General features: G+C 40.6%; 1 protein-coding gene across 1 annotated transcript; it reads left to right on the top strand.

The window, feature by feature from the left end:
- Positions 1 to 57,519: 57,519 nt before the first annotated feature.
- On the top strand, positions 57,520 to 68,408 carry zgc:113279 (uncharacterized protein LOC553749 homolog). The gene is made up of 12 exons (XM_043676378.1): positions 57,520 to 57,809; positions 59,763 to 59,887; positions 60,118 to 60,145; positions 60,241 to 60,293; positions 61,117 to 61,793; positions 62,854 to 62,959; positions 63,556 to 63,702; positions 63,807 to 63,867; positions 64,409 to 64,575; positions 66,067 to 66,174; positions 67,866 to 67,979; positions 68,156 to 68,408. The coding sequence occupies exons 1-12, from the start codon at positions 57,599 to 57,601 to the stop codon at positions 68,189 to 68,191; spliced, it is 1,833 nt and encodes a 610-aa protein (XP_043532313.1). The 5' UTR covers positions 57,520 to 57,598; the 3' UTR covers positions 68,192 to 68,408.
- The last annotated feature ends 3,681 nt before the right edge of the window (positions 68,409 to 72,089 follow it).

The raw sequence follows: 72,089 nt of genomic DNA, 5'->3' as shown, positions 1-72,089 counted from the left end.
TTATGTCAGGAAAAATAAATAATTTAGTGTGGATTTGTGCTGTGACCTCTGCAAATTTAACATATCTCAGGATTTTAGTTTAGAAACTGAACTCGAAATTAGTTTAAATTGCAGATTATATCAAACTGCGTGATGCTGGTGGAGGACAGACAGCTGATACTGAGGAAACAGCTAAGAAATTACAGAATCAATGTGGGGTAAGGGGTTAATGTGAATCAGTCAGAGATGTAACTATTAATACAGGCATGGTGTCAGCAGAGGTTCCTGGACTGGAGACTGAGAGAGAGAAGCAACACCAGTCACTCAGACAGATGTGGTCCAATCCAGCAAACCACCACCACAACAAAACCTGACTTCATAATAGTGAGCCAAAATGCAGAGCATGAAATCTACCAAAGGACAAAAACAAATTACTGCATATATTGATGACGTGTTCATGAAGAATGTCAATATAGTCTTTTTCTTCTCTCTGTCTCCTTTCATGTGGGCATAACTGATCATGTATCACCAATCTCTTATTGCCCTTGATTGAGTGGCTCACTATTTCAGAGGCCAGTTAAGAGTCAACCACATTGTTGTGAGGCTGGAGTCACTTGTAGGTCAGACCAGGTGTACAGCAGATTTCCTTCCAAAAAGGACATTCATGAACAAGCTAGGTTGTTGGTGATTTTATGGCAATCCATTACTGACGCAGGCTTTATTAAATGAATTTAAATTCTACCTGCTGCCACAGTGTAATTGGAACCCATGACCCTACAACGTTTGACTGGGCCTCTTGCCTGTGTTTAGGTCCAGATCCAGTATCATTACGTCCACCTCCAACTCATGATGTTGAGAGACCTTGGAATTGTGGTCAACTTGCTGTTCATTAAAATCTACTACACATCACCAAAAGTATATTCCTATATTCAATGAGGGCTCTTGTCACTAGCTCTGAGCCTGGAGTCTAATGTCCAGACATGGGTAATACCCTCTCTGAACATCTGGATATCTATTTCTATGTTCCATATTGTCTTCAACTGGCTACTTTAACCTATTGCCAGACTTTGTCACAGTCTCTTCTTCAATGACTCCAGTAATGCACTTCATAACCTCAGAAGTCATGTGAAAACCTCTATTACTCACACTGAAATAGTTTACCTTGATACCTATACTTCATCAATCAGTAGCTGACTCTTAACTTAAGTGGCTAAGTCAGCTCCTCTATTGTTTGTGACTCATCAGCATCTGCTCAGGAGCAATTAGAGATGGATATAAATATTGGCCTTCCCAGCTTACATCTGAAACCCAACTAAAGCAAAAAGAAAAGATTATTCTAAAGTATCAGCAACTATAAAATTGCCAGAAGTTTCTTTTCACAATGAATTAGCCACAATTCCTTCAAACATTATGGGTAGAATCTTCCCAGCTCCTAAACGATATCAGGAACTTTAAATTTATGTGAAATGGTCATTGTGGAATTTCTCAACATCAAGAGCAAAAACTGCAATTTTTCAACTGTGTTGAATAATGAGTTCAGATTCTTGGTAGTAAGTACAAAAGACCTTTTGGCATGCAATAGCATATCATTAGCAGTTAATCTCACTTCATTAATAAGCTGTCTCCGATTTTCCCACCTGCCAATTAGAAAAGATCCTGACAATGCAAGTCAGTGGGGTTATACGGCAACTGCTTTGCTCCTTTGGACCTATATCTTGGAGGTCCAGAGCCAACGTTTCAGGGCATGTCCATCATCATGGGCTGCATGCATTTCCATCCACTGATGTTAGTGTCTGACACTGCTGTTGACCCCAACTATACTTCAGACAATTGTACTCATTCCTAATCTCAGTTTTGTTTCTGAAATATTTTCTTTTGCAGACCTTTATATTTTTGGTGTAACTTGGAGTGACCCTATATGCTACTTCCCTGATTTTTTCAATGCTCTTTGATGGAAGATCAAGAGAGGCTGCAGATGCATTTTAGCCATGAACAGTAGAATTTGTTTTATTGATTATTTGTATGTACTTCATTAACCTAAAGGTGAAACAATGTATCCCCCTCTATCTCAAATGTTCCCACAAAGCTTCAACTAAATGAGTAATTTATTTTCTCAACTGAGATTGTAAGTTGTTGATAAGGCGACAGATAGAGAGAGTTATGGAATTGGGGGAATATGTGAGGTTGAGGAGCAGATCAGCCATGATCAGGTTGGAGGGGAATGGCCAAACCTATGTTGAAAAGTCTCCCTGGGTCTTTTGCATGTGACATCATTAAGACCATAACACCATAAGATTTGGGAGCAGAATTAGCTATTCGGCCAATCAAGTCAATCACGGCTGATGTGTTTCTCAACTCCATTCTCCTGCCTTTTCCCCATTACTCTTGACACTCTTAATCAAGAATCTATCTCTCTCTGTCTTTAATGCAGTCAACAACTTGGCACAGCTTTCTGCAGTAATGAGTTCCACAGGTTCACCATCTTCTAGCTGAAGAAATTCATCGTCATCTCAGTTTGAAAGGGTTGTCCCTTCACTCTGAGGTTTACCCTCAGGTCCAAGTCTCTCCTACTAGTGGAAACTTTTTTTCCATGTCTGCTATATCCAAGCCTTTCAGTAGTTTATAAATTTCAATCAGATCCCCCATATCCTTCTAAACTAAATTGAGTACAGTCCCAGTATCCTCAGCTGCACCTCATATGACAAGCCCTTCATCCCCAGGATCGTTCTTATAAACCTCCTCGGGACCCCTTCCAATACCAGCACATCTTTCCTTAGATATCGGGTCCCAAAGCTGCTCACAATATTCCAAATGCTGTTTGACAAGAGCCTTATTCTCCCTCATCTTTTAAGATGCTCCCTAAAACCTACTCTAATGAGCAAGCTTAAAGATACTCATCACAACATCTCATATTTTTGGCTTAGTTTCAATTTTTGTATGATTACACTGGCCTAAAGTACCTTGGGGTATTTTCTTATGCTAAATGATTATATAAATACAGTTAGTTGCTGGTAGGGATCTGTATTTATCTGTCACACAGATATTGTGCTTAATTTACTTTTTCAATAGGCCATTCATTTTTATAGTTATTGCTCTGTTTATACAGTACAGAGATTAAGTTGCAATTACTGTAGTAAATGTTTATATAAGAACAATGCTTATTCTTAGTTTTGTTCTTAAGGCTTTGAGCATTTTCCCAGCTATTTCTCATATGCTCAGAGGCATAAAACCCTGCTGTGAGTAAATCCTTTGACAAGAGTAATATCTGGTGAGGACTGGAGCTAAAATGGTGCAAGTAGCTAATATGCTGCATAATGGATCAGTCTTTACAGAGTGGCAGAATTATAGAGTCAGAGTTAGAGTCGTTCAGCACAGAAACAGACCCTTCGGTTCGATATATCCATGCCGATCAGGATTCCCAAACGAAACTCATCCCATTTGCTTGTGTTTGACCCATATCCCCCTATTCATGCACCTGATTGAATGTTTTTTAAATGTTGCAACTGTATCTGCATCTATCATTTCCTCTGACAGTTCATTCCACACACAAACTCCACTCTGAGTGAAACAAATACCCCTCAGTTCCCTATTAAATCTTTCCCCTCTCACCTTAAACCTCTAGTTTTTGGATTCCCCTACTCTGGGAAAAATGGCTTAGCTATTCACCTTATCTCTGCCCCTCATGATTTCATAAACCTCTATAAAGTCACGCCTCAACTTCCTACACTTCAGTGACAAAAGTCCCAGCCTGTACACCCTCTCCCTATAACTGAAATCCTCCAGCCTATGTAATGTCCTTACAAATCTTGTTGCACCCTTTCCACTTTAATAATATCCTTCCTATAGCAGGAGACCAGCACTGTACACGCTATTCTAAAGTAGAGATTAAATTCCCTACAGAATGCAAACAGGCCCTTCGGCCCAACAGTCCACACCAACCCTCCAAGGAGTAACACACTCAGACCCATTCCTGTATATTTACCCCTGACTAATGCACCTATGGGCAATTTAGCACAGCCAATTCACCTGACCCGCACATCTTTAGATTGTGGAAGGAAATCTGCACAAATAGTTGCCCAAGATGGGAATCAAATCCAGGTCCCTGGCACTGTGAGGCAGCAATGCTAACCACTGAGCCACTGTGTTGCTTGTAAATTGGGCTGAAAACCGTAGACCAAATTTCTTCAGAAATGACTGAAGAAACGATAATACGATGGATGAAAGAGTTTATCTACACGTGCTAAGTGAAGACAATTGCTCTCAATGAGCCTTGTGTTAAGTAAACTAAACAGTGTTTTCGTGTTGTGCCAGTTGATATCCCACTGATGTTCGTGCCAAGCAATATCTTCACCTTTAAAGTTCAACAAGAAATCAGCATCTTTCACAAATGACAGGCAGAATACATTCTCTGGGTCACTTGTAACATTGTCACTTTTAACGGTTGTTACATTTGAAATTAAAAAGAAGTGAGATACATGGAAACAAAATGATGACAACCCAGAGGTTTATATCACCCAATAAACTGACAATTATGCAACTAATACTTCTGAGAAAGCTCACGTGTATGAACTTAAGATGAGCCACAACCAATCCAAAAATTCCTGGACTCAAATCTGTTTACCATGGGGCAGTCCCAAAACAAAATAAACAGTCAACCAGCTTGTACTCAAAATCAGCTTTCTGTAGCCTCGATGTTAACTCCAATCACACAACAAACTGAGCTTTCTGTTCCTGACACAGCAGAGAATTTAGAAACATCGAAACATAGAAGGTAGGAGCAGGATTAGGCCATTTGACCCCTCAAACCTGCTCCGTTGTTCATGGTTGCTAATAACAAATTTTTAGAGTGCATCAAAGGTTATTTCCTTGAGCAGAATATTGCACAACCGACCCAAGAAGTCTTACTGCAATTGTAAAAGGTGTTGGTGAGGTTGTTCCTGGAGTACTGTACACAGTTTTGGTCCCTGGATTTAAGACAATTGCTCTCAATGAGCCTTGTGTTAAGTCAGTTGAGTAAATTAAACAGTTTTTTGGTGTTGGGCCAGTTGATGTCCACTGAAAAGTACCCACTGATGGGGTACTTTGAAATTGGAGGCACTTCGAAAAAAGATTCGCTCGGCTGATTTTTAGGATGAATGTGGCTGACTTATCTAGAATGGACAAACTTTATTCGATAAATTTAAAGGAATGGGGAATGATCTTATTGAAACATACAAGATTCTGAGGGTAGCTTGACAGATCAATGTTGAGAAGAAATTTCCACTAGAGGAAGAAACTGAAACTAGGGTGCACAGTTACAGAATAATTTAAAATTGAGGTGTGAAGGAAATTCTCCTCCCAGTGGGTAGTAAATGTCTGAAATTCTCTACTCTAGAGAGATGTAGAGTCAAGAGAAAGTGGTGAAAAAGGAGGTAAATAGATTGGTGAAACATCAAGGAGTTAAGAGCTATGAAGAGTTGGCACCAAAGAGGAGTTGAGGCCTAGGGCAGACTAAATATGATCTTATAGAATGATAGGGGAGATTTGAGGGGCTGAATGGCAGATTCCTGTTGTTTTTCTTTGTGTTTGAATTAAACTTCAAACCCTTACTACTTATATTACCATCTGTACTGATATCATGCCATCTCCAATGTACCATTATGAGCCATAGGTGACTCTCAAATCATCCCCACATAGTAGTTTATTTGCCACCCCGCTAGTTGCTGTCTGCTACTGAGATGATCTCTCTGTTCTGCATGTGTCAAGTGCCTATCAGACAAAAATGGGATTGCAGTGCCACTTGCTGGCTGTAATGGGACCTGTATAGTGATATCCTGACCTGACCATGCAGATGTACATACTTGTAAGACTGCTAAACCCATTAGCATCTCCTCTCTATGTTAATTTCCTCTGACAATTTACAGTCCTCCACGTCATTTTACATTGTGAAGACTAATGCAAAGTATTCATTTTGGACAGTACCCAGATCTTCGGTGTCCACATATAGTCCCTAATGGCCCCTAGTTAGTTTTTTGTTCTTAGCATATTTAATAAAAACTCCTTTGGGCTGTCTTTTACTCTACTCACTAAGACTTTCTCATGCACTCTCTTGACACACCTGATTTCATTTATTGGCAGCCCTCAGACCCCCACCCCATCACACACACTCTTTTTATATTCCTCCAGGGACTCTGTTGTATTGAGCCCTTGGCATCAGCTATAAACTTTTCTTTTTTTTCCCTTAGTCCTAATCTTTACATCCCTTGGTGTCTTCTATTCTTGGGGTTTAGCTCCACCCCTTGTCTTCTCAAGAATATATTTATCTTTTGCTCTCGCTGTTTTCTCTTTAAATGCACAGTTTTATCTGCAAATAGCTGCTACCAGTCCACTTTGGCCAAATTGTATTTTATCTTAGTAAAGTTAGTCATTACCTAATTTAGAACTTCTATTCTGAGCCCACCCTTGTTCTTTTCCATGACTATCCTAAATCTGAGGTAAAAACAATGACTGCAGATGCTGGAAACCAGATTCTGGATTAGTGGTGCTGGAAGAGCACAGCATCCTTGGATGCTGCCTGAACTGTATCCTAAATCTGAGTTATGATCATTGTCTCCAAACTGTTACCCTACAGGTACATCTTCTACTTGGCTGGGCTCATTTCTGGATATTGGGTCCAGAACTATCCCACTCTTTATGGGGTTCCTATGAACTGGCTAAGAACGTTCTCCTGGTTACAATTTAAGAATTTTGTTTTCTCATTATCTTGAACACCAAAACTGTCCCAGTTACTATTTTGGTAAAAATCCCTGACTTATTTTTTTCACTATTTTGTTTTTCATCTTAAGCTTCTCTGAAATTGATTGCATTTGTGACACTCTTTCTCTCCCTGACTGTTCGAGGGGCCTTTTGCACACACCCAATAGTGTGTTTGTCCCTTTCGTATTTCTTGCTTCTAACCATATGGCCTCATTTGATGATCCCTCCCCAATGCTTTAATTGCTTCCATGATCAACATTGCAACGACACATCCCCTTCTATCTTCCTTTTTTTTTATCTCATCAACTAGCAATACTGAGCTTCCAGGCTTCCTATGTTTCTACGTTGTATCCTATTTGAAACAACAAATCTTCTGACATACACTATCAAGTCATCTATGAGTATGAAATGCTGTTGGTACTCAAAGTTAGTGTTCTCAACCAAAATTCTGGACTTATGGTCTGACCATCCCTCAAAGAATACTTGCAAATGACAACACATTCTCAATCAATCTTTTTTTCCTGCAACTTTGCTTGAGCTTATTTTGCCTTGCTGCCCTCTGCTAAGTCTCAGCTATTTGAAGCATATATCTTAAACCAACATGCCTTGTCTTAAATGGTCTCTTTTTTCATAAGTTCAAGAAGCCCAATTAAATGGTATATCTTCAGTGAACACCTGTGCGTAAACGCTCATAAGATAACCCATTCATTCCAGGTATTCATCTCAGAAAACTTCTCTAAACTGCTTCCATCCATTTACATCCTTCCTTAAGTAACATGATGAACAGTACTCCAGATGTGACCTCACCATTGCCCTGAATAAATGAAGCCCAACTTCCCTAGCTTTGTATTCAATTCCCTTGCAATAAATGATAGGATTCTAATAGCTTGCTTGTTTTCTTATTGTATTTGCTTGCTTACTTTGTGTGACTCATCTACAAGGTAACCCAGACCTCTATATATCTTAGAGCTCTGCAGTGTCTCATCATTTAGATAATAAATTTATTATTTGTTGTTTCCTCTAAAATAGTCAATTCCACATTTTCACAGTTTATAATCCTTTTGCCAGATCTTTGACTGCCCAATTAACCACTCTCCATCTTTTTGTAGCCTCCATGACTCCTCTTCATAACACAGAAGATAGTAACAAAGAGATTGACTTCTGTTCAAGTGACTGATTGATTGATTGTCATTCCATTGAGCAAAGCATACTTTGGAGTAGAACATTAGAATGGTACAGCTGTGACTCTACTCCTGGCCACCACTCATTGGGAGCAAAGATAGATCTGAGAACTTGGGAGCAACCTTTGGTTTACCTGACATACTCGGTTTCCATCCCCTGCAAAGTCAGATGTGACAAATAAAAGTTTTGTAAAATATTCTTGTGGGACTGCCACCATCTGTGAGTTCTCCTCCAAGCCACTTGCCCATCTGACTTGGAAATATGTTTCTTCACTGTCATTGGATCGAAATCGTGAACTCCCTCCCTGACAGCATTGTGATTCTACTTTCAACTTACAGGTTGTAGCAGTTCCTGAATTGTTGACTCTTCTGCTCCTCGGATGCTGCCTGATCTACTGTGCTCTTCCAGCACACACTTTTTCACTTCAAGAAAATAGCTCACCACCCCCATCTTAGGGGCAAACTGAAGAATAGCAATAAATGCTGGTCAAACCAGTGATTGCCATTACTCATTCATGAATGTTTTTAAAAATTCTTATCAGAATAGCTAATTAGAGAAGATGAGTCTTTAATCCCAATAGTAAATAAGTCCAGTGGAGGAAAACTGGCATAATTGAATATTTAAATTCACCCACAATGAATTATAAAACAAATTTGTTCTGTACAAATGAGAAGTTTAAGAAAAACAATAATGCATGTAAGGACATATTTTTCTATGAGCTTATCTCATATGTGTAACTGTAAAACCAATCAATGTCTTTATCAGATGGTTTGGATTAGTTTAGCACAGTATTGAACACTTTGACATTACTGGAATGTGAACTCAATTGCAAAGCTTCGAGATCTATGTAAGCGTGCAAATATTCAACAGCAAAACATAAAATTACATTTGATTCATAACTGCAGTTTTGGAAAAATGTGATTCATGTAAATGATGACGAAGTAACTGATCACATGAGTAAGGAAGTAAAACACAAGTAAGGCGTCAGTAAGAGATAAGATACCTAGAATCTGGAATGAGCATGTTAACAGAGAGGTCTTAGACACTGCACTAAAGACCTGTATTTGAGAGCCTACTATGCACAGGTGTAAAGAAAGCTGTGTTGCAACCCATGACAGCCTTACCTCGTGATAAGTAGCAACCAGCCTCATAGACTGAGAATGTGCAGAAACCATCGAAAAGTGAGGTGCTGGAAAGGCACAGCAGGTCAGACAGCATCCGTGGAGCAGAAGAATCAATGTTTTGGATAGAAGGCCTTCATCCTGATGAAAGGCTTGTGCCCAAAACATCGAACCGCTGTGTTTTTCCAGCACCACATTTTTCGACTCTGATCTCCAACATCTGCAGTCCTCATTTTCCCCAATATGTAGAAACCCACAGACTGCAGACTGGCATTTTAATGTGCAGGTTATATTATTGGCTGAAAGTACAAGGTAAAGCAGTGTTCATGCCCGTTATTTTTCCTGTAGTATACATTCAGAAGCAACATGCCCTGTAAGCTGTGCACGTGTGCAGCTACAGACCGGGAAATTGAAACCTGCACATACCCCCTGACTGTCCATACACTGGATGGTCACACATGGGCCGGCAAGGAAGGAATCTTCACCAGAGCTCCATGCTGCACCTTCCCAACAAACCCATATGGACAGCCCATAAATCCCAGGATCCTCCACATGTCAGAAAAAACCCCGGGCCTTCTGACCTCACTACTCACTAGGGCAGCATGGTGGCTCAGTGGTTAGCAATGCTGCCTCACAGCTCCAGGCAACCGGGTTCAATTCTACTCTCAGGTAACTGTCTATGTGGAACTTGCATATTCTCCTCATGTCTACATGGGTTTCCTCCGGGTGCTCTGGTTTCCTCCCACAGTCTAAAGATGTATAGGTTAGGTGGATTGGCCATGGGAAATGCAGGGTTACAGGGATAATGTAGGGGGTGGGTCTGGTTAGGATGATCTTTGGAGGAATGGTGTGGACTCAATGGGTTGAATGGTCAGCTTCCACATTGTAGGAACTGTCTGCAAAATCTACTCAGCCCCACAACTGTTTCTAGCTCCAGACAAATTGTAAAAATTTGTGATTGTCTTGAAAAGGGAAGAAGCCAGCTCACATCGCCTCCAGTCAGGGAATTAACTGGAAAACTGTAGGAACAGCATCGTAAATCCTAATGAGTTTACAGTTTGTGACCAGGAGGAACAGGCAATTTTTCCAGAAGGAATTAATATGTGATGCAAGTAGCAAGCTGCGTTTCTCTTCCATATTTTAAAGTTTTGTTTTCTTGATAGATGTGGTCTCCTCTACATTAGGGAGAGAGGATGCTAACTTGTGGAACGCTTCAGAGAACATCTCTGGGGCACATGCACTAAACAACCCCACTGCTCTGTGGCCGAGCACTTTAACTCCCCCTCCCACTCCGCCAAGGACATGCATGTTCTGGGCGTCCTCCACCACCAAACTCTAGCCACCTGATGATGGGAGGAAGAACATCTCATCTTTTGCCTCGCTACCCTCCAACCACATGGGATTAATGTGGATTTCTCCAGTTTCCCCATTTCACGTCCCCCCAACTTATCCCAGATCCAATCTTCCAACTTCCACATTGCCCTTTTGAACTGTCCTGCCTGTCCATCTTCCTTCCCATCTATCTGGTCCTCTCTCCTCTCCGACCTATCACCTTCACCCCCACCTCCATCTACCAATCGCATTCCCAACTACCGTCCCCCAGCCCCACCCCTCTCCTATTTATCTCTCAGCCCCCTTGGGCCACCCACAAACATTCCTGATGAAAGGCTTACCCTCGTAACATTGACTCTCCTGCTCCTCGTATGCTGCCTGCCTGACTGGCTGTGCCTTTCCGGCACCGCACTCTTCGACTCTGATCTCCAGCAACTGTAGTCGTCACTTTCTCCAAGTTTAAAATATATCTAAAAGAAAAGTGAATGAGTGTCCAAGCTTCTTTAAAAATAAAATTCTGTTCACAGTTCGAGAAAGGAGTGTCTTTCCGAGCTCATCAAAACTGAATTGTCAGCTTCAATGTAGAAACACAACATATGCATGGTGAATTCTTCACTCATTGTGAAATAGATGATGTCCTGAGCACTATTTGATCTAAAGCAGGTGAGTTCAACGCTGAGTTCAAGGAGGTGAGTTCAACGCTGGGGGAAAAGTGGCAGGTTTGGAAATTGGACAACCTAATACAATGTTTGAGCCAAAAAGCACAAGTGAAAAGCATTCTTAGTTTATGAAAACAAAGCAAAGTTGGAAATTCACGAATGCTGTCTAAAACTGTTGCTGTTGTGAACTGAGGGTGGAGTCTATAGAGCACAAATAGATCAATCTTGATATGTTGCAAGTTTTTATTGATAATATCATACTTTCCGTAAAGATGAATGTATCGATGTTTTCCAAGCACGCTTTGTAAAGTACACAGCAGTTACAGAGAGCTGGCAGAGCAGAAATTACAGCGTTGAATTTGTAGAGTGTATTTGCTCCGTCATACAGAGACAGTTTCTTGATGAATTGTGCAAATCACGCTTTTGTACCTTGATAGCAGAAAAGAGTACGGACATTTCTGTACAAAAACTGTTGATTTCCGAGTAGCATGGATCTTGCAGCTGGTCCTAGATTGAGGCTTATTTCTGGATTTACTTCTATATTCCTTAGAGTTATTACAGTTTAGTAGTATAAGAATTTTATTTTAATCCATTTTTACTTCCTTTACCGTCAAAAATGCAAAAAAGAAAACCCAAGAAAGTGCGTGGCATTTTGCAACCAGAGTTCTGTTAACAGGCATTTTAGAAAGGCCTATACATGGATGGCTCAGTCTTTTTTCTGTAAAATCATATGCGTAGAAGAGAGATTTTTTACAATATCACAAAAGAAATTTCTCTTAAACTGCAGAGTTTTTTTAATTAAATGGATTTGTGTTTACGGAGGTTTTGAAGATGCCTACACATGGATGGTTCTGAAGTGAGTTTTTATCAGAAAATTGAAAGCTGTCTGCTGGACCACTTGAGCGGAGTCATTTTTTAAAAATTTGTTTGTTCAGCTAAGTGATTTCATTTAAGTTTATATGTTTGATTTTTAAAAGTTTCTTATGTTTTGCATGCTTAATATCACATGGTGGCTTAGTGGTCAGCACTGCTGTCTCACAGCACCAGAAACCCAGGTTCAACTCCAGCCTCAGCCAACTGTCTGTGTGCAGTTTGCGCATTCTCCCCAGAATATATGGGTTTCCTCAGGGTGCTCTGCTTTCCTCCCATAGTCCAAAGATGTGCAGGCTAGGTGAATTGACTGTGCCAAATGGCCCATAGCATTAGGTGCATTGTTCAGAGGGAAATGGGTCTGGGTGGGTTACTCTTTGGAGGGTCGGTGTGGAACTGTTGAGCCGAAGCGTCTGTTTCCATACTGTACGGAATCCAATCTGGAAATATTAATTCTTTGGGGGAAAGGAAGGTGGTTTATTTTATATTTAAGGTGTTGTTGTAAGCTGTTTTTTGCAGCTTAACAACATTGAGGGCATATAAGAGACACAGAATTAGATGGCTAGTAGATTTAGAGAATTGATTACATAGCAGGATCAATCAGGAAAGGTAAGAAGGTAGTTCAGAAGTCTCCTGTGGCTATTCCTCTCTCAAACAGATACTCAGTTTTGAGTACAGTTCAAAAGTATAGTCTCTCAGGGGAAGATGGAAGAGACAGTCTGATCTTGGGTATTAAGAATGAATCTTATGTTAGATGGGGTTTGACAAAGAGTAATTATTATAGGGGTTTTTTCTGTCAGGAGCACAGACAGGAGATTCTGCAGCAGTGAGCATGAGCTTTCCTTGTGTCAAGAGTCACGACATCTCAAAGTGTTTGAAGCATATTGTTAAAGGGGAGAGTAAGAAACTGGAAGTCATTGTACACTATGGTAGAAATGATTTCGAGGTGCTGGTGTTGCACTGGGGTGTACAAAGTTTAAAAAAAAATCATTCAACACCAGGTTATAGTCCAACAGGTTTAATTGGAAGCACACTAGCTTTTGGAGCACTCCTCCTTCATCTCGATGGTTGACCACCTGATGAAGAAGCAGCACTCCAAAAGCTAGTGTACTTACAATTAAACATGTTGGACTATAACCTGGTGTTGTGATTTTTAAAATTGGTAGGAATGACAAAGCTAGGGAAAAGATGGAGGCGTTACCGAGTGAATATAAGAGGTTTGGCAAAAGATCGAAAAACAGAACCTCAAAGGTCATAGTCTCTGGTTTACTTCTGCTGCCAAGCTCAAATGAGGGAAAAAATAAAAAGATAAAGGAAATAAATCAGCTGTTGAAGAGGAGGTGTAATATTCATGGATTCAGCTTCTTGGATCTTTGGGATCTCCTCTGGGGCAGAAAAAGCCTGTTCAAAAAGGATAGGTTTCACCTGCATTAGAAAGGGCCCGATATCCTAGTGGGAAAATTTATTAATTCTATGAAGGAACATGGTAAGCTATTGGGGAAAGGGTGTGGAGTGATCCTAAGTAGCAGAGTAAATAGAAAGATAGATGAGGATGGTTTTGAATTGTAAATGAACAAGTTAATTGGAAAAGACAGACACGAGCAATTCAGAGACCAAAGGAACTCTGAAGAATTAAACTGCATTTCTTTCAATGCAAAGGATCTTACAGGTAAGGCTAATGAGCTCAGTGCATGTTTGGGGTCATGGCATTGGGACACCCTAGCTATTGACTGAGGAATGGACAGGACTGCCAGTTCAATGTTCCAGGCTTCAGATGCTATAGAAAGGATAAAACAAGAGGCAAAAGAGGATTAAGGAAAATATTCCTGCTGTAACTCAAGAAGATATTTCTGGGATCTGATCTAGTGCATACCAAGACGTTGGAAGTTAGAGAGGAATTGGGGTGCCCCATGCGGAAATATGTGTACCATCTATAAATATAGATCAGGTGCCTAATGGTGGAGAGAGTGGCTAATATTGTGCCTTTGTTTATGAAACAATGTAAGGAGAAGCCTGGGAACTATAGACCTGTGAGTCTGACTTCAGTGGTGGGTAAACTGTTGAATGTGATTCTGAAAGATACGATTTCTATGCATTTGGAGAGGCAAGGAATGATTAGGGATAGTCAGCGTGGTCTTGTGTGAGATAAATCATATCTTACAAACTTGATTGAGCTTTTTGAGGAAGTAATCAAGAAGATTGATAAGGGCAGTGGTAAACATTCTTTACTTGGGCTTTAGTAAAGCCTTTGCATGATGGATTAATTAGTAAAGTTAGACCACCTGGGATTCAGGGTGAGCTTGCCAACTGGATACAAAATTGGCTTAATGGCAGGAGACAGAGTAATGGTGGAGGGTTGTTTTTCAGACTGGAGGCCTGTGACCAGCGGTGTTCCACAGGGATTGGTACTGGGTCCTCTTCAGCTTGTCATTTATTATAAATGATTTAGATGAGAATTTAGAAGGCATGGTTAGTAAGTTGTGGATGACACCAAGATTGGAGGTCTAATGGACAGTGAAGAAGGTTATCTAACATTACAAAGAGATCTTGATCAATTATGGCAAAGGGCTAAGAGTGGCAGATGGAGTTTAATTTGGAGAAATGTGAGGTATTGCATTTTGGTAAAACTATGAAAGGCTAGACTTATGCAATTAAAAGTAGGGCCATGGGTAGTGCTGTAGAACAGAGACCTAGGGGTTCAGGGACATAATTCTTAAGTTTGCATCACATAGACAGAGTGGTTAAGAAGGCGTTTAGCACGCTTGCCTAATTGCTCAGACCTTTGAGTATAGGAGTTGGGACATTATGTTGAGGTTGTGCGGAACAGTGATGAGGCCACTTTTGGAGTACAGTGTCTGGCTTTGGTTGTCCAGTTTTAGGAAGGATATTATTAAACTGGAGAGGGTTCAGAAGAGATTTACCAAGAGGTTGTCAGGAATGGAGAGGTTGAGTTATAAGGAGAGGCTGGGACATCTTTCACTGGAGCATAGGAGGTTGGGAGGTGACATTATAGAGGTTTATAAAATCATGAGGGGGATAGATAAGGTGAATGGCAGGTGTTTTTTCCCCAGGGTGGAGGATTTCAAGACTGGGGCGGGGGGCATATTTTTAAAGTGAGAGGAGAAAGATTTTAAAAAATGAAGGGCATTTTTGTGTGTGGAATGAATTTCTTGAGGAAATGGCGGAAGCAGGTACAATTGCAACGTTTAAATGACATTTAGGCAAGTACATTATTGGAAGAAGTTTCGAGGGATATGGGCAAGCACAGGCAGGTGGGACTAGTTTAGCATGGGATTATTGTTGGACTGAAGGCTCTGTTACCATAGAGTATGACTCTCTGACTCTATGCATCAAATTTTGGCCAGAATCTAAACTTGCTTGTGACTTACTCTGTCTTTGCAGGAATTTTCAAACTAACTGCTTGTGATGGTTTGACAGCAGTCAAGTATTTTATGTTAACAGTGACCTTCATTTACAGAAGATGGTGATGTTTACAGAACCTCTGTTATGCTGGAAAGAAAAATGAAATAGCTACTATCTTGTGATGCAAAATCAAACAGTTGTCAGAACAGCATTGTGCTGCTGACACAGAAAATCTGGGAATGGATGGTGCTCTGATGGAGGTGTCAATAATGCAAGAACAGGTGCTTATAATATTCAGCAAGTCAACTGTAAAGAAATTTGAAGATTTTTGTCAATTCAACCTCTAGTTGAGGTGAGGTGGCTGTCACAACATTTTACAGTGAATGAACTAATGCAAAACAGCAATGTCTTGATTGAATACTGCACAGGGCAAGTGAATAAGTGCAACAATTCCAATAAACAAACATTGCCTGACAATACTCACAAAGCCACAATGTCGCATTGCAACGACAGCTTTGAATGATGTCCTTGGTGAACTGGTATCACTGTGGAAATTCTTGCAGAGAAGCTGTTTGACAACAATTGAAGCTTCGCAATTTACGAAGGCCAAGCTTAATAAACTGAAGACAGTGTCGAGGTGAACGTGTGCATTGGAGTGATGACGTTAAGAAGGCTGTGATTGCTCTTGACAGTGATGTGGACGCTGTTGTAATCCTTCAATTTATTCAATTGATATGTGACAAAGCAAATTTCCAGAAGAGGAATTATAAGAGTGAAGTTTGTTTAATCAGGCTACAATTGCTGATTATGATTTTGGAGAAGACAGTATTGTGTGACTGATACTGAAATATTCTGTTCTTTTATACCAAATTATGATAAAAGTGTGCCCACAAAGGTATGTGAGAAATATTCCAATTTCATGTCTATGGTTGTGAATAAAAGAAAGATGTGCTCTATTCAGACCTTTAACAAGTTGATGGAATAGGCTATAAAGGATGTTGCAAAAAATGTCTGTTCTCCTGGACATTTGCGCTGCATTTCAGGCACCAAGTGCTGACAGTGAACATGGATTTAGCCTCATAAACTTCAATTAAGTGTAAATCCAGAAAGAGATTAGAAATAGACCACTTGGGCAAACTTAAATCGAATTATGCTGTACATTTCAATTGGACAAAATATTAACCTGAATGCAGTCATGGGGCTGCAAATACAGATCAGCACAAAAAGCTGCCAACAAAGGAGGGAATGAATTACGAGAGTCCTCTTTTGGTCATGTACTATATGTGGCGTACATAGTGCCATCACTAAATGGGTCTTCTAAATCAAACAAACAATTTTGTTTAGTTTAACAGACAGTATGTGTAACTGCAAAATATTGTAAATGCACACTTTTGTTAGGAAAGAAATAAGCCTTCCTCTCAAAGGATGCAATGTGCTACTCAAATTAGTCCATGTTCTGTGCAGGCCCCAGCAAAGTTAGAGGGAACACTGATCAGAAATAGAACTGATCCCAGTCTGGAGTGAAACACAACTGCATTCCTTCTCCATTTTATTGTGTACAAATATAATGAGCAAAATTACATAGAATTTACAGCACAGGGTTATTCCATCAGGCCCAACAGGCTTATACTGATGTCTATGCTCCATCTGAAATTTTCCCCATCCTGCTTCATTTCACCTTCTATTCCCTTTTCCCTCATGTGTTTGTCTAGCTTCTCCTTGAAAGCAATCAGGCCATTTATCTCAACCAATCACTGCAGTAACAAGTTCCACATTTCAACCGTGCTCTGGGGAAAGTGGTTTGGCCTGAGTTCACTGCTGCATACAATAATGATTCTCTTATATTTACAGCCACTTGTTTTTGATTCCTCTGCTGGAGGAAACATCTTCTCTGCAGCTGCCCTGTGAGCTCAGTAAAATATATCATGATCTACAGAAGAAAGACAAAGCAGACTTTCCATTTGAGAAGGAATTAAGGACCATGCTCATCCAAAGTTGGGCAGACATTGAGGAAGTCTGCACCGGCTCAGAAAACAATGAAGACATACGATTGCCGTGGCTACGAGTGGAGGCACAGGCTGGGATGGCCAATGAATGCTGTCCTTGCTGGAAATGTTCACATAACGAGAGTAGCTAAAAATGATATTATTTATGTGATGAATGTAATGATTGGAGGATTGTCTTGACAGTTCCATTAGATGCAACCTAATTTTTCGGCACAAGATGGCATCAATGTCCAGTTGTTCAGAAGTTGTCAGCTTTTCAGTGAAAGTGCTTCTATCCAGCTGTAACTAAATATGGAACATCTGCTTTTGTTGCATTGACATAACTACATTATTCTCTGAACTGTCAAATGTGCTTGAAACATGTGGTCATGTTCTAAGAGTTCAACTGATAACAATTTTTTACCACATCTCTGTGCGCCGCATTCTGAATCTAACCTAACACTAAATATCCCTAGAGATCTAAAAAATACATGCTAACTATAAGACATGCCATAGTCTCTCATTAAAATGTTCGTGCAGGTGGAAGCCTTTGGAAATAAAGATTTATATACAGGCTGCCTAGTTGACATTTCAGGTTCTCTCCATCTCTCAATCACCAAGCAAGAAATAATTTTGCTGGAATTCCCTTCAGAAGGGTTCAGAAAAGATTTACAAGGATGTTGCCAGGATTAGAGGGTTTGAGCTATACGGAGAGGCTGAATGGGCTGGGGCTGTTTTCCCTGGAGGGTGAGAGGCTGAGGGGTGACCTTATAGTGGTTTATAAAATCATGAGGGACAAAGATAGGATAAATAGACAAGGTCTTTTCCCTGGGTGAGGGAGTCCAGAACTAGAGGGCATAGATTTAGGGTGAGAGGCAAAAAATTTAAAAGGGACCTAAAGGATGGTGCGTGTATGGAATGCGCTGCAGAGGAAGTGGTGGAGGCTGGTACAATTGCAATATTTAAAAGGCATCTGGATGAGTATATGAATAGGAAGTGTTTAGAGGGATATGGGCCAGAGGGATAAGTGCTGGCAAATGGGACTACATTAGGTTAGATATCTAGTCGGCATGGATGAGTTGGAACAAAGGATATGTTTTCATGCTGTACATCTTTTATGACTGTGTGACTCTAAGTATAAGTAAAATTCTCTTTTCCAAAAATGTCATCTGTGGCTCAGTTGGTTGCCTCTGCGTGTGTGTGTGCGCGCGGCTTCACATCACACTCTAGGTTTAGAGGACGATAGATAAAAGCTAATACTCCAGCGCAGTACTGAATGAGTGCAGCACTGTTTGTAGTCTCAGCTTTCAGATGAGGCATAAAGCTCAGGCCCTTTCTGTTCTCTCAGATGAATGCAATGTTTCCCATAACACGGTTTTAATGGAGTGCGAAGGAGTTCCTCTGCTGTCATAGAAATCTGTCAGTCAACATCATTAAAACTGATATTTTAGTCACTACCACATCAATAATCATGAGAGCTAGCTACAAGAAAAAAAAGCCATTGTGTTTCCTAAATTACAACCATGACCATACTTCAAGAGCCGAGAATCCAATAAGCTCCTCTTGACTTTCAATGGCATTATCACTACATACCCCATTATTAACATCCTGAAGGTTACCACTGACCAAAAAGTCAACTGAACTCACCATATAAACACAGTGACTACAAGAGCAGGTCAGAGACGAGGAATATTGCAGTAACTAACTCACCTCCTGACTCCCAAATCCTTTCCACTGTCTACAAAAGGAATACAAGTATACAAGTAAGAGGTTTTGCTAAAAGTATGCAAGATATTAGTCAGATGATAGATAGAATACTATGAATAGTTTTGGGCCCCTTTTCTGAGGAAAAATATACTTGCATTGGAGGCAGACCAGACGAAATTTGCTAGACCAATACCAGATGGAGAGTGACTGTCTTACGAGGTGAGGTTGAGCAGGTCGGTTCTACGTTCATTGGAATTTAGAAAAAGGAGAGGCAACCTTAATGAAATATACAAGATTGTTCAGGGACTTGACAGAAAAGAAGTGAAAATGTTGTTTCCACTTTTGGGAGAGTTTCAGATCAGAGGGCATAGTCTCAGAATAAGGAGTTGCATGTTGAAGACAGAGATGTTCTTCTCTCAGATGGTTGTGAATCTCAATGGGAGCCCTTGACCTCAGAGGGCTGATGAGGCTAGGTAGTGAAGTATATTTAATGATCAGATAGACTTTTAATCGTGAAGGGAGTCAAGGGTTAAGGGGAAAAGGCAGGAAAGCGGAATTGAAGATTATCAAATCAGCCATGATCTCATTGAATTGTGGAGAAGACTTGAGGGGCAGAATGGCCTACATCTTTAGGTCTTATTTGACTTCCAAATTTTCCCTTTTTAGCTTCCTATCCTTCAACCTCTGCAAATCAGCCATCAGATCTTTGTAATCTATTCCTTATACCCTTCTCCTCACCAAATTCTGCTGATCTAACAGCACTGTGTACGCTGATTGAATTATCTTTCTCAGTGTTAGAGGTCAGGGTTTTGGGAGGTGCCGTCAAAGGAGCCTTGGTGAGTTGCTTAAGTGCATCTTGTAGATGGTAAGTAGTGTTGCCATCTGCATTAGTGTTGAAGGGAGTGAATGTTGAAGGAAAAAGAGGATGTGATATCAATCAATCAGGCTGCTTTGTCCTGGATGATTGCAATCTTCTTGAGTGTCAGTGGAGCTGTGGCCATAAAAATGTATTGGCAGTATTCCATCACACTCCTGACTTGAACTTTGTAGATGGGCAGCAGGCTTTATGCAGACAGGAGGTGAGTTATGTACTGTAGACTTCTTAGCATCTGACCTGCTCTTGTGGTCATAGTTTTCAAATGGCTAGTCCATTTCAGCTTCTGATCAATGGTATTCCCAGGATGTCGGTAGTGGGCGATTCATTGATGATAATGTTATTGAACATTAAGGGATTCTTGTGGGAGACGGTCATTGCCTAGTACTTGTGCAATGAAAATATGAATAATCACTTACCAAGCCTGCATGTTGTCCAAGTCTTGCTGATTATGGATATGGAATGCTTCAGTATTGGATGAGCCACGAGTAATGCTAAACATTGTATAATCATCAACAATCATCCCCGGTTTTGACTCTATGATGGAGGGGAGGTCATTGATGAAATAGCTGAGTTTTTGGGTCTAAGACACGACCCTGAAAAGCTCCTGCAGTGATGTCTTGGAACTGAGATGACAGACCTTAACTAATCACAACATTGCTAAAAGGAGACAAGAGATTTTAGCTTTTCATCTTCTACTTATGAGAACCACATTGTAAGAAACAGACATGAGAAAAGGGACATCATTTTATACACCATGAGAAGAGGGTGCTGATTGATTGGGCCATCATTGACATGGAGATGCAGCAGGAGCAGTTACCTGTCAATCTTAATTCTAGACCAGGTAGATAAAGTCTGGTCAGTTGATGGTTACCATGAGGATCAGCAGAGATTGGCTATTTCCAGGGGACCTTTATTAAAAAAGGATCAATGCGGGTACAAATTCCTTTTGCTTACATAAAAGAGTATTTGTATGTGTAGTTTTGAGCAAAAGAAAATGCATCATCCTGTCAGCTTGACAGATGATCTTAATTTGGTCCCTGGCATTAACTCTTAACATGGGCATGGTCACTTAATAAAGATTTCCAAAAGAGGAATCACATCTAATGGACAATATACATTTCTGAGGCCTGCAGCCACAGGTTGTTTAAGCCTCAGTGGCATGTGTCCAGCTGTAAATTGTCAACGGGATGTGATATTTGAGACTGTCTGCCAATGTTGTGATGTACAGCCCACATATGTAGCATCATACTGGCACTGAAATGCAGATATCACTTCATTCATTGCTGTGGTAGGCAACCATCTTTTTGGTTAATGGCAGCATCCAATTACTGAAAAAACACACTTGTGGACTTACTGCATAATAGCAGCATTAGGCAGATTGCTTCAGCTGCTGAATATAATTTTGAGATACCTTAAGTGGGAAACTGAGGTGGATTGGGCACAAATCAGGAATGACAGTGCTGGATGTAAGGCTTTCCATGAGTTTTCATGACATACTATGAGTGGTCTTAAGATCTGTCATTACTCCTGATAGTTTTGATATGGTTGATCTCAGCATCTAGCTTACACAATGGGCAAATGGTTAGGTCACCATGCACGCAGTTGCTAATAAGATTGACCTTGTAGCATGTAGGATTATAGGAATCCCAACATGCATATGGACAAGTGAACGCATGCTTTCAGTAGACCACAATTAAGAATCCACTGTCAGACATCTAAACTAACTCATTGAGGAAAGGGAGCTTGTTTGATTGCCCTGTTTCAACTTGAGAGCAGGATGAAGTTTATGATCTTGCATAAAGGAATTATTTGATTCAGCTGTGAATTCAAATATTGCAATGCGCTACCTACATATCGGAAATACCCAAGCAGTTCATGAGTTTGATGAACACAGATTTAGACACAGGTTACTACAATGTGGTGACATTATGCAAATGCAAATATCTTCTTTGAGAAATATGTTAGTAAATAAGCTGGCAATGTTGAAAGAGCAAATGGACATTGCTAATGAAATGTAGGTCTTATATTGTCTTAGCGGACATGAAGGAATCCTTCACAGTGTATGTGAAAATCTCAGTTAAGAGTGTTGCAATAGCTCACATAGCCATTTGGCTAATTCATGTTGCACAGAGCCAATAGAATAGGATGTAATGAGATATTATTTTTGTGTGTCCTTGATAGCCTATTATGCCAAGGATACAAAACCAGGACGATGAAGCCCTTCATATAAATGACCAAGTAGGTTATTGCCTTTGTGGAAATTCAACAAAAGTTGGTGCAAGGTGAAAAACTTTGACTTCTAGTCTCCTTTTAGCAATGTTTAAGATGTATACCATCAAGTAATTATTTACAACCATCTTCCTTTGTGCTAGCCTTGACACCCATGAACAGAGAGTTTCACCCCCCAGTTCTCATTGATTCCAGTATTACTTGAGCTCATTGAAGCCACAATTGGTTAAGTGCTGCCTTGATGCCAAGGCCAGTCACACTCACCCAATCTCCACAGTTCAGCTCTTGTTTCCTTCTCCAGGCCGACGTTGGAATGAGGTCAAGAGTTGGGTGGCTCTGGTGAAACCCAAACTGAATGTGTGTGCTGGTTAATCCTCAGCAAGTGCCACATAATAGCATCACCAATGACTACTTTGCTTATGATGGAGTAGACTAATGGGGATGGTAATTGGTCAAATTGGATCTTTCCTTTTTTTGTGTATCAGTATACCTGGACAATTTTCCACATAGCAGGTAGATGCTAATGATACAATTCTATTGGAACAAATTGGTAAAGGTTACAGCTAGTTCTGGAACATTAATATCCAGAACAGTTGCTTTATTATTATCAGGGCCTATATCCTTTGCAGTATGCAATATTTTGAGCCATTCTTTGACACCACATGGTGTGAATATAATTGGTTGAAGACTGACATCTGTGATGTTGGGGATCGCTGGAGGACACCAAGATGGATCACCCACTCAGCACTTCTGGGTGAAGATAGATGCAAATTGTTTAGCCTTCCCTTTTACACTTTTGTGCAGGGCTCCCATACCATTGAGGATGGGGATATTTATGGAGCCTCCTCCTGTTAGTTGTTTAGTTGTCCACCAGCATTCATGGCTGGATGTGACAGGACTGCAGCGATTCAGTCTGATCCATTGTTTGTGGAATTACTTAGCCCTGTTTATTGGATATGGTTTCTGCTGTTTGGCATGCAAGTGGTCCTGTGTTGTAGCTTCGCCAGGTTGACACCTTAATTTTTGGTGCTACTCCTCGCATGTCCTACTTCACTCTTGATTGGATCGGGGTCAATAACCCAGCTTGATGGTAATGAGAGATGATAATGTTGTTGTGACAGTGAAGCAAGACCCAAACTGGGCGTGGATACAAGTGAATCTTCAAAAGCCATTCAATAATTTGGTAAGTCGATTAATCAACGAAATAGAATGTGAAAGCACGTTACCAGGGTTACAAGGTTGTTGCTTTAATTGTACAAAGGATACAGGAGGGTGACTTATTTCTCTTTATAGCACCTATCTAAAATTAATAGAGGGGCCAGGATGGTTACATTATGAGGGTAGGTTTATGCAGATCTGTAGAGTGAACTTGGCCTGTATCCCTTTAAAGATTGCAGATGATGGATGATCCAATTGAGTGTTTAAATTGATCAAAGAGAGTAGATGAAAACTGTTTCATTTGGGGAGGAGTTCACATTAATGTTTTACTGTTTAAGGATTAAACTAGGAAACACTACTTCACACCTAGGCTCCTGAAAATGTCCAAAATCCTCTTGTAACTTTTCTCAAGTGTTGTTTAGGCTATAAGTTTCTTCATTTAGATGGTTAAAATGCAGTTGATTCATTGATTTCCAAGAACTAGTTTATTTCACGACAACATCCAATAAGAGGTAATAAATATCTAGGTTATGGTTCCAATGAATTGCCATAAACAATGTTCAAAAAAATCCATGCATATTCCCAGTTGATCTACAGCTTCCTCAATATAACTTTAAACAACATAAAGAATTCCTTTTCCACATGAGTCATCCTACATCGGAATACAAGGAAAATCAAACACTGGAAAATAAACTCAGCTACTAAAGTTCCAACACTTTAGAATCCGTCTTTTTTTTATATATTTGCTGTCTGCCAGCAGATTATCTCAAATCTTTAGTTATGGAGGCTTTGTTTCCTCTGTTTGGAATTAGGTCATGTGATAATTCTGTGTTAATAGCATGCACCCATATTCTAAGAACTGTTTCTGTAAATAAACAAATGTAAACACCTGTCTATACGTGGACCCTGCTTTACTGGCAATGTCAATAAACTAATTTTATTTAAAGGCTGTGATCTGTCAAAACAGCTGACAGACTCTTAGCTAGGAAATCAAAACATCTTGGGAATGGGAGGAAAAGTGGAGTTGAAGCCATAATCAGATCAGCCATGAACTTGTTAAATGGTGGGACAGGCTCAAAAGGACAGAATGACCTAATTTTGCTCTTATTGCAAATACTTGTACATTTTCCAATGTAACAGACAATTAACTAATGGCATTACAAAAGAACAGGGACCAAACTTTGGACTGCAAACTCCAACAAAGATTGTTCATCAGAACTGACAAAGCTTCATCCTAAATCTTAACATTTTCATCATTCCATTTTTTAAATTGCTGCCAATGTGTCCTGTGTTTGGTTCAATTCTCTTCAAATAATCTGGAATTAACATTTTCTGTCCTCCTGTCTCTCTCTGTCCTCAAAAAGGCTCCTTTCACCTCTGCACATTTTTCAGTGTCAAGTTGTATTTGATAATGCTTCTGCAGTGTATATTTATTGGGAGATCTCATTACTCTGAAACCACATTACCATTGTTCCAGTGCTCAGGACGGTTTCAACGCAACAGTCTGCAATTTTTGTTTTTAAACATTCTTTGTTACAGAAGGTAGATGCAATCATATTCCAGGTAACTTTTAAAGATCATATTTCTGCAACTCGAAATGCTGTACTTAGGAAGGGAGGTGAAAAGATAACTTTGAAAAGATAACTGGACAGATACTTCAAATACTTCAAACTACTTGCAGGTTTATGAGGAAAGGGCATAGTGTGTCAAACTGGATGACTTTTTGAAATAGCTGGTGATCAAAGTTTGTGCGAAGATTTGTAGCTCGGGTGCTCGTTGTTGTGGTTCTGTTCGCCGAGCTGGAAGTTTTTGTTGCAAACGTTTCGTCCCCTGGCTAGGCGACATCATCAGTGCTTGGGAACCTCCTGCGAAGCACTTCTTTGATGTTTCCTCCGGTGTTTATAGTGGTCTGTCCCTGCCGCTTCCGGTTGTCAGTTTCAGCTGTCCGCTGTAGTGGTTGGTATATTGGGTCCAAGTCGATGTGTTTGTTGATGGAGTTTGTGGATGAATGCCATGCCTCTAGGAATTCCCTGGCTGTTCTCTGTCTGGCTTGCTCTATGATAGTAGTGTTGTCCCAGTCGAATTCATGTTGCTTGTTGTCTGCGTGTGTGGCTACTAAGGATAGCTGGTCGTGTCGTTTCGTGGCTAGTTGATGTTCATGTATGCGGATTGTTAGCTGTCTTCCTGTTTGTCCTATATAGTGTTTAGTGCAGTCCTTGCATGGTATAGCTGGTGAGGCACAATGGAATGAATGGCTTTCTTCTGGATTGTTTCATTCAATGCTTCTACATGGGTTATAGTGATTGCAAAAGGAGTCATTACTGCAGACAGCATAAACACAGAAGCTATGTTTGCAGGCAACCAGGTAATATTATTCATGACTGAAGTGGACAAATATGAGTAGGCAGTTCAACATTTTATATATAACTCAGACACCATGTGAACACTTTATCACAAATAAAAGTAATTTGCTGGTAATACAACTCTCAATATTCACTTTTGAACAAGAGGTGAGGGTAATTGGAAAACCAAATCAATTGATTTCAAGATGCTTCTAGTCTATGGAATATTGCACTGCTCTAACCTGTGGCCCCTGTCCTGCTATTTTCTTTCTATGCAGTCTATGTGGTATTTTTCTAACTTTAGAGTACAGGAGTATGTGTCTCTTGGGTGCACCAGAACCCTCTGCTTCGACACTGTCATAGTCATAGATATCTATAGGGCAGAAAAAAACTCTTCAAAGTCAAGTCTGTACTCGTCAAAAACAAGCCTCTAACTATTCTAATCCCATTTTCCAGCACTTGGTCAAGGTCCTTTGCCCAAAACGTTGATTTTCCTTCTCCTTGGATGCTGCCTGACCTGCTGTGCTTTTCCAGCACCACTCTCATCTTGACTCTCATCTCCAGCATTGGCAGCACCCACTTTTGCCATAGCCTTGTATGCTTTGCATCACAAGTGTCAACCAAAATACTTCTTTCATAGTATGAGGGTTTCTATCTTTCCCATCCTTACAACCTCATGTGCTGACTAATTGGTAAAGTCCTACCAGACCATAGAGTTGCTCTCACATTCGGGAGAGACAACTGGTGGTGGTTTAACCTGAGGGTCATCACGTCTAAGGTGGGGGGAGAGATTGAGAAGAAAAACCTCAACATGTTGTTGGCATTGCTTGGCATCAGCAACCTGTCTTTTAGCTACATGACTCCCGCCTAACTGGTTAACACGATGCTGGGCTCCCAAATTTGGGAAATGAATGTCCAAAGGCTCTTCAGTCAAGAAAACATCAAGTGAAGATGCAAGATGGATTCTTCAACATTGTGAGTTTAAAATTGCTTCTTGCAATCAATCTGGAAGTACAGGAGAGAAGGTAGGTTTATACAATTTATTACTAACCAGATGAGGAGGCCAAATTAACTCCCCTCCTTTTAACTTCCCTCACCCAGTCATAAAAAGTATTTTTATTTGTATATTTACTGTGCAGCTATCACATTTGAATCAAAATATAATTAATTAGTTCAAAATGTAGGAGCCAACTTCCAACATTTTCTTGGGTGAAAGAGGAATTTTATTGCCTACTAATAATGCATATGAATAATAAAAATCCAACAACAAACATAATCTCAGGCTTAAGAAGTGGGTAAAGCTAACGAGGCAGACAGGAAGGTTGAGGAGTCACAGATTAAAATGCTTAGAGTCTTTGAGTGTGAGAATGATCTAGTCTCAACTGTTTGGAAGCATGTTTGTTTCGCTACCAGTTTGCAGATGTTGAGTTCTCAGTGAACAACAGATGTTGTTCCAAGTTGGTCTTTCACCAGGCACTTTTTTTTCAGATTGAGAAAGAGACCATTTTCCAGTTCTTATTCACAAACTCATTTATTCTTGTGTCTGTCCTGCTACTCAAAGGCAGCTGCTGATAAAGGTCCATTAAGGATTCCTGAGGCTGCTCAATGTTTTTCCAAGCTGAATAGTCCAGAGACAACCTTTCACCTCAATATGTAACTTCCAGAAATGTGAAATCAACCACAAGATACAAATCCAAATTCGATTACTATTATGATCACCTTAATTTTGAGGTTGTTGATTTGTTCGCCAAGCTGGTGTTTTTTTGCAGATGTTCCATTGCCTCGCTAAATGACATCGTCAGGGTATCTTTTCAATAAAGTGTTGGACGTCTGTCCCACATGGTATTTATGTATCTCTGTTTTTTAATACTTCCGTTTCTGTATCTGAGTGGTTTGTACATGGGGTCAAAAAGTGTGGTGCTGGAAAAGCACAGCCAGTCAGGCAGTATCCGAGGTGTAGGAGAGTCGACATTTCGAGCATAAGCTCTTTATCAGAGCTTATGCCTGAAACGTCGACTCTCCTGCTCCTCGGATGTTGCCTGACTGGCTGTGCTTTTCCAGCACCACGCTTTCTGACTCTGATCCCCAGCATTTGCAGTGCTCACTTTCTCCCGGTTTGTATATGGAGTCCAGTTCAATGTGTTCATTGATTGAGTTCCAGTAGGAATGCCAGCCTTCAAGAAATTCTCTCGTGTGTCTCTGTTTTGCCCTCAAAACCATAATTTTGGCTCAGGTGGATACTTGTATACCGATGGCTTCATGAGTGTTCCTCAACCTATTCAGATGATTGCAGCAGTCACATTAAGGCACAATATTTCCTTTAAAAAAAAACATTTTTAGTCTATGAGATATCTGAGGTATTACAATCAGATGATGCAAGTTGGATGTTGATAGCGCACTTTTATTACAATTGTGACAAGTTTGATCATAGATCAACAATTATTAAATGGGTAAAAGAGAGGAAATGGCCTCCTCCTGTTACTATGGTTTCATATCGAGGCCTTCCCACAAAGGAGCAAAGCATTACGGAGGAAAAGGATCAGAGCCAGAATGTTCAGAATGGTAGAAAACAGGCATGCAAAAAAAAGGGGTTGTTTTGTAATAGAGGGAGTAAATGTTAGCAATTTTTGAAAATATTTTTAGCTTAGGTTAATGATAAGTATGTAAGTTAGCTCGCTGAGCTTGAAGGTTTGTTTTTCAGGCATTCCGTCACCATACTAGGTAACATCATCAGTGAGAGTCTCTGGTGAAGCACTGGTGGCATGTCCCGCCTCTCTATTTATAGGTCTTGGTTTCTTAAGGTGGATGGTGTCATTTCCGGTTCTTTTTCTCAAGGGAGTAAATAACGGAAGAACAAATAGAAGTTATTGACGCTTTGTAGATCTACAATGTCTAAGGCCAGTTGACAAGGTAAAGATTAGATAATAATGAGATGAGATAATAATGTTGGGAAGCAGATAATAATGTGTTACAGCAAGCAAACCCAAATCTAGAATTGCAATGCAGATACATAAAGAAACCTCACAAATTGCAAAGGCAGTTATTAGATAACAGAGGTGAAGTACATAATAAATAATGGCATTATAATTACATTTTAAAATGAGCAAATCATGTGCACAATAACATGCAATGAGGAATAATTTGAAACGGCATTCTCTTTATTCTAGACAGAACATTGCGCTTCCTAGATATTTTGCATTTTTATAAGGATGTCAATGTATGAGGCAAGTTTGGTTCTTTAAATGTCTTTAAAGAGGGTTGTTATGCAGTTTAGCATATGGTTAATAATAATGCTTGTGGATACATTGCTTGATCATTTCCTATTATTGCGTTTGTCAAAGATATCCTACCTGGTCTTTCATTTGAAAAAAACATAGAAAGATTGGAATTAGGAGCAGGAATAGGCAATTCAGCCCTTTAAGCCTGCTCCATGATTCAACATGATCGCATCCTGGTCTTAACTCCACTTTCCTGCCTGCTCCCCATGGTTCCTTGAATTTGTTGATTGATTCTGCCTCCACTGCACTCTGTGGCAGAGTTCCACAGGTTCTCAACCCTCTGAGAGAGGTATTTTCTCCTCACCTCAGTTTTGAACCTAGCTCCTCTTACTCTACATCTACGACTCCTTTTTCTAGACTGTCCCGCAAGGGGCAACAAAGTTAAAAATCACACAACACCAGGTTATAGTTCAACAGGTTTATTTGGAAGTACACTAGCTTTTGGAGCGTCGCTTCTTCATCAGGTGACACCTGATTGAGCATTTTATGATTGAGCATTTTATATAGCTCAATCAGATCCAGCCTCATTCTTCTGAGCTTCAGTGAGTACAAGCTCAAGCTGTTCAATTGCTCTTTGTATGACAGTTCTTTCATCCCTGGGATCAATTTCTTGGTTGAAAAGAGCCAGGATCCTGTTTTGAAATGGCTGCAGATTTTACCGGACAAGTAATCTGCTCAAGCTCCAAGCAAATTACAAAATGAATCTCGAAGCAAAAGTTGCTAAAGAATGGATTTATGTTCAAATAGTTGAAGGATGACCATAGCAATTCATTATTCAAAGCGAGGACTGAGGACTGAGGACTCGAGAGTGTGTTGCTGGAAAAGCACAGCAGGTCAGGCAGCAACCGAAGAGCAGGAGAATCGACATTTCGGGCATAAAGCCTTCATCAGGACCGAGGACTGTTTCCTCCATTCCATTTCACATGGACCTTAATAGTTTTGATAAATCAAAACTCCTTTGTTAATATGGATTGGGTGTCAAATGTCAGCTGTCATGATTGAAATTCCATTTGGAGACTAGAACTAACATTATATACTTATTCATTTGTTGCAAAAGGACAGAAACATCAAGAACACCTGCAGGATGGATAGACCACTGTTGTCTCTCAACAGTTTTTTAAAAAGTTTGGACCCTATTTCTGGCACTAATTTGAATACCTCACTGAAAGTGACTTCATAGAATCTGCAGTGTGGAAAAGAAGCCATTCAGCCCATTACATCTGCACTAGCCCTCTGAAGACAATCCCACTCAGACCCATTCCCATAACCTCACATTTAGCATGGCTAATTCACCTAGCCTGTACAGCTTTGGACTGTGGGAGGAAATCAGAGCACCAAACAGAAACACACATAGACACAGGAAGAACATGCAAACTCCATGCAGACATCCTCACCCAATTTTTTGGGGTTGTCATTAAAACATGGCCTGTACTTCTTTGCTCGTTAGATGTACCTTCTGTAATTTGAAAGGGCTTGCTTCTAAAGGTGCAGGAATATGGAGACAACCTATCACTTTTATAAGAGGCCATGACTGGATCCACACTAGCAATGGTGCAGGCATACAATTTGCTCAGTTTGGCTGAAACAACTGCTGCTCCTTTTAAATAAAAATGTTGCATCTGCAAGTGAGCACGTTTGCAGATTTTGAACAATAAATTTATAAATTGTGTGTCACCTAAAAGGTATCCACATCAGTCATGTTTAAAAGAATTGGCAGTATCGTAAACAAACTATGGCATTTGTCTCTCCTATCTAATCTTGATATATACCTCGCCCACCTAATTTATAATACCTTTCTTACGTTATATACAAAGTCTTTTACCAAGAATAGATATAATCAAACACACATGGTTGATTATACAGTCAACAGGTTTAAACAGATCCAAAATTACACAGCAGTATGACTGACTATTTTCAGAAGTATTTTGTGTCTGAACTGTATGTTGTGATAAATTTGGGACTGAATAGCAAGTCTCGGGTCTTGGATTTATTATAATTGCAGCTGATGGTAGTACTGGGCAAGTCAGATCCCAAACTGAAATCTGGCTTGGTAGATCTGTTTCTTCATGGATTTGTTTCTTCTTTTTGATTTTAATGAGATGGATGGTCTCTCTCTAAGACATAAGAATGCAAAATTGCAAATTTGGTTCTGACGATAGAACACAAGTTTATTTTGCAAAAGAAATGAAGTCAGAATACAATAAACCCAACCAAATACAGAACAGCCTCGGTTATCTGAACATCAAATATCCGAATTTTGGATTATCCGAACAACGTCTCAAGGTCCCGTAAAATGTGATCGGTTATCCAAACAATCGGTTATCCAAACAATCAGTTATCTGAACAAAACAGTCCCCGCCTGTCTCGTTCGGATAATCGATGTTATTCTGTATACACAAAATAAAACAAAAAAATGTGGATGCTGGCAATATGAAACAAAAATAGAAATTGCTGGAGAAACTCAGCAGGTCTGGCAGCACCTGTGACAAGAAAGTAGAGTGAACATTTTGAATCCAGTGACCGTTCGTCAGAACATGCACATGACATGTGTTTAAGATTTCACAACACGTGGAAAAAATATAATCCTATCAATCCCAAAAACCCTTCATAGAATTCATACCATGGTGAATAATTTTCTTAATCACCTCCATAGGCTGAATGAAACTGTGATTCCAACGCTCAGTCTGGAGAATTGATTAGCCCCTTTTTGGAGCCTTCAACTTAAACTTTCTCAGATTCAAATAACCCCTTTTAAGTTAATAAGCTATGAATGTTTCAGCCTAGGCTTAAAAAAAAACTCAATCATCTTCCTTTAGGAAGCTTAATGATTAGATTCTACCCAACAAGTCCACACTGACCCTCTGAAGAGTAACCCACCCAGACCCATTCCCCTATCACTATGGGCAATTTAACATGGCCAATTCACCTGACCTGCATATCTTTGGACTGTGGGAGGAAACCCACGCAGTTACTGGGAGAATGTGCAAACTCCATGCAGACAGTCGCCAGAGGCTAGTCCCTGGTGCTGTGAGGCAGCAGTGCTAACCACTGAGCCACCATGTCCTTTATTCACTCATAAATACTCCTAATATAAATGAAACTTCACTAGTTCTTGAAGGGTCTCTCTCTCAAGCTGTATTCAAAGAAATCGTGGCTACAGGAATGCTAACAACATTGTGGGCCGAAGGACTCTTTCCTGTGCTGTACTGTTCTATGTTCTTAATAATTAAACCCAATCTGACACATGGGAAAAAACATATGTCTAAAATTCAAAATTCAAAAGACCCAAATCAAAAATAGATAATAATAAGACACTTGTAAGTCACACACCCTACGTGACAGGTTCAATTCTCACTACAATTGAAATTGAATCCATAGAATAGCATTGAATTTCCAGCACACAAATAGGCCATTCATCCCATCTGCCCAATCCTGGAGTTTATGCTGCATACATGCTCATGTCTCATATCGGCAATTTGTTACATACAATAACTTGTAGGCACCTACCAAACACAAACAATCATGCAAGCTTCTGGATTGCCACAATAATCAATGAGTTCAGAAACATGCCTTTCTTTCAGCAAATGGAACTTATGCTACCTCACAGTAAGATGACTTAGCCTGAAGAAAGTTCTTGGTGAATTACGATGGGATTGACTCTTACTGCTCTCTAATTTGAAGAGTATCCATTTACTGGTGTCAATCGCGCCTTGGTAACAGCACTTACATCGTTGAGTCAGAAGGCTGTAGGTCATTGTTCCACTCCAGAAGCAAAATGAGACCTGATACTCCAGTCCAATACTGAGGAAGTGCTACACTGTGGGAGAAGCTGTCTTTCAGATAAGTTGTTAAACCTAAGCCCAAACGTGCCATCCCAGGTAGGCTTAAAAGATCCTATGTCCCTATTTTGAAGAGGAAAAGCTCTTCCTGGCCAATGTCTTGATTATTCTTCACCCAATATCTTTAAAACAGATTATTTTGTTATTATTACATTTGTACTTATGAGCCTTTGCAGGTACAAAGTGACTGTTGTGGTTCTTATACTGCAATAGTGACAACATTTTAACAGCTCCTATTTGACTGTAAAATGCATTTGAAGCATTTCTGTGGTTGTGAAAGGTTTTGTACGACTATATGTCTTTCCCTAATTTTGCAGCCAAGATACTTAATGGAAGTGTCATTTTAATGGCATTTTACGTTCATGTCATATTATATGGTTAAAGTTAAGGGTAAACAAGGATATTAACTAATTATCCTTCAAGTCTTGTAGTACAGTGGTAGTGTTCCGACTTGTGAGCCAGAAAGCCCGCATTCAAGTTCCATGTGCTCCAGCCGTTTGTCATAACATGCCTGGAACAGGTTAATCAAAATACCTTTGCATTCATGTGGGTTCCTGTGGTGCTGTGGTAGTTTTCCTACCTCTGAGTCAGAAGGCCTGGACTCTAGTCCCACCTGCTCCAGAGGTGTGTCATAAAATCTCTAAACAGGGTGATTTGAAAATATCTTTGGGCTCATCTGAAAAGGGAACCCCACAGTCTGAGTCTCTCTGCAGTGTGTTCACACTGGTACACCCAAGGAGAGGTGACTATGGGTGTGCCTGAGACTTCCTGCAACTAATGGGGACTGTAGAGCATCATCAGCTCTGGGAATAACATTTAAATTGAAAGAAAGTGTCCCAGAAAGATTTGATTTCTGTAACAGTCACCCTTTAAGGACTGGTTCTTTATGCAAGTTAGTTAATTCACGGGCTTCGCAACAGTACAGAAAAGGGACTGATGGCACACTGGGGATAGCAATGGGGAGGCTGAATGTGTATGATTGCACTCCGTGAGTGAGCTTGCTATCAGGAATAAGATCCATGTCTTGTATTTTCTTCACCATCTGATTTGTGTCTAATTTAACACTTTAGCTCCTTAAACAGGAAATGTGTCTGAAATAGCTCCACAAAGGCTGGTGTCCCACCACCAATACACCCTTTATTTATATTACACGACACTGATCCAGTCAGTTCAGTGCCAGCTCCTAGTGTGAACAGAGCCTCTGACACTCCTGCTTATTTTTTCTGTTCATTTTTCTTTAGCTGTGTGTGGGCAGGTGTCGGACACAGTGAAGAACAACAAGTGTGTAAATCTTTATTTATGTTCCACCACCAGGAAGAAAGGAAACACCAGAGTGGCCTGTCACAAGTCATGCCTTTCTCAACAAAGGGCAATGCTGCATGATCAAGAAGTGAAGGGAAGGGCAGGGATTAAATCAAAATAGAGATGGAGGGGGAAATAAGACGGTCCACTACCTGCAGTGCTCAACTCTCCACAAACAGCTCCAGGGTAGACACAGTGTGCTCCTTCTCCAGGGACATTCGGGCTCGAACATAACCACAGAAGAGGGTCAGGAAATCAGCCCTAATGACCCCCTCCAGGGCCCACTGCCTGGACCTGTTTATGGCCAGTTTGGCCAGGCCCAGGAGCAGACCCATGGGGAGCTCCTCTGACCCTATCCTCCCCACCTCCGCATTGGGTGCCCAACGATCAAGAGCGTGGGACTGAAATGGAAGCAAAAATAGGAGAAGGTTTTTAAGAAAATCAAAAAGGGGGTGCAAGTGCCCACACCCAATATATACATGGTTCACAGACTCCACAGCACCACAGAACAAGCAGTTGGGCCAGGAGTCCTTGAACCACCGCAATCTGCTGTTACAGGGGATTGCTGCGAGCAGCACCCTCCACCCCAGATCCCCGAGAGAAAAAGGGAGGACTCCCCCGTACAGTCCTCTTGACTGGGGATCCCCACTGCCCGGAGGCAAATGGGCAGTGGATGAGGGAAAAGAGGTGGACGGTGTGCAGCAGCAGTTCACAGAGACATCGAGTGAAGCTGCAGGCTGTTGTTTAAGTTTGTCTTCAAAGTTTGGACTGCTCTTTCCACCAGATCACTGGACAATGGATGGTATGGAACTGTATTATGTGGCGAATTCCACTTGACTCTCGGAAATACTTGAGTTCCCTGCTAGTAAATGACCGACCGTTGTCTGTGAGCAATGCTCTGGAGTCTATGTATTGCAAAAGATGCTCGCATCTTTTCAATCATCATCGCAGTGTTTAATGAATGAACTCAGTGCACATCCAACCATTTTGAGTGGGTGTCTACAGTGACTAAGAACATTGAGCCCATGAAAGGACCTGCGAGTTGACAAGTAACCGAGTCCAGGGTTTACTCAACCATTCCCATGAATGGGGGGAGCTGCTAGTGTTAATTTTTGTCCTTGTTGGCACTCTGGGCGCTGCCCCACCAATGAGGCTATGCCTGCATCCAATCCTGGCCAGCAGACATAACTTCTTGCCAACACCTTCATTTTGGAAACCCTGGGATGACCCTGGTGGAGTTCAGCCAGTATCTGGCAGCGACATTTGCTCCCCATAACAATATGCCATCCTCCATATTGATCTGGTCTCACTAGGTTGAGAAAGGATTCAGTCCTAGTTGTGATGCCTATTTTGTTTCCCTCAACACCATCAGCCGTTTTAGTTTTGCCAGGACTGAATCTTTTAGTGTCCACAGTCTGATATGGTCAACAGTGACTGGAAGGGTGTCCAGAAAATTTAAAACCAGAACAGATTCTTCTTGTGGATGCACCACCAGTGGTACATCTCCCAGTGGGAGACGCCACAAGGCACCCGCATTAGCCACTTAGCTCCAACTTATAATTGTATGCACTCACAATAAATGTGCACCGGAGAATTTGACCTGGAGCTATGGATGGCACAGTCCTCTCCTCTTTAAATAACTCTAGCAGGGATTTGTGGTGTGTTACAAAAACAAATTCCCATCCATGAAGGTATTGGAGGGGCTTTCTCACACCAAAGGTGACTGACAAACCTTCCTTCTCGATTTGCATTCGGCATCAGTCAACGTCCTGGGGGCATACGCTATCTGGTGTTCCTCTCCACAGGCCACCAGTGAGGCAACACTACAACCTGATACCGTACAGATAGGCATTGCATATCAGCACCACCTCTTGCTTGGGGTCTTAACATGACAACACCACAGACAACGGTAGCTGCTTCTTGACTTCCCTAAAGCCTACATCTTGGTAATGAGACCACTTCCAAGGCTGGGAGAAAGTGAGGACTACAGATGCTGAAGACCAGAGTTGAAAAGTGTGGTGCTGGAAAAGCGCAGCAGGCCAGGCAGCATCCGAGAAGCAGGAGAATCGACGTTTCGGGCATAAGCCCTTCTTCAGGAATGAGGCTGGTGTGCCAGACGGGCTGAGATAAAAGGTGGGGGGAGGGGGACTTTGTGGGAGGGGCATTGGGAATACGATAGGTGGAAGGAGGTGAGGGTGACGGTGAGGGTGATAGGCCGGAGAGAGGGTGGGGGCAGAGAGGTCGGAAATAAGATTGCAGGTTAAGAGGGCGGTGCTGAATCCGGGGGTTGGGACTGAGATAAGGTGGGGGGAGGGGAAATGAGGAAGCTGGAGAAATCTACATTCATCCCATGTGGTTGGAGGGATCCTAGGTGGAAGATGAGGCGCTCTTCCTCCAGGCGTCGTGTGGCCAGGGTCTGGCGATGGAGGAGGCCAAGGACCTGCATGTGCTTGGTGGAGTGGGAGGGGGAGTTAAAGTGTTCAGCCACGGGGCGGTTGGGTTGGTTGGTGCGGGTGTCCCAGAGGTGTTCCCTGAAACATTCCGCAAGTAGGCGGCCTGTCTCCCCAATGTAGAGGAGACCACTTCAGGTGCAGCGAATACAGTAAATGATGTATGTGGAGGTGCAGGTGAATTTGCGATGGATATGGAAGGATCCATTGGGGCCTTGGAGGAAAGTGAGGGGCCTCCTTCTTCAAAGACCGCAATTTCCCCTCCGACGTGGTCGACGATGCTCTCCACCGCATCTCCTCCACTACCGAACAACCCAAATGGCCTCCTTCTTCAAAGACCGCAATTTCCCCTCCGACGAAGTCAACGATGCTCTCCACCACATCTCCTCCACTTCCCGCACCTCCGCCCTTGAATCCCGCTCCTCCAATTGCCACCAGGACAGAACCCCATTGGTCCTCACCTTCCACCCCACCAACCTCCGGATACATCGTATCATCCTCCGTTATTTCCGCCACCTCCAAACAGACCCAACCACCAGGGATATATTTCCCTCCCCACCTCTATCAGTGTTCCGGAGAGACCACTCCCTCTGCAACTCCCTCATCAGGTCCACACTCCCCACCAACCCAACCTCCACTCCCGGCACCTTCCCCTGCAACCTCAAGAAGTGCAAAACTTGTGCCCACACCTCCCCATTTGAGCTGTTCAGTAGTGGAATGTGCCCACACCTCCCCATTTGAGCTGTTCAGTAGTGGAATTGGTCCTCCTGGGAGCAGATGTGGCAGAGGTGAAGGAATTGGGAATATGTGATGGCATCTTTACAGGGGTCAGGGTGGGAGGAGGTGTAATCTAGTGCCCAACTCCCACAGCTACCTATTCCCAATTCCTCCGCCTCTGCCGCATCTGCTCCCAGGAGGAACAATTCCACTACCAGACACTAACTCCCCCTCCCACTCCGCCAAGCCAATGCAGGTCCTTGGTCTCCTCCATCGCCAGACCCTGGCCACATGACGCCTGGAGGAAGAGCGCCTCATCTTCCACCTAAGATCCCCAGCCCGCTTGGCACACCAGCCTCATTCCTGAAGAAGGGCTTATGCCTGAAACGTCGATTCTCCTGCTCCTCGGATGCAGCCTGGCCTGCTGCGCTTTTCCAGCATCACAATTTTCAACACTTCCAAGGCTGACCCTTTTCAATAACAGATATAAGGGTGCCAGGATGGAGATCGGGTTACAAAGGCATTTTCTATAATTATTCACTGACCCAAGGAAAGACTTAAGCTCAGGTACAGATGTGGGAGCCAGAGCACCTTTGATCACCTTCACTTTATCTTTCAATAGGAATAACACAGTCTTGTTGATTATTTAGCCCAAACAGGTCAAATGGGGTGTCTGGAACACACACTTTTCCCTCCTTAGGTGTACACTCGCCTTGAAAAAACATGTAAGCGCTATATCCATGTTCTCTAAATGCTCTTTACTGGTCTTCCCAGTTATTAATATATCATCCAGGTAAGTTATCACTTGGGGTAGATCTTGTAAAATGTTCAACATCATCCACCGGAAAATGGCGCAGGCTGATGATGCAGAATTGTATATTGGTACAAACCTTTCTGGGTACTGATTGTATCATTATAGCATACTTCTGGGACTCCTCATCTGGTTGCAATTGCAGGGAGGCATGGCTCATGGTCAACATGTAAGGTGGTCTTGGCCCCTTTGATAGTCCCTAGACCTTCCTGAAAAACTTCCAGGTATTTGGTTAGTTCATCACTCAGTCCGTTTTTTTTTTAATGGAAAGATATTGAGCCTATCTAGTTGGATCTTTCTCAACAAATTCTGCCCCATCAAGCTTGGGCCCGAGCCTTTCATTATAATTAGTGTTCACTGAACCAGCTGCTTCTCATAAGAGACTGGAACCAAAGTTATACCCTTAAACTGTAGGACTTCCTCAGTATAGGTTCTCAGCCTGGCTGAGGTCTTACATAAACATAAAGACTGAAGTCCAGATTGAATTTTAGTAAAAGATGGGTTCTGCAATCACTGATACTGCTGCATTCTCTAATGACAAAACCAGTTGTCCTGCCTGTTTCAAGTCCAGTTGGGGTGCAGCTAATAGGCGGTTTTGTATGGTCACATCATTAATCCCCCTCTTGTCACCACTGCAAGGTAACTCCACATCGTCCTTTATTCACATGTGCATAGTACATGACACTGAGCCATCTAGCTCTGAGCTGGCCCTCAGAGAGAGTAGACTACCTGACACTCCTGTTAAAATCTGTCAGCCAGGGCTGCCTAACTGGACCAGGTTAACTCCCCCAATCAGGAAACTCATATTTTATGAGATCCACCTGGTTGACCTTTTTCCAATCACTTCAGTGCTCATTCTTGACGCTAATATGAAGTAAATGCTTTGATGAAAGTCAGACAAACAACACAGCAGTATTTGTGTTGGAAAAAAAACAGTAAGTACTATGTGAGTAAATATATTACCTTGTCTGCTTCACCATCTGGATTAGCCTTCTACATTGACCTTCAGGGAAACACATTGAGAAGTTCAAATTGCTACATGAATTTAACAACTAATCCAAACTGACTAGAAAACCAATCAGTTTTATATTTTTGCCTTTTGTTTTTTTTTAAATTTAGTGTGCTGCATTCTATATTTTTGTCCTTGTGGATTAAATATTTTGTCCTTGAAGTGACTTGCATCCTGTTGATAGAAACACAACCCCTGAGCAGAATGATTAGAGGAATTATCCCTCTTGCAAAAGGTCCCACCCAAAAACGTTTCAAGTCTTCTCTTGAAAGGCACTCTCAGTTTGTTTTAGATTCTATCTCAGATAGAATCTGACAGATGCAGATGTGGAATATTTACATTAACCACCTCTACACCCAATGGCCATAGGAAACTGTATATACTCAATGCAAATTTATGCACAGTATGAAGCCAATACATCACAGATGTGGTCTGTTGATTAATACACTTTCAGATTTCTGGAAGTGATAATCTTTGGATCTGACTCATCCCCTTATTGTGCTATAATAAGTGTTAAAGTATACAATGAGAAGAATGTAGAGATGTTTCAGAGTGATTTGGACAAGTTGAGTGAACGGGTGAAAGCATGGCAGATGCCACTTAATGTGGATGAATGTGATGCCATCTATTTTGGTGCAAAGCCAGCAAGAGAAGCTATTATATAAATGCCATTAGATTAGGAATGAGGGAGGCTCAATGTTACTTGATTGTCCTCATCCACCAGTCGCTGAGAGTGAGCATGCAGGTGCAGAAGGTTATGCAGAAGGTAGCTGATATGTTGGCCTTCACAGGGAAAGGATTCGAGTTTAGAGCAGGGATGTCTTGTTGCAATTGTACAGAGCCCTGGAAAGACCACACCTGGAGTATTATGTACATTTTTGATTTTCTTACTGAGGGAAGAATGTTCTGGCGAAGGAGGCAGTACAACAAAGATTTACCAGACTGATTCCTGGGATGGCAGGATTGATATATGAAGAGAGACTGGATCAGTTAGGACTACATTTGCTGAAGTTTAGAAGAATGAGAAGGGACTCACAGAAACCTAAAAGGTTCTAACATGATGAGACAGAATAAGCACAGGAAACATGTGCCCAGTAACTGAGGAATCCAGATGCGGGGCTCACAGTGTAAGACTACAGGGTAGGCCATTTATGGCTGAGAGGAGAAGACATTGCTTCACCCAGAGAGTGGGGAACCTGTGGAATTCTACAGCACACAGTTGAGGCCAAAACATTGAATGTTTACAAGAAGAAATTAGATACAGCTCTTTGGGCTACAGGGATTAAAGAGTATGGGAGAAAATGGGAAAATGATCATATTGAATGGTGAAATCGACATTTTTTATGTTTCTATGTAAAGACGATCTTTCTTTGGACGATGACTGACTGAGTCACATATTCCTGAATTACAGTTTATTGCTCATGGTGGTAATGATCAATCAACTATTTCCAATGCACACGATACTCTTGTTGAAACAGTATTATTTTGAAAAAAGTATTGAATAGGTATTAATGGGTGTGAGTGAAGTTCTGCTGTTTGGGTCAAGAGAGGTTAGATAGGCTGGTGTTATTTTCCTTTGAGCAGAAGTGACTGAGGGAGGGATCTGATTGGGGTCTACAAAGCTCTGAGGGGCTTAGATAGAGTCAAACCTTGCCCTTACAAGAGAGGGCAATAGCCATTTTAAGGTGCTCAGAGAGAATCTGAAGTGAAACATCTTCACTCAGAGTGTGCTGGGTATTTAGAGCTCACGGCCTAACAAGGTGGTAGGGGCTGGAACCATCAAACCACTTATGGATTTGGACAAATGCTTGAAAAGCCATAGCAGGTATGACTATAGGCCAAATGCTGTAAAATGGGATTAGAGTAGAGAGTTGTTTCCTGACTAATGTGGTCGCAATGGGCCAAAGGGCATTTTTTTAATACCATCTTCAAACCTCTATGACACAAAAAAGTGACAATAGATTCCATTCTCCTCCAAGTCCATCACTAATTGTTTGGAAAGATTCAGCCTTTTGTGACACTGCAAATCTTTGTCAATGCTGGGATAAAGGTGAAAGGTTACTTGACATGGAAACAACCAACCATGATGAATTGGAGATGTCGGTGTTGGACTGGGGTGTACAAAGTTAAAAATCACACAACACCAGGTTATAGTCCAACAGATTTAATTGGAAGCACTAGCTTTCGGAGCGACGCTCCTTCATCAGGTGGTTGTGGAGGACACAATTGTAAGGCACAGAATTTATAGCAAACATTTATAGTGTGATGTAACTGAAATTATACATTGAAAAATACCTTGATTGTTTGGAAACACTGGAAACTTTTGCTATAACTTCTGTGTCTTACAATTGTGTCCTCCACAACCACCTGATGAAGGAGCGTCGCTCCGAAAGCTAGTGCTTCCAATTAAATCTGTTGGACTATAACCTGGTATTGTGTGATTTTTAACCATTATGAATCAATTGCATGATATTCATAGATTAGTGTTGCATCTAATAAAATTGCCAACTTCTGTTCCTGAAGAAGGGCTTATGCCCGAAATGTCGATTCTTCTGCTCCTTGGATGCTGCCTGACCTGCTGCGCTTTTCCAGCAACACATGTTTCAACTTCTGTTGGTGTGTCTAGTTCATTCTATTCGGTTATAAAGTGTTCCATTCTGTGAAATAGAAGTCCAATGGATAAGAAAATAGCCCATCCTCCTTCCATTCTGTCGAAATGCCAGTTAGCTAAAAGGCAGCTCTTTAAGGTGACAGAAGAAACATTTAAACAAAATGTGAGAAGCAATTTGTTTACCCAGAGAGTAGTTCGTGTACAGAATGAACTTCCAGGAGAAGTGATGAATATTGATTCAGTTACAACATTTAAAAGACATTTAGATAAGTTAATGAGTAAGAAAGGTTTGGAGGGATATAGAGTCATAGAGTTACAGAGATAAACAGCATGGAAACAGACCCTTCAGTCCAACTCATCCATGCCAACCCCCAGATATCCTATATAAATCTAGTCCTATTTGCCAGCATTTGGCGCATATCCCTCTAAACCCTTCCTATTTATATAGCCATCCAGATGTCTTTTAAATGTCGTAATTTTACCAGTCTCCACCACTTCCTCTGACACCTCATTCCATATATGCGCCATCCTCTGCATGAAAATGCTGCTCTTCAGGTCTCTTTTATATCTTTCCCCTCTCAGTTCAACCTATGCCCTCTAGTTCTGGACTCCCCGACCCCAGGGAAAAGACTTTGTCTATTTACCCTATCCATGCCCCTCATGATTTTATAAACCTCTATCAGGCCACCCCTCAGCCTCCGATGCTCCAGGGAAAACAGCCCCAGCCTATTCAGCCTCTCCCTGTAGCTCAAACCCTCCAACACCAGCAACATCCTCATAAATCTTTCCTGAACCCTTTAAAGTTTCACAACCAAGCACAGGCAAGTGGAACTAGTTTAGTTTGGGAACATGATCGCCATGGACTAGTTGGACCAAAGGGCCTGTTTCTTCTCTGTATGACTCTATGACTCTATCACAGACCATACGGTTACACGCTTACAGTGGTGAGAATGTGGCAGTTGACTTCACATTTCAGGTACCAAAAGTGATGCAGAACTGACAAACCCGGGTGAGACTTTTAAAGTTGCTTGGATTTGCAGACCTGACATGACCAGGCAGCTAATCAATGCAAACTGTGTAACGGTCATGGTTGCCTGAGACCATCATTTTTATTCTTAACTCTTGCAAAAAGAATTATTTTTCAATGCCACACTGAATGACTTTTCAATCCAATTGGATGGCAGATGAGTGGCATTAGAGAGTCAATGAATGCATGGTGAACATATGCAGGGTTCATGTACAAAGAAATCTAATCTAATCTAACCTAAACTATACTCCATTCCAAACATGAAACAGCTACATACTGCCCCCACGCTTGCATGTCTTACTATTGCACAGTTGATCTCAATGTGATCATGAAAAGATCTGAGCTCCGTGTCCTCACTAATGCAGAGTCTGTCTGAGACAAGTAGCAATCCCATCATCGTCATCCCCATCCGTCATAGTCACATTTGTCTGAAAACAATTACCTTCCCCAACCTTTTCTGATACACCCCAATGACTGCTCAGCCTCTTTCTATTAGTATTAATGTCCCCCGTTTATCCACTGAACCCATGGCTTTGCAAATTGTCATATTCCTGTTGGCTTTATGCTCTCTTCATGCAAAGATCAAAGTGATTCTGACTTGTGAAATCTTCCCATCTCTTCCTGTGGTCTTAAGACCCCATCCTTTCATCTTGAATTACCCCCTTTCACTTTAATCATTCCCTCAGTGACTCAGATTAATGAACTCCAATCATAAGCTTGAATTTCCCAATTATTCTACAGACTAGCTCTGATAGGCTCCCTGACAATTCATTATCAAACCGCACAGGACTGACTGTGGCCTGCCCTGGGGATGGAGAATAGCCCTCCCCAAGATTGTCTCCTCAGCCTCCTGACTGGGGCGAAATGATGGATCAGTGGTTTGCATTGCTACCTAACAGCACCAGGGTCCCAGGTTTGATTCCAACCTCGGATGACTGTCTGTGTGGAGTTTGCACATTCTCCCTGTGTCTGTGTGGATATCCTTTGGGTGTTCAGGTTTCCTCACACAGTCCAAAGATGTGCAGCTAAGGTGGATTGGCCATTCTAAATTGTCCAGGGATGTGCAGGCTATGTGGATTAATCATAGGAAATGCAAGATTATAGGTTAAGGGATGTGGGTCTGTGTTGCCTTGATAGGCTCTTCAGAGGGTCAGTGTGGACTCAATAGGCTGAACGATCTGTTTCCACATTGTAGTGGATTCTATGACTGACCTACCTTTGATGCTAGCAGGTCACATTAGACTTCCAGTGGCCACAGACTCTAGTTAGACCAAATGCCTGAAAACCTTTGGTCAACTCCTGCGCTGAGATTGGACAATTCCCTTCAGTCAGTGTGGTACCACCCCCTGAATGACCAGAGACCCCATTCACCCCACTAAAGATTGATCACCTTTGACTTTCAGAAATGGCCATTTGGTTGAAATTGCTGGCACTTGCTGTAGCTGTGACACTGACATAGCCCAGTGCTGTACCCTCTCCCTCTAATTTAAAAAGAAATGCAAGTCAGACAGGATGGCAGCCTGTCACAGTTGCGAGTACAGTACATGAGCAGAAAGTGAGTGAGCACTAAGAAAGTGAGCTAGGAGTCTTAAGATGCATCCAATACATGAGATGTGCATGTCCCCTGTCAGCAACACGATCTGCCTGAGGATGTGAGGTGCATGTGTCCCTGAAGTTCAAACTGTGGTCCTGAAAGTGGTTTGTGAGTCAGTTGCCAGAATGATGTGGTAAGGTAGCAATATCCAGTTTGGCAAAGGAAGGTAAATGGTGGTGTCCATGGAGCTTGCTGGGTTTCAATGAAGTGGAAGAAAAGCAATTAGCAAGGGGGAGGCGATGGCTGAGCGGTACTATAAATAGATTGTTATTCCAGACAACCAGGTATCATCTGGGGACCCAGGTTCAAAATCCCACCATGGCAGATGGTGGACTAGAAATCCAATAGAAATCTGGAATTAAGAGTCAAATGTTGACCATAAAACCATTGCCAATTGTCAGAAAACCCATCTGGTACACTAAGGAGGGAATAAAACTGCTATCCTTACCTGGTCTGGCCTATATATGACTCCATAATAATAACTACCATCAGGGTAATTAAGGATTGGCAATGTAGGTCAGCCCAGCCAGCGATACCCTCATCCTGTGAATGAATGAAAATAAGTAGCTGCTCCATTCTAACCATTACACCAGGAACTCGCATTGTCTAACTTACTGGAGAAAAAGGAAAAAATGACAATTACATTGATATTATGTGAGATTAGCTAATAATCAGATACAAATACATAGAAATAAAGTAGTGTCCACTCCTTAGTGGGATTCTCATCATACTTTCCCAAACCTTTTGCCATTGGTCCGGCTGTTTAAAGAAGTGGAAATTTCGGCCTTATGTTTCTAAATTCAATATGTTGGGAATCAAAAAAGTAACTTAGATCAATCTGGGTGAGTGGGATGCTGGACAGAGTATAATACAACTCTCTGCTTTAAGAGAGGAAGCTCATTTTAGGCGAGAGTACATCTGCAACAATTACAACAGTTGAGTTTGGAGGTACCAGAATTGTGAATAGAACTTTCAAGTCAGAGGGGTCAGGGGTGTGTCAAAAGTGGGTAATGTTACGGAGATGGAAGTGGGCAGGAACCAAAAGAGAAAATGCTGGAAAATCTCAGCAAGTGTGGTAGCATCTGTAAGGAGAGAAAAGAGCTGACATTTCGAGTCTAACTGATCCTTTGTCAAAGCTGCTTTGACAAAGCAGCATATTCTAGGGTGGCTCTATCTAAAGGTTGATATTGCAGGAACCATCACCAACATTCCATTATCAGCACTTTGCCAATCTGCAATCTCCACCACCCAGGAGGAGAAGAGAGGCAGATACATGGGAATGCTGCCATTTGCAAGTTCCTGCCCAAACCACACACTATCCCGACTTGAAACAACATCGCTGCTTCTTCATATGTTGCTGCTTCAGACATTCTGGAATCCCCTTCCTAATGGAATTGTGGGTCTACCTGCAGCAGTTCAGGAAGGTAGCTGAGCACTACCTTCCCAAGTGAAACTAGGGGTGAGTAATAAATGCTTGCCTAGCCAACAACATCCATGAACAAGTTTTAAAATATTGCTGGCAAACTGTTGGTTATATTTGGATAGACCAGAGTGGAGAAATGCAAGGACACTGAGAATTTCTCAGCCATGACCGCAATTATATGGAGAGGAAGGAATCCATGAGGTGTATGCATTCACTCTGGGAGAAAAGAATGGGAGTTATTGAATTTTTTCCTTCATCAACTGTGTCTATTAAACTGGTAGACTTTATTCAATGTTTGTAATTTATCTTATGTTACGTTATTCTGAGATTATTCACCCGTTCATTTATTTGATTATGATGTACAAAGTAGCTATTCTCCAAAAGCATACTACAGTGTGTACTGTCATGATTCTGTTTTATTATCAAATTTGGAAGTTATCAGCAGTTAATCTTTCCAATGAAATACAAATGGGTATACACCATTTTCTGATTACCTACCTGCTTAGTTCAGATTCTTCAGTTATGTAACAGAAGTATTCAATATCCAACATGGCAAACAGTAGAGGGCACAGTATTCATTATTATCAAATATCAGGTAGATCACATGTCAGTGACTGGTTGTTACTGTGGCAAAAGACAATCCAATCAAGAAGGTGTTGTCCTAAATGCATTTAGGTGCATGTCAGTATGTGCAAAGTCGTTATGCATTAATTAGGGATGCAAAACCACAGTCAACAAATAAACTTGGAGAAGTTAATCGTCCAATTTGTAATTACCGTATATACTCAAGTAAAAGTTGATTTCACGTAAAAGTCGGCCCCCTATTTTTGGCCAAAAATCTGGAATTTTCCATATATCTTGTGTAAATGTTGACACAATTCTTCTCAGATAGCACATCAACATTTGTGAGTCAAGGTATTCTCCTGTACATAAACATTATAATGAAGAAATGAATGTGTTTTTGAAGTACAATTTGATGTACAATTCACACCAATTTGACACAAAAGTTTAAGACGCATCTGACCGGAGTCAGGTGACAATTTAATACATCGGCAGAGAACTAAGATTACACAAAAACTGCCTGTTGAACTAGAAGATAAGATATTACAGTTTCACCAGTTTGTAATCAGAGATGAGCAGAAGGAAGGCTCCAAGTTATCATGTATTTTTGTTTCTGTTGTCTTTATCTGGTAATTACCATAATTTGTTGTGTTTTTTCCCTTTATTCGTTTAGAGATCAGTTGAGCACCCACTAATGATACAATGTTTTGGACTGTAGCATGATTTTCAGCTCCTCAAAAGTAGTATCCATGTAATAGTTGACCCCATAAATTTAACCTTAAAAAAGTCTAAACAATTTGACTATTATACAAGTATGTACGGTATTATCCATTTTAACTCTGAACTGACAACTTTTATATTATCTCTTTTGCTGTACCTAACCTTTGTTATTTCAGTCCTTTGATGGACAATGTCATCATCCATTTTAATCCTTCTGAGGATTAAACTAAAGCTCAGGGGACCTATTTTGAAAGTTTGGCTAATGCAGGGAGCCTCACACTTGCTATTTAACACATAATAACCACAATAAAGCTTCTCCTGTAGAGTTGGCTGCAAAACTATTTCATGAAATGGCCATTGGCAATTTCAGTGCATTCACACTAAGGTGTGTCTCCATTGTGAGCAATCAACTATAATTTGAAATTATTTGCCAATCTCAACTAAGAGGGTGACTGTTGTGGGGAACAGAAATGATGTCTTACTGCTCTAAAGAATGCTTTTCTCTGACTGTTATTTAAGGAATGTTGATGTGGCGGAATAACGTGTGCTTTATTCTATATCTAAGCGTGTATTTAGCATTTCCAATACAATGTAAGTAAATGGTTTTCCTTTATTTTCTGTCTGCATTTTTAGTGTTTGTAGTTTGGGTGAATGGCAGCAAGGAGCAAACTTTGTTTTTAAAATCCTCTCCAACATCCAAATGCAGTATTTCAATAATATGCTAATACTGTGCCTTTTTGTGGGGGGAGGATGGTAGGGACAGAGGTGTGTTTACTCGGTTGGTTAGTCAGCTATGGGTGGAACTGATTAATGCCAATCGTACAGTGTTTAATCTCCATTCCAGTTGATCCAGATTCAAGATCTGCCTCTGCACCTTACCCATAGTTAACAGAACCCTTTGGTTCTGTGAGTAACCAGAGAGCCGAAGAAGAAGAGAACCAAGGCAAAATACTGCAGATGGTGCAATTCTGAAACAAACACAGAATGCTAGAGAATCTCAGCAGGTCTGGCAGCATCTGTGGAGAGATAAACAGAGTTAATGTTTCAAGTCTGGTATGGTTTTTCAGAAATGAAGAAGATTCATATGGGATTTGAAACAGATGCTGCAAGATCTCCTGAGTCTTTATGGTGTTCTCTGTTTGTTTAAGAAGAGAACTGAATTTCACATTGAAAAAAGGTGTAAAAGTATTTGAGCAGGTCAAGGTACGTTCAAACAGCCCTTCCACCAATGTAACTTAATCTAACATTTGTCCGATGTAACATATAGATGTGAAAACAAACATTTAAGATAAACCCCTGTAAAATATACAAAATTATCATAATTCTTTGGGATTTTTGTGTCATTTGGAAGATGGCCCATATCAGTCATTGCTGTTGAAGTTTATTAAATCGTCCCTTTGTATAACCACAACCAGATATCCAATTAGTTTAAATGGCAGACAGAGCTGAGAAATTTCCATGGATTTAAAGGGGAGTTTTTGTTGCAGATCTGTTGGTTTGTGTTTAAATGTAAGGCACCTCTTGTATAAAGGCAGTGGGGTTTTTTTTTTAATGCTTTGATTGAGGGTGAGACATGATCCTGATCCACGGGAGTTTTTGTTGCAAATCTGTTGGTTTGTGTTTAAATGTAAGGCACCTCTTGTATAAAGGCAGTGGGGTTTTTTTTTAATGCTTTGATTGAGGGTGAGACATGATCCTGATCCACTAATTTAAAGTAAGACTATCTAAAACAGCTAGAAATGATGACAACCTTTCATTTTGTGACTGACATCCTCTTGATTTCCTTTTGATCCCCAGTTCTTTGTTGAGTCCTTGATCACTTCCTTGGTATATCAGTTCTTTTATTAGAACATTACTACACCCCAGCTTATTGTCTAGGTCAAAACGCAATTTTGTTTGTTACAGTCAGGGGTCACAAGGTTTTGGCAGTCTTATCATGAAGATCATGGTTGATCTTCAGAGCTTTTAGTTAAGAAGCTTTCTCAACTAAATGAGATTTTCTATCTAGCAATCTAACTTTTTAATTGTGAACGCTGTCAACCCCAGAGGCTTCTTTGACAGAACCTGTCAATCTGAATCTGCCTACTTTAACTCCCACCCCCCGGCCGGGCAAATCAAGTGAGCATGCAGGATCAAGGGCAGCACTATCTCCCCATAGAAGCCAGGGTGCTTTTTTAACATCAATGACCCCCTTTCCTCCTCACCCCATCCAAGCACATTTCTCTCCCATGCTCCAATGTCTCACCTTCCCTCACCTTATATATTGAGTTGCCCCCCACTTTGTGATCCCCTTCACCTCAAACCCCCACAATTTAAGCTCCCCAGCCTCCTTCTGGCAGCGCTGCCTCCAATGATAACCAAGTACCTTGACAGTTAGTGTTCAGACCTTTCCCAGGACTGACCATGGCCCACTCTCTTGAGCAACCTAAGCTGGATAGCCCCAGGCGATGAGTGACCAGAACCCTGACTGAGACCTAAAGAGAACATGCTGCAAAATCTGAGCAGGTCTGGCAGCATCTGTAAGGAGAGAAAAGAGCTGACAAAGGGTCAGTTAGACTCGAAATGTTAGCTCCTTTCTCTCCTCACAGATGCTGCCAGACCTGCTCAGATTTTCCAGCATTTTCTCCTTTGGTTTCAGATTCCAGCATTCGCAGTAATTTGCTTCTATCCTGACTGAGACCTGTACAGCTCCTCAACCACCTTCCCGTAATCCCCTGGATCAACTCACAATGATCTATTTCTCAAACTGCAGAGCTATGCATTCCCTGACTGTGATCACTCTGACCAGACTTTTGTCTGTGTCCAAACCGATGGACTGACATCAGAGCCTATCCTTGAATGACTGTACTGGCTCACCCTGAGAATCTTCCTGGACTTGACTGAGCAGCACTCCCCGTCGGCTTTGAGACATGGTCATTTGCACATTTCATTGTTTCTGCTGCATAAGCTGCTGACACATGGTGTAGGAGTGTGATTGACATATCATTATGTCGTACATTAATACGTCCACCCACTTGACTGATGACTGCTGACAAAGTACCTGTGGCTCTGTGTCTGTGCCAAACTGCAAGGCAATACTGTGGTTCCAGGAGCCTTAAAGTTCTGACTGTGGGGACAAAGCACATGAAGGCAAAGCAGTGATACTGTGAGCATCCAGAAAGTGCTGAGTGAGTGAGAAGTAGGGGAGTGAGCAAAGAAACTATGAAATGCTTTATTGTCACATGTACTCACATGATTGCAGTGAAAAGTTTACAAATCACCACTTGTGGCACCATCTTAGGTACAAAATTACCCAGGTACAGATTCTTGAGGACAAATTCTTAGGAGAAAAACACAGAAATACAAAGAAATAAAAAGTCCAGCATTACATACCTTCAAAACTGAAAAATTATGTAATAAATTAGAAAGATAAAAGAATAACAAGTTCATAATAACAGTCCTTTATACTAAATGAAAAATATAGCGAATGTAATTCAGATGCAGTTTGAGCTGGGTGGCCATCTGTCAGACAAGATGAGCATCCCAATGATAATAACCAGTCTGTACTAAAGTGTATCTTTGAAAAGCAGAAGCATACCAAAGAAGAACTGGAGATGTGCATGATGATCCGTGGGTTAGAGACTACGGTCTGTGAATGTGGGACGTGTGCAACTGCACCCATACAGCACGCCCTGAAATATTATTTTAAGCTGGAGGAGAAAGCAATGAGCTGGAGTTGTCAAGTACCAACTCAGTTTTTTGCGTTGGTAACTTTTGGCCCAGTTTCTTTCTGGCAGGTGGTAGCATGGCAATTTACATATTAATCAGGTGAGATTCAAGTAGTAATGTGGGTGACAATGACCAAAAATCCTCATTAATAGGTGCCTCACTGCTCACTAGTGAGAATCTTTTCTCAACGTCAAGGAACTTTACTTAGAAAATATGATTTGTTGTTCCCAATATTGAGAGAAGGCTCATTCAACTACTGATGTAAAGTTAAAAATCACAACACCAGGTATTAGTCCAACAGGTTTAATTAGAAGCACTAGCTTTCATATGATTTTTAACTTTGTACACCCAGTCCAACACAGGCATCTCCAAATCATTACTACTGACATGATTCTCTCACATTTCCTGTTCATTCAGAGCCAGGGAAAATTCCATCCAATCTTCATTACAAAGCATCCGCTACAATTTTCCCCATACAGAGCTCCTACACATATGCAGCCTTGAGTGAGAGATATCATATTTATTTGGTAATAATTCATAACCTCAGTAAAGTCAGGTTTTCTTATCTTGCAGTTAGCTAAGGCTCATTTGATAGGTTTGAAGCTGATCTCTCTTCTTTGCACCTTCAATCTTTCATACCATCTCTCAAAGCTCCCTCTCTTACCCAGCTCAAACCACTGCAGCTCAAACAACACTCAGGGAGACATCCAGGGCAAAATAGCCCACTTAGCTGTCTACCCAGCACTTTAAACATTGACTTCTTGCCCCGGAGTGCATTGTGACTATAGTGTGTACTATCTACAAGGTGCACTACAGTAATTAGTTAAAGCTTCTTTGATGTGGAGATGCCAGTGTTGGAGTGGGGTGGACAAAGTCAGAAGTCACACAACACCCCGTTATAGTCCAACAGCTTTATTTAAAATCATATGCTTTCAGAATGCTGCTCCCTCGTCAGGTGAAGTTTTCAGTGCTCTGAAAGCTTGTGATTCCAAATAAACCTGTTGGACTATAACCTGGTGTCATAAAGCTTCTTTAACAACATTATCTTAACATCAAGTTGGACAAGGGCAGCAACTGCATGGAAACACCATCTCCAAAGTTTTAAAATTAGAATCTTATGATATAAAAGGAACCTGAAGTTATTTTGGAATGAGCAGAATGGTCTTTAAGGTGACTAAAGGCTATTATCTAGTTAAAAATCAGACAGCCCTGGTGGTGCATGTTGTAGCATTTCAGTGATGGAAGGAAAACTTGCATTTAAATAGCAGCCTCATAACCTCAGGACATTCTACATTTCTATACAGTCATTGGACAAGGTGGAAAATTGCTGCAGAAAGAACTGGCCAAATCAAACACAAATAATCACCACTCTATTAGTCTCCACTCGATCATCAACAAAGAAATAGAATGTGTCATCTAGAGTGCTATCAAGTGGCACCCACATACCAACCTCCTCACAAATGCTCAATTTGGAGTCCACTCAACTCTGGCAAGTTCCTATTCAAGTCTCCCCATCCTAAATGTGGGGCAGCACAGTGGTGAGCACTGCTGCCTCACAGCGGCAGGGACCTGGATTCGATTCCAGCCTTGGACGACTGTCTGTGTGGAGTTTGCACATTCTTCCCGTGCCTGCATCGATTTCCTCCGGGTGCTCTAGTTTCCTTCCACAGTCCAAAGAAATGCAGATTAGGTGAATTGGCCATGGGATATTGCTCATAGTGTCCAGGGATGTGCAGGCTAGGTGGATTAGCCATGGGGGTATAGGGTTATGGGGATAAGGTAGGGGGTTGGGTCAGTGTGGAATTTTGGCATGGAGTCAATAAGCTGAATGGCTTGCTTCCACACTGTAGGGATTCTATGATTCTAGCCTGACTTGGAAAGACTAATCAAAAATCAGAAACAAAAGCAGAAATTGCTGGGAAAACTCAGCAGTTCTGGCAACATCTGTGGAGAGCAAGCACAGTTAATGTTTTGGGTCCAGTGACCCTTCATCAGAACTGACCATAGCTAGGAAAAGGTTGATATAAATATTAAAGATGGGGAGGGTGGAGGAGTAACCGATAGGTGGGATGAAATCCAGAGAAAGAGAACAACAGTTGATAGACAAAGGAATAGTGTCGAGAGTGTGCTGCTGGAAAAGCACAGCAGATCAGGAAGCATCCGAGGATAAAGGGCTTATGCCCGAAACATCGATTCTCCTGCTTCTCGGATGCTGCCTGACTGGCTGTGCTTTCCCAGCGCCACGCTTTCGACTTTGGTCTTCAGCATCTATAGTCCTCACTTTCTCCGAGACAAAAAAATGGGTAAAGGTCAACAGGTGCTAATGGGGACCATTAATAACTGACAATGGGTTATGATTCGGAGATGCCTGGTGTTGTGTGATTTTTGACAATGGGTTGGCTGTGATAGCAGCCCATGTGATGGCAAAGCCTGGTGTGTGAAGGTTGGGTTAAGGGCATGGAGGAAGGGGTTTAGGTCCTAAAATTATTGAACTTGATATTGAGTCCAAAAGGCTGCAGGGTCCCCAAGCTGAAAATGAGATGCTTTTCTTGCAGTTTGCACTGAGCCTCACTGCAGCACTGTAACAAGCCCAAGACAGAGATGTTGGCCAGAGAACATGGTGATGTGTTGAAGAGACAGACAACAGGAAGCTCAGAATCGAAAAGGGAGGCACTGGAAAAGCACAGCAGGTCAGGCAGCATCTGAGGAGCAGGAGAGTCGATGTTTCGGGCATAAGCCACCCCTTTTGACTCTGACTCTCCAGTATCTGTAGCCCTCATTTTCTCCTTCCAACAGGCAGCTCGGAGTTATTTTGCTAATATTGTCATTGTTGCTTGGTCAAATTCCAGAAAAGCTAACCCTAACAGCACTTTGCATGAACCACAAAAGCAACAAGGGATGTGCAATAAATGCTGGACCAGCCAGCAACACCCAAATCTTGTGAATTAATATTTAAAAACACTGCACCACATAGACTGCAGCGTTTCAAGAAGGCTGTGCATGACCACCTTTTCCATGGCAATTCATAAAGAATGGGAAATAAAGAATGGCCACATCCTGTTTTAATAAATAAAGGAATTGTTTTGAATTGTAGATGCTGTTGAAAATTATGAAATGTATCAACCAATTTATGTGCAGCAAGTTCACACAAACTGCAATGAAATAATTGATCAGATAATGTTTTCGGTGTTTGTTCAGGGATATTGGAAAAACTCCTGAGTTATTTTTTTTGATTAGTGCTGCAGGATCTTTTAGCTCTGCCTAAAAGAGCAATCAGGACTTCAACTTAATATCTCTTTGAGAAAAAACACTCCTAAAAGTGCAGCTGTCCCTCAGTACAGCTCCAAGATGATAACAATTGATTATTTATGTAGGTCTTTGAAGTGTGACTTAACAACCTTATAGCTCAGGGAGGAGGAAGCTGCTGAGTCAAAACAGACATATTCCTATATTTTGCAAAACTTTTGTGAGTTGTACGATACTATTGCACAATCAACTAACATCCGCCTATTTTTAGCAACAACTCGCATTTAATTCGGACCTTTAACATAAATTATTACAATGTACAATACAGGAACAGCCATTCCGCTGAACTTGTCCATGCCAGTGTTAATACTCTGCACAAGGCTATTAAGCAGTATCTCTGGACTTGTCACACAGTGAGAAATCTTTTCCCTAATTAGAGTGCAATCAGATAAAAAATGTGACTAGGCTTTAATATAAACATTGATATTCATTCAGATGATTATTAGGATATGCAAACATACAACAAAGGACTGGAATAGGCCATGTGTCCTTTCAGGATTGCTTCACTATCTAAGTGGATCCTGGCTGATCTAATTGTAACATCGAGCCATTTTCCTTCTGGTCCTGATCACTCCCTTCCTTTCCAAGAATCGATCCACCTCTGCCTTAAAAATATTCAAGGATTCTGCTCCTATAGCCTTTTCATGGAGAGAGTTAGAAAATGGTGTGCTGCTTATTTGTTCTTGGAGTGTGTACCATCCTTCATTCCCTTGCAAAGGTGGTAATGCGCTGCCTTCTTGAACTGGTGCAGTCCATTTTATTTTTGTAGCGGTTTGGTATATGGCTACCTTGCTGGGCCATTTTAGAGTGCAGGGACTAGAAAGAGTCAGTCACATTGTAATGGGCCCAGAATCACATGTCGAACAGGTAAGAATGAATTGTTGAATCCATACAGTGTGGAAGCAGGCCATTCAGCTCATTAGGTGCATATCAACTCTCAAGAGCATCTCATCCAATCCACATAAGCCTGCACATGTTTAGACTGTGGGAGGAAATCCACGCAGACACAGGGAGAATGTGCAGACTCCAGACAGATAGTTGTCTGAGGGTGGAATCGAACCCAGGTCCCTGCTGCTGTGAGGCAGCAGTGCTAACCACTGAGTCACTGCACTGCCAAAGGATGATGGACAACATTCATTAGTGAAGGAGATTTTTTTGCAACCACCCAGTAGTTTCATGATGATGATAATTAAGCATTTTATTTTTAAGTTTATTAGTTGAATTTTAATTCCTTTAGCTCCCGTCTAGAATACGTCGTGGTGCATATCGCTGGACAATCCAGGACTAATGTTCTGGGGAATGGATTCAATTCCCAATGTAGCAGTGATGAAATCTGAATTTAGCTTTTAAAAAAGGAATAACAAGTTAAGCAATATCAACCATACAACTACTGTTGGTTGTTGTTAAAAAAAAACCCACCTGGTTCACTAATGTCCTTTAGGGAATGAAATCTGCCTTCCTTACCTGGTCTGATCTACATCTGTCTCCAGATCCATTACATTGCAGTTGACTCTTAAGTGTTCTCTGGGCAGTCCATGTTGGCTTCATTTGATTTGATTTGATTTGTTGTAGTCATGTATACCTAAGTACAATGAAAAGCTTTGTTGGGGAGCAGTACATGCAGATCATAGTAAGCAAGAACAATGATTGTAGGGTACTTAGACAGAGTGAAGCATACAGGTTACATGGCACAGGAGGTATGCAAAGCAAGATCAATATGAATGAGATCGACATTAATTGGAGTTCATCAGTGACTCCTTCATCCCATCAGTTTTTTTAAATTTGGCTTGCTTGCTCAATAACATTACCACAATGATGTTGTCCCCTAATTTTACAATATAGTCAATCTTTTTTTAGCTTAGATTAGATTCTCTACAGTGTGGAAACAGGCCCATTGACCCAACAAGTCCACACCGACCCTCCGAAGAGTAAGAGTAACACCCCCCCCGGCTAGTGCACCTAATTATGGACAATTTTAGCACGGCCAATTCACCTGACCTGCAAATCTTTGGACTGTGGGAGGAAACCAGAGCACCCGGAGGAGACTCACACAGATGCAGGGAGAATGTGCAAACTCCACACAGACAGTTGCCCGAGGCTGGAATCGAACCTGGGACCCTGGCGCTGTGAGGCAGCAGTGCTAACCACTGAGCCTTTAACGCAAGTTGTTGGGGTATGTTACATATTTAATAACTATAAACTACACACATTCACAGCACAACAATTTGAAATGTGAGTTTTAAAAAAAATGCTTCGTAAGACCTGGTAACTATTTCTTCTGAATGATAAGCATAGCAAAACAAAATTCATTCAAAAGCAAAATACATGGATTCTGGAAATCCGAACTTAGAGCTGGAAAAGCTCAGCAGGTGATGCAGCCTTTGTGGAGAAAGACAGATAGTTAATAATTTCAGCTTGATGACCCAGCGACAGGCCCCTGACTCTGTATCTTGTCTGATCTACTGAGTTTTTTCTCGACTTTTATTTGAATTCACGCTTTTTACACCTCAGGCACAGAGAGGGAATACGCCTCAATCCTTCAGAGAATCATAGAATCCGTACAGTGCTGATGGAGGCCATTCTGCACCAACCCTATGAAGAGCATCCCACCCAGACCCATTCCCCACACCCTATGCCTTTCATCCCACACTAAGCATAGCAAATTCACATAACCTACACTTTCCTGAACACTATGGATAATTTAGATTAGATTAGATTAGATTAGATTACTTACAGTGTGAAAACAGGCCCTTCAGCCCAACAAGTCCACACCAACCCTCCAAAGAGCAACACACCCATACCCATTCCCCTACATTTACCCCTTCACATAACACTACGGGCAATTTAGCATGGCCAATTTACCTAACCTGCACATTTTTGGACTGTGGGAGGAAACCGAAGCACCCGGCAGAAACCCATGTAATCCCGGGGAGAACATGCAAACTCTAAACAGTCACCTAACAACTAGTTGTGCAACATAAATAGATATCTCAAGTGGAAACATCAGGTGATGAACTTGCTCTGGACACACACCACTGTAGTTCCCTACCATTTTCTTAAATGCAATTAGGGATGGATCTTACCAGTGATGTTCACATCCCATAAATAAATAAAAAGTTATCTGGGTGAAAATAATAGTCGATAAAAGGTAAGGCCAAATTTTACCAGACCATAGGGCTGTTCGCTTATGGGAGACACCTTTAAGCCTGGTGGTCAATAAATAGATTTGTTGCAACTTTTGTGATGTTGAAATTTTACTGCTAAGGTCGAATGGGTTAAGTGAAGGGTACAATATTAAATTGGGTTAAAAATGTGGTTCAGGAAATGTTGCATTCGGAATTTCTTTTGTATTTAATTTCCAACACAAACCCAGGTGTATTATTTTCGTGGAAAGTAGGCGAGGTTCTGAAATTTCTGCGTACAGAGCTGCGTCACATGCACTCAAACCGGTGAAATTAAAGGCAGGTACACAAATGATCAGGAAATTGACGCTGGTCTGGTGTCAATGATCCCGCCCCCTCACTGAGCCGTTTCTCATGTATATAAGAAAAGTAGCCACTCATCAGTTATAGTAATCAGAGTTTTCAATTTGCCTCCACCTGTGGATTGCTGTAGGGAGGTGCATTTACCTGTCCAGGTGTTGCCCAAGTCCTAGCGGTGTCACACCTGGTGTTGCTCCTCGCTTGGTGCATCAGAACACAACATGTTGTACAAAGTGCTAAGCCCGCACAACATTGACGATCACAGCAGCAGTGACAGTGACTTTGATGATTACTACCGAAAGAGCAACCGGTCTCCCCGAGCCGGGAAGGTCGCCACGACAGAGGGGGACTGCTCACAGCCAACCCCGAGTTCCTCTCGACACCTGGAACACAGCAAAAAGATCCCTGAAGCTGCAAAAGAGGCATCCACTGGTAAGATTCCTGCTCAGGTTGACACTGCAGTCTCTCTGAGGCACTCCTGACAATATGCAGACATGATTTACAATCCGAGCAATAAATACGCTTAAAGTTGAATGTTTGGTAATCAACTGAAATGTGGTGCTGAATATTTTGTTTTCTGAATCATAGTAGATTGGAATAGGCTTTAATCTGATTTTAATCTGATTTTAATCTGAAGTGACAGTTGCAAATATGTAAACTGGCAGGAATTGATTCGAAAGCAACTCATTATAACATTTGCAAACACAATGAAATTAACAACTGGTACTGACTCACCCAAACAAACACAGCAAAAAGTGGCAAACCAGAATAAATACTAAGTTAATTGAACAATAGTTCAATGCCCTAAACTTTACTCCTTGATGATTGTGCGTTATAAATTATTGCTACTTGCTTTATTTCCACGATCACTACAGCTGTTGCCGAGAGGAATTTTTCAATAAACCAATTATCTGCCCAACCAACATCACACAAAAAAAGGTTATCAGGTCATTGATATCATGGCTGTTTGTGAGATCTTGCTGTGCTATAGAAGATTGCCGCATTCCCTGCACGGTAAAAGTGCAAACATTTCAAAACAGTAGGTCATTGACTGTATAACAATTTGGGAGCTGCTGAACCCAAAAGCAGTGCTGTATCAATGTAAAGTTAATCTGCCTAGACCTGAGATCAGAGTTTTACACAGATTTTGCTTCGTTGTTTGAAACGGTTTGTTTGTTTTGAGTTGATCAGAAATTATCAGGGTATCAATATCGTCCAAGTGCCTAGCATTGGCAATCACAGAACAGGTTGGACTAAATCACGGTGCTGCACTTTGGAAAATGCAGAACTCAGAAACCCTGCAAAAAGTTTGGAAAAGGCCCAGATCTTTTTGAAATCATGCTGCCCAATTTGTAGAATCTCCTACATGCAGATAGAGGTTGGTCAGCCCACTGAGTCTGCACCGATCCTCCGAATAGCATCCCACCAGACCCGCCTCATCCCGTAACCCTGCATGTACCATGGCTAATCCACCTAGCCTGCAAATTCCTGGACACTATTGGGCAATTTAGCATGACCAATCTACCTAACCAGTACATTTTCAGACTGTGGGAGGAAACCAGAGCACCCAAAAGAAACCAATCCAGACACGGGGAGAATGTGCAAACTCCAAAGTTGGAATCAAACCCAGGTCCCTGGTGCTGTGAGGAAATAGTGCTAACAATTGTGCTGCCATACCACCCATATTAGGTCAGATAAAGCTGGAAGAATTTATACAAATGTTATTGGCAAGGCTGTCAACTCTTTGGAATCCTTTTTATTGATTATCTGATTGATTTATAGATTAAGAATCTGTCCTTAGTCATTTCAGCTACGATGTTATTTTACTTGGGAAAATGTATTTACAGATGCAATTTGTATTACAAAAATTATGGTAATAGTTATTTTGTTATACCTTCCTTGTAGTTCAACAGGTGTAAACCAAAAGCTAATGTAGCTGTTTTTGTTAGAAGTCAATGTAGTGCTTAAAATGCCAAACTTATCAACTTTAGCATTAATACAAATTATTATGACTTTCCAGTTGATGTAATTGACTGTTAACATTAAGTTGTTTTTTGTCTGGTAAGCTGCAGTGGATAGTGTCTCAACGACTGAGTCAGAAGCATTATGTTTGAGTCTCACTTCGGGTCTTAAAATCTGCAGAAATTGGCCAAATTGTTTGATTATTGACCTTCGAACACTTTGAAAATGAGAGCCTCCTGGTCAGCCTCAAGCTACAGCCCTGACTTTTGGGTGTTGACCAGTTCCAGGAAAAAAAACAGCTACAACATTAAACATAAGCACCTTTGTCTGCCCCCTCATGCACCCTAGATGTGTGAAGTCGAGGAAGTAAAAATTGTATCAAAATTCTAGCACCAGTTTTTAATCGAACTTTATTTTACTTAGACTCAAAAAATCTCATGAATACTAAGTGTCAGAAGAAATACGTGGGAGTAAGAGTCCGCCGCCCAGTTCGAGATCTCCTTCGTAATTATCGAATAGCCAGAGGAGAAGATCCCAATGTTGACCAGGTAAGAGGATAAGCCCACCACATCTGCACAGCAGGCAAAAAATAACAAAACTTTTGTTAAACGATTAACTTCATTGTGAAACAAATTATTCCGAGAGTTGAGGCAAATTGCAGAGTCAGACTGGACTCTATAAGAAAAGTGTCACTAACTGACAAATTCAGTCTTTAATATTCATTGGAAGGCCAGGTTGACGTGAGAATTTTTAAGATGTTTTGTTTTTTTTTAAACAGGTAGATGTACACTTCAAATCAAATAATTGTAAGTGTTGCAGAGTAAAATATTACATTGAAATGCCTTCTCTTTAATGTATCAAGTATTTGTTACTCACTATTATATATTTCTCCGTCTTATAGTGAGAAGACGGGTGGTCCGAGAGACTGGACCCACTATGAAATGGAGCTCACAGGTAAACACTGTTAGGGTCCTAGAATTTACAGCTTGAAATGAGAGCAAGGCCAGCATAGAAAGCCTCTCCCTAGTTACCCCGGGAGATGGTGGTAGATTTGCTTATTCTTGAGATCTGATACAGTTGAGGGACTTGCGGGACCACATTGAAGGGCAGTCAATGAATGACCACATTGATGTCACACATAGACGACTGGGTGAGGACGACAGGTTTCAGTCCCGAAAGGCTATTGGTGAATCAGCTGAACTTTGGTGACAATTCAACAGTTTAGTGGTTCCTTTTGAAAAATTAGCACTGACGTTAAAATCCTGATTGTTCTTAAGCTGACAAAAACATAATTGTGATTTGGAGGAGCTAGTGTTGGACTGGAGTATGCAAAGTTAAAAATCACATAACACCAGGTTATAGTCCAACAGGTTTATTTGGAAGCACTAGCTTTCGGAGCGCTGATCCTTCATCAGATGGTTGTGGAGAGTAAGACCGTAAGCCTGATGAAGGAGCAGTGCTCCAAAAGCAAGTGCTTCCAAATAAACCTGTTGGACTATAACCTGGTGTTGTGTGATTAATAAAGTACTTGGATTCTGATGGTGGAACTACCGCTATAGTTGCTAATGGAATAGAACACTAGACCCAGCTTAGTCTACTTTTCATGTGATGGAATTGCACAGCATAGTTTCCAGATCCATTTCTATAATATAATTTGTTTGGATTGCTGATTTTATGGATGTTAAAGGCAACTTGAAATTAGTAGGTGATTGTTATAGATTCCTACAAATTGATGAAAACTCATCAGAACCTGCCGTTTTTGCTTTCCTTGATCCAGATGAAAAAAATCAATGTGTTCCCCTCAAGGAATTTTGAAGAACTCCTGGAAGATTTGGTAGAAGTCTTGGAGTCTGATTTGAAACAAAATGAAGCATGCTCGTATCAAACAACACAGAACATACCTGAAATGGATTGCCAGGCGGACAGCTACACCAGCAGCCCAGTTAGTTTCTGGGATTCACTGTATGGCAACCAAAGGCTACAACCAAACCAAGGGACCTTACTAAATGGTTCGACTTGCTCCTCTGAGTATGATGTTACTGTTCCTGATCTGGGATCTGTATTTCCCACACCTTACTCACACTTTGAACTGGAGGGTTGGAATTACTTGCCTCGCCAGTCAGTGGCTTTCACAGACCAACACTGTGTCAACACGTCCGATAAAGATAGGAATTTCAGCTGTCAGCCCTGCTATTCCCAAACTGTCAAGAAACAATCTCCACCTTGTTCCCCGTCATTCGGGGAAGAATGGTACAGCCAAGCTGAACTGAACAATATTCACAATTATAAATCTTCTCGCGTTGAAAGCAAGTGCTTTCCTGTCACCTCTCAACAGCAGCGTTCTTTGGATGGGTCAGCCTTGTCTTTCTTCCAGTCGCAACTGCGGCATGTAGAGGGTAGCCTTTGTAATGTATCGACTCAAGAACTGCTTTCTGTGGATGAGAGCGGCAACACGTAAGTGCAGCACCTGCGTTACTTATTGATAGAGATCCAAAATGCTCTGAGATTGCCCACTTTACCTGTGTCAGCTTTTCGAATGAGTAAAAACGCAATCCCACTCCCCATAGCAAAAATAATTAACTTTAGCAAATATAAGTGATAAGTACACAGCTAATCATTTAGCCTAATGCAAAAGTTTATTTAACAAATATCATCTTAATATGCCTTTATCTGCTTGGCTCTTTGAGTTCTGTTCGCTGCATCGCTGCTGGTGTGGCACAGTTCGTGAAAAGTTGTTTTAATAACAAGTCATCAGTTGCTTTCAAAACTCCATTGTTGTATTCAAATTTATAGTCAGCCATCTTATTCTGTTGTTTTACAACCCAATTGGCTTATACTGGTTTCTCAGTTGCGAAATGATTGTTGCCATTTCTATGCCAGAGGCATGGTCTGAATTATTACAGTTTTTGCTGCATTGTATGTTGATGGTTGAGAATCTATCTGAACATATTAGGAAATGACGAGCAACAGCTTCAAGCAATTTTCCTGTGTCAATATACTTCAACACGTAAATGTGCAACACCAGAAACAATCCTTTTTTCTTTTTAAAATTCAAATATTTTCTTCAATTGAGTACTTTTAAAATGAGTATTGCTGGTGAATAAAATTGGATATTGTGTGATTTTCCAAGTGATAGGTGTGCTTCAGAGCTTTATACATGAAAGCAAGTTCGGTGAATGTCATTTTCTTCCATGAAATGCAACACGCGAGTGCACTTTTGTGTGGTTGACCTTTAAACATTGGAGGTAAAAGCAGACAAACGGTTCTGATTAAAATCACTTACAATTTAATACTTTTCAAATGAATCATCTGAAAGTGAGTCACCCACAAATTGCAGATTTGTTGAGATTAATTTAAAACTAAAGCAAAATACTTTCAACTACAACTATGACTGAATTGCTAAAAATAACATGGATGGTTGGAGATTCATTCAGAGCTTTGCATTATCTATTTTTGTGCTGTGTTGTCTCACTTAGTTATTAGTAACAGAGTATCTTGTTTTAAATTCCAACAGAATGCTACATAATGCTGTTATTCAGGGAAAAAGAGCCTTGACATACAGCCTGGCTTGTAGGATGGCAAATATTGGCACAATTGACAAAAAGGATACCAGAGGCAGAGTAAGTATTGAGAAAACTTTGAAGAAAGTTCTTGCTTTTTTGTTCTTTACCCATCTCATTTCCACCCCCACCCCCCGCACCGCCTTGTATTAATAACGACTGCTACATTACAAAAATGTTTCAAAAAGTTACCTAATGCATAATATTTGGATTTACTCTCAGCTATTGTTCTGGATTTTAGAATATATTTGTTCTTTGCTTAATAACTGCAGTAACTCATAAAAATTACTTTGGTTGTTAGATTCAATTATTACAATGTTCTACTAAAAGACGCAATCAGTTTAAAAAGTATTGGACATTTTTTAACAAATTCAAACTAAAATCCTCCGTAAAACAATGTAAAGGATTATGTACATTTTAAAAATATATATAATATCAATAATTTTAAATTATAACATTTAAATTGTTTTAATTTTGCCTGCTATTTTGTTCACTAAGTTGTAACAATATTCACTTAACAAGTTACACATTACAATCATGATATTTCTTCAAAGCTAAGATTGCCTCATTCAAAGTTATGAAAAAGAGATTATTTTTATGGGGATCAAATGAAACTTTAAGAAACTCTAATGATATTGCTATATTTGGTTTCACAGACTGCATTGCACTTAGCTGCAGAAAGAAATCAGCACCTGGTAGTCAATGACCTCATTTTACTTGGTGCTCAAATCAATGAGAGAGACTATTTTGGAAAAACTCCCATACATTTGTGTGCAGAAAATGGATTCCTTCGGGTTTTGCACGTAAGTAAAGGAGTTCAGTGCCACTTCTGATCATCTCAGATTATGAATAATTACCATTCCTGCCACATTTATGTGCCAATAATATCATTTTCAATTGCGTTCAGGTAATAGAGAAAACAATGATGAATGGAATTGATGTCATAATTGATGCCAGGGATAATAATCGTAAGTATTTTTTTTTAGGCTCTAAATAATTAATGTTTCATTGCCATATTATGACGTTGATTAACTTTGCAACTTAGCTTTGGATGTATATGTGATAACAGAAAACTCCAACTTGTGTATGAAGACAACTCAAAATGCTTTACAGAAACAGTCACAGGGTCAGAATCACAAATATAGTTTATAAATGCATAAAGTAGCAGCTGCAGGATATTTCAATGAACTCAAAATAATCTAATTGAGAAAGATATTTCAAGAAATAGTGATTACGTTGAAACTTGAACTGTGATGAAAGTTTTAGTGAATTTTATTCTTGTATGCTATTTAGAATTCACTCTTACTGTGCACACATTCAAAGTTATTAAAGTTTAAAATTGCACAAGAACTTTCTTATCACCCTGCATTTTATGCCATTTTCATTGACTATAATTTCCAGTTAATCTGGAACACATAGGCACATCAACTTTGTTATGATTTTACTCATGTCTTTGATCTTTGCGGTTCCATCAAATGTGAATAATAATTATTTATTTCGATTCAAAAGATCTGACCCCATTACATTATATGGTGTTGGCTCATGCTGCAACAGTGAAAGCATTTGAGAATACAGACATGAACTCTGATATGACAAAGTTCCTCATGTTGAGGAAGGAGCAGCTGCTGGATGGAATGAGATGCTTGCTGAGGATGGGATCGTCTCTCTGTACAAAGGTATGGAGGTTATTTCAGTCCCAGACCGAGTGTGTTCACTGTTCTATTTCGTTGGCCACTGGGAGAGCAGTTTGTCACTGAATAAGTATTGGGGTTCAAACTGAATTGTTTTTAAGAGCAAATCCTTTATATTGGCTATTATAAGTGATACATTAGAGTGCCATATATGTGTGTTTTCCAATTAAAGGTGGCACAGTGGCTCAGCAATTAGCACTGCTGCCTCACAGCGCCAGGGATCTGGGTTTGATTCTAGCCTTGGGCGACTGACTGTCTGTGTGGAGTCTGCACATTCTTCCCGTGTCAGCATGGATTTTTTCCAAGTGCTCCGGTTTCCTCCCACAATCCAAAGATATGCAGTTAGGTGAATTGGCCATGCTAAATTGCCCATAGTGTTCAGGGATGTATGGGTTAGGTGCATTATTCAGGGGTAAATTTGGAATAATGCGGTAGGGGTATGGGTCTGGGTGGGCTAGTCTTTAAAGGGTCAGTGTGAACTTGTTGGGCTAAATGGCTTGTTTCCACACTGTAGGGATTCTATGATGAATTTATGCTTGTAGGCCAAGTATAACAACAATGACAAAGTATATTTCTATCACCTAGTTTAATATCAAATAACAGCCCAAGATGCATCACATGATTATGTCAGATAAAAATCTGACACATGAAGAAATGATTAAAAACTTGGTCAAAGCAGTGACGTGTGAAAAAAATCTTAGGGTTGAAGGTAGAAGTGAGGAGGCAGATGGGTGAGATAGAATTCCAGAATGTAAGAACTACAAGGATGAAAAGAAACACAAGTGAGTTCGAAGGCTTGGAAATTGGGGATTGCAAGAGGTTAGGCTGTGCAAGAGCTATTCTTTGATTTTAAAACTTAACAGCACAGCAGTATTCAATACATCATGCCTCATGTACTATGAAAGAACTACAGATGCTGTAAATCAGAAACTCAAACAGAAGTTGCTGGAAAAGCTCAGCAGGTCTGTCAGAATCTGTGGAGAGAAATCAGAGTTAACATTTTCGGTTCGAGTGTCCCTTCCTCGGAACATTCTGATTTCTCTCCACAGATGCTGCCACACCTGCTAAGCTTTTCCAGCAATTTCTGTTTGTGCCTCATGTACTACTTTAATTCCCAGCAAATCAATTTGTGAAGCACACAAATGGACAAAGTGCCAAATTGGGTTTAAAATTTTAAAAACTCATGACAAAAAGCCAAAAGATAAAAATGGATCAAATTTAGAAAGCTTGTGTGATGCTGGGAGAGGGTTGGGTTTGATAAACCAAAATTTAGAAACCAAAAATTAGAAAGCCTGCTATCGCACATTCAAGCCTGGGCTCAAAACTGGAAGGAAGGCTTTGTTAGCAAAGTATTTAAGAGTTAGAGGTACTTAAGCAGCATTGGTGAGCAGTTTTAGCAAAGAAGGGAAAAATAAAAGAGAGGAGGTTGAGGAATGTCTCACTTGATGTGTAACAAGATTTGTTCTTTTCTTGAAGGATCTGACTAACCAAACTGCCATCGACCTTGCAGAGGAAATAAATGACACTGAAGTTCTGAATTTCCTTTATGGCCATCTTGATGGAATGATAAATGTTTGTCACAAGGTACATTTCATTCAGTGAAAACACTTGATATAATTATGTCTTCATTTTAGTGAGAAATCTTTTGGTCCCAAAAATGTAAAATTTTATTCATTCTCACTATGTATTTGTTTTTGTTGGGTAATGTTTTGCTTATGGTCAAAATTTAAAAATGAAATTCGCAGAGAAAGACGACACTCAAGCCCTAAATCATTGTATTGCAGGAGATGCCAGGGCTGTTCTGGCACAGTGGTAGTGTGCCTACCTATGGACCAGAGGGCGATGCTGAGTGCACCTGCTCCAGAGGTGTTTAATAACATCTCTGAAGAAGTTGATTAGAAAAGATATAGAAGGCAAAGCTCATTTAGCCTATTGTGGCAATGCTGGTCCATTGGAATAGCTAGCCAGTCAGCCTGCTCCCCGGTTCTCTCCCCATAGTTCAGTAAATAACAACTGTGTTAATTAAATAACATACCTTTTGATTACTTATGATCAATACTGATTAAACTGTTCCAAGATGCAACTTGTACTTTTCTGTTATGTTGAACAAGCATTTTTCACAGACAGTAGAGTCATAGAGCCACCAATCTTTCATTTTTATAAACATATCAAGAACTACATTATCACTTTTTGTTCAATAGAAATATTGTTTTCCAAGATTTTAATGAACCAGATTAAAATGAAGGTGCACCTAATCTTCAAAGACAAAGCAAAAGAACACGACGCCATCACAACCTCCTGCAGTAACAGCTATTTCAAACTTCTCAAGCTACTTAAGTGCTGCATAATGTGTTATTCTACCATAGGTTTTACAAGAGGTTTCAATATGGCAAGACACCATTTCCAAAAAACAAAGTTAAGACATAGAACCCATGACTTGTGATATTCTATGCTTTAAATACTAGACCAAGAGCTTTAAGTCATAAAGACTAGATGTCTCTTCATCGTGGGTGGCACGGTGGCACAGTGGTTAGCACTGCTGCCTCACAGCGCCAATTCCCGCCTCAGGCGACTGACTGTGTGGAGTTTGCACGTTCTCCCCGTGTCTGTGTGGGTTTCCTCCGGGTGCTCCGGTTTCCTCCCACAGTCCAAAGATGTGCAGGTCAGGTGAATTGGCCATGCTAAATTGCCCGTAGTGTTAGGTAAGGGGTAAATGTAGGGGTGGGTTGCGCTTCGGCGGGGCGGTGTGAACTTGTTGGGCCGAAGGGCCTGTTTCCACACTGTAAGTAATCTAATCTAATCAGACTCGAAACGTTAGTTGGTTTCTCTCCATGGATGCTATCTGACCAGCTGTGTTCTCCAGTATTTTTTGGTTGCAGTGGAGATTCCAGCATCTGCAATAATTTGTTCCTCTCTAATAATTTTCTTGGTTGTTATTCAATAAAGAATTGGAAGTCCCTAATGAAAGAACCCCTTTATAGCTGTTTTGCAAAATTCCTCAGATTAAGATAGTATGGATCCTATAAATGCCTGTTTTACTCTCAAGTCTAAATTTTTAATAGAAACCCTTACAAAGAAAAGGAAAAAAAAATCCTTTTTATTAAATATAAGCTTTTTATTCTGAAAGATATATCTTTTAGCTTTTGACAAATTAATAAAGTCTTTTTTTTATTTTTTCAAAGTTCTGGCTTGTAAATCATGTTTATTTAAAGTAATCGGAAAACAAAATGTGTTTAACTCAATGAGATTTTAAATCTATTTTTGTAATCTAAAAGGAATTTTCACCATGTGGCATATTCAATGCAATGGATCAAAAAGTGTCTTCACAAGAAGTGGCTCCAGAAGAGCTTCCTTGTGACATTTTCCTGCAGACCAGCATGTACAGTGAGGTAAGTTAAAAATTATATAAGGAGGCAAAATATTTCTGAAGGCAATTTTTGATCAAAGGCGATGGAAGTCCTATAAAGCACAACTTAAATCATTGTTACCACTTTTAATGTCTAAAACATTTATATTTGTGCTCTCCGAAATATTAAAATTCATTTTCTTCTTTATTTTCATTCAGGAGCTCGATAAGAGACTCAACCACGGTTGTCAGTGAGACACCCAGAAATAGACAAGTAATAGTCAAGGAATTGTAAAGTCTGAGCTGAAGTTGAATGCCAAGTTTGTGTATCATTGTATCCACAAGTTTTAAAATATATGCATCCAAGTCATTTACTGACTAATAGCTCCAACAGTGCTCGGAGCTCTCGTGGGCGGCACGGTGGCACAGTGCTTAGCACTGCTGCCTCACAGCGCCTGAGACCCGGGTTCAATTCCCGACTCAGGCGACTGACTGTGTGGAGTTTGCACGTTCTCCCCGTGTCCTCCGGGTGCTCCGGTTTCCTCCCACAGTCCAAAGACCTGCAGGTCAGGTGAATCGGCCTTGCTAAATTGCCCGTAGTGTTAGGTAAGGGGTAAATGTAGGGGTATGGGTGGGTTGCGCTTCGGCGGGTCGGTGTGGACTTGTTGGGCCGAAGGGCCTGTTTCCACACTGTAATCTAATCTAATCTAAAAAAAAAATCAATTGCAGCAATCAGCTGTGATAACAATCAATTTGTGATGAATGGCATTTGGTTTAATAAATAGGATAAAATATGAATCTGTCTCCCAACACTTGAGCAACACAAAACACTTTTGGGTTGTTTTGAATGAAAAATACATTTTACTTCTGAGGGAAACAAAGAAGTTACAACAAGGTTGTCCTTTGCTTCAGCACAGTTCAGGCTGTTAATAAAATGCAATGAGGGTGATGAGTGTTACAGAATTGCCTGCAGAGGAATGTAACATCTCAAAGAGTCCTAGAGGAATCTAAATGTTGAAGCTATCTTGTTATTTTCAAGATAATGTGAATAAAATGGATCAAACAATCCAAATTAGATATGCTAAATGCAGAAGTAGCATGCAACAGCTGGTTGCAAATATTTTGGGTATCTGAGGAATGCAAATGTTAAGTTCTGGTATAGATACCCTTTCCAAACTAAGTCATGGTGAATTTAGTGGCAGTCAGAATTTGTCATTCCCCTGCTGGACATGCACAAGATCAAATATCCACAAAATTAAAACAAATTGATGAGAAATGAAACTCCCTCCAAAAAGGGAGTAAAAAGAATATTTTCGACTTTTGTTTCTGGTCTAGGACTTTGAATCATATGGAAACCCATAGTTGCAATTAGCTGGTTTCTGTGAAACTTCCATGTTGGCTACTTTGTTTAGCTGAATATATTGTACATTTTGAGTTTAAAAAGGTGTATCTGATTATTTCTGTCTGTAAGATTTTATTGCCTTCTTTAAGGACTGTATGTACATGATAATTACTTGTTCCTTTGTTAGTTTAGTATAATCTTGGATTCAAAATTAAGATCTAAGGACCGATATTATGTTACTGATATGACATTGTGTATTTGGGGCCAATGACTGGTTTTTGATGTGTATGTTAAAAATGTCCCTTTTGAATAGCTGTAAAATCACTTCGAGACAATAAAGCATGGTTTTATAATTGAATATCGCTATTAGTTAATAAACTTCCATTTATGAATATTTCCAAACATTCGACAATATTTAAATTAAATGTTCTTATTCCCACTTTTCTCTCCACGTGTTCTGAGTTTTCATAATCACTGAATTTGATAAAATACTAGAAAGCTTCAGGTCTTAATATTCTGAATCAGCTTCTGTCATATCTAAATTCAGTGAACACATCTGGCCATTTGTAACGATGCTGCCGCTTTAACAAGGTTATGTTGTCCTTGTTTTCTTTTCAAGAGGATGCATAAATGCAGAGGTGCTGATTTGTCTGGAAATAATTATTTTCACAATGGCATGGGAGTGGGCAGTTCTTCCAATTCAAGTTTTTTTTTCAGTTTGCTTTAGTATTAGCAGGAAATCAGAAAACTGTTGGTGACAGAAAAGCAGCTATGTTGAAAAGAGGTTCCATGCTTCAACATAGTCTTGCCTGAACTTTCTCTCTGAAAACTCCTGCCTGTAAAAACCTGTGTTTGAATTTTCCTTTTGCAAGAGGGTGCGGTTATGGGATAGTGCAGGGATTGGAACAGCTTCATTAAGTTGTGATATTGCATCAGTTCTGTTATCAAATAAGTTATTCTAAATTCTGTTTTCTTTTGTTCATGTTTGATTTGTGATGTTTAAATAAATTATATTTTGTTAAAAACAGTGCTTTGACCAGCTGTATCACTCCTGGAATATCCACTATACATCTGCCTGAAAGAAAATAAAAGTTAGAGTCAGGGCTACCTTCTTAATACATGTTGAAGGGGTCTGGCCTGGTCTGTAATACTTTTATTGAAATTATAGGGCACGGAAGTTTGACTGTTAGTGGTTTTGATTGATTATTGACATTTGTTGTACCGTTGCACAACTCCCTTTCTTACCTGTAGTGTTTGTACAATGTTCAGGAATACATATTTTCTCTCAGCAAGCTGTTCAGACACAAATCTAGAGCAGGTGGTACTTGAACCCAGATCTCCTGGGCCAGAGACAGGGGCATACCACTTCACCATTAGGACTCTTGAATACAAGCTAATGTGGAAAGTCAGATGAAATTCTCATAGCGGTGGGATAATTTCAGGAGTAGATATTTAGAAAGAAGATAAGTGAGGCCTCTTCTGGAGTACTGTGTGTCCAGTTCTGGTCACCCACTTACCGGAAGTTTATTAAGCTAGAGAAGGTTCAGAAGAGAATTACTAGGATGTTACAGGGTTTGGAAGATTTGAGCTGTAAGGAAAGGCTGGATTGGCTGGAATCTTTTCCAGTGGAGAGTAGGAGATTGAGATGTGACCTTATAGAAGTTTATAAAATCATGATGGACATAGATAGGGTTCATAATAAGTCTTTTTTCCATAGGATGGAACATTTCAAGATGAGGGAGCACATTTTTAAGCTGAGAGGAGAGGGATTTAAAAAAATGCATGGGGGCAAATGTTTTACACAAATGGTGATTTGTGTGTGGAATTAACTTCCTGAGGGTGTGGTGGATGCAGGGACAGTTACAACATTTAAAAGACACTTAGATAAGTGCATGAATAGGAAAGGTTTGGCAGGATATGTGCCAGCACCAGGCAGTGGGACTAATTTATTTTGGGATTATGTTCCGATTGGCTGGTTGGACTGAAAGGTCTTTTTCCATGCTGTATGTCTATGTGATTTTACGTCCAGAAGTGTAGTATCACTTTGTTTTTAACATCTGGTATTTGGGGTTTGTGTCTGTCCTGAATTAGAAGACACATCATTATTGCTAATGGATAGAATCCTGAGAGATGAGAAAGATCTTCTCACTGCATCCAAGTCTCTATCCGAAAGCACTGCATCACTTGGACCCCTGCAGTTCACAATAAGGGCCCTCCATCACCTTATCAAGACGAATTTAGGGATGAGCTGCAAATCAAGTCAGTGGCTACCCATGCACTGAGAAATAATTACCTGGAAAGGTCTTAACCTGTTGTCCATTGGCATTAGTCCAAAAGACAGAACTCATTCTGTTCCAATGCATGGACAATTGTCCTTGAATGTGTGAAAAATGGGAAAAGTTTCATTGATAAGGGAAAGATTATCTTACTCAGCATGGAGTTAATCACACCTCCCCGATATGTTAAAAGCAATAGTTTTACTCAGAATTTGTTTTATGACACACCTGAAACTAAGGACAATGGTAGAAATGTTTGTTTTTTTTCAGTTGTGGAATCTTACGAATACTTTTCTTTTTTTAAACAGCCACCGAACAGGCTTGAGCAAGATTGTCCTCTTAAATGGAAAAATATAAACATTTCTGTAAAAATACATTTAATTGTCTCCTTTAAAGCAGGAAGGCTATCCAAATATTATACTTAATTTGATTCAAATAGATGCTTTCCAACTTCTATGATTATGATATGTATTTATATATGGGGCCCTGGAATTGGTAACTTCCCTTTGTTAGAAACCACATTTTCCCTTAAATA

Source organism: Chiloscyllium plagiosum, chromosome 35 (assembly GCF_004010195.1).
Source record: "Chiloscyllium plagiosum isolate BGI_BamShark_2017 chromosome 35, ASM401019v2, whole genome shotgun sequence".
NCBI lineage: Eukaryota > Metazoa > Chordata > Chondrichthyes > Orectolobiformes > Hemiscylliidae > Chiloscyllium > Chiloscyllium plagiosum.
Note: the sequence above shows the minus strand (reverse complement) of the source record. Positions and strands in the feature narration are given on the sequence as shown.

What these genes read in the sequence shown, in the direction of transcription:
- zgc:113279 (XM_043676378.1), top strand. Translation starts at nt 57,599, where the DNA reads ATGTTGTACAAAGTGCTAAGCCCGCACAACATTGACGATCACAGCAGC. An exon ending in CTATGAAATGGAGCTCACAG is followed by an intron (nt 60,294 to 61,116) that starts GTAAACACTGTT and finishes TCCTTGATCCAG; the next exon opens with ATGAAAAAAATCAATGTGTT. An exon ending in GATCGTCTCTCTGTACAAAG is followed by an intron (nt 64,576 to 66,066) that starts GTATGGAGGTTA and finishes CTTTTCTTGAAG; the next exon opens with GATCTGACTAACCAAACTGC.